This window comes from Lactuca sativa, chromosome 3 (genome assembly GCF_002870075.4).
Source record: "Lactuca sativa cultivar Salinas chromosome 3, Lsat_Salinas_v11, whole genome shotgun sequence".
NCBI classification, from domain to species: domain Eukaryota; kingdom Viridiplantae; phylum Streptophyta; class Magnoliopsida; order Asterales; family Asteraceae; genus Lactuca; species Lactuca sativa.
In genome coordinates this window covers 119945576-120017664 of record NC_056625.2, presented here as the reverse complement: position 1 = coordinate 120017664, position 72089 = coordinate 119945576, and the positions used below count along the sequence as shown (strand labels likewise).

General features: G+C 34.2%; 6 protein-coding genes and 1 long non-coding RNA gene across 7 annotated transcripts; 2 read left to right on the top strand and 5 right to left on the bottom strand.

The window, feature by feature from the left end:
• Positions 1–37698: 37698 nt before the first annotated feature.
• Positions 37699–38782, bottom strand: LOC122197149 (uncharacterized). The gene is made up of 3 exons (XM_052769806.1): positions 38659–38782; positions 38109–38341; positions 37699–37992 (listed from the first exon to the last, which is right to left on the bottom strand). The coding sequence occupies exons 1-3, from the start codon at positions 38780–38782 to the stop codon at positions 37699–37701; spliced, it is 651 nt and encodes a 216-aa protein (XP_052625766.1).
• Positions 38783–43924: 5142 nt separating this feature from the next.
• Positions 43925–44437, top strand: LOC111909834 (uncharacterized). Its single transcript, XM_023905602.1, has 2 exons — positions 43925–44327; positions 44382–44437. The coding sequence occupies exons 1-2, from the start codon at positions 43925–43927 to the stop codon at positions 44435–44437; spliced, it is 459 nt and encodes a 152-aa protein (XP_023761370.1).
• Positions 44438–45043: 606 nt separating this feature from the next.
• Positions 45044–47997, bottom strand: LOC111909835 (uncharacterized). Its single transcript, XM_052769804.1, has 2 exons — positions 46842–47997; positions 45044–46712 (listed from the first exon to the last, which is right to left on the bottom strand). Exons 1-2 carry the CDS (start codon positions 47995–47997, stop codon positions 45049–45051), a joined length of 2820 nt encoding a protein of 939 aa, XP_052625764.1. The 3' UTR covers positions 45044–45048.
• A 129-nt stretch (positions 47998–48126) lies between these two features.
• Positions 48127–51226, bottom strand: LOC122197150 (uncharacterized). Its single transcript, XM_052770059.1, has 7 exons — positions 51030–51226; positions 50877–50939; positions 50562–50687; positions 50105–50471; positions 49759–50016; positions 49222–49657; positions 48127–49126 (listed from the first exon to the last, which is right to left on the bottom strand). The coding sequence occupies exons 4-7, from the start codon at positions 50163–50165 to the stop codon at positions 48160–48162; spliced, it is 1722 nt and encodes a 573-aa protein (XP_052626019.1). The 5' UTR covers positions 50166–50471; positions 50562–50687; positions 50877–50939; positions 51030–51226; the 3' UTR covers positions 48127–48159.
• Positions 51227–51604: 378 nt separating this feature from the next.
• Positions 51605–54261, bottom strand: LOC128133046 (uncharacterized). The gene is made up of 3 exons (XR_008231238.1): positions 54132–54261; positions 52726–52766; positions 51605–51749 (listed from the first exon to the last, which is right to left on the bottom strand). It is a non-coding gene; the product is annotated as an uncharacterized LOC128133046 (long non-coding RNA).
• A 2146-nt stretch (positions 54262–56407) lies between these two features.
• On the bottom strand, positions 56408–63125 carry LOC111909831 (uncharacterized). The gene is made up of 9 exons (XM_052769390.1): positions 59820–63125; positions 58353–58480; positions 58188–58272; positions 57964–58099; positions 57669–57865; positions 57451–57571; positions 57162–57341; positions 56940–57014; positions 56408–56835 (listed from the first exon to the last, which is right to left on the bottom strand). Exons 1-9 carry the CDS (start codon positions 59942–59944, stop codon positions 56689–56691), a joined length of 1194 nt encoding a protein of 397 aa, XP_052625350.1. The 5' UTR covers positions 59945–63125; the 3' UTR covers positions 56408–56688.
• A 1290-nt stretch (positions 63126–64415) lies between these two features.
• On the top strand, positions 64416–64745 carry LOC111909836 (protein TRIGALACTOSYLDIACYLGLYCEROL 5, chloroplastic). The gene has a single exon (XM_023905604.1). It carries the CDS (start codon positions 64416–64418, stop codon positions 64743–64745), a length of 330 nt encoding a protein of 109 aa, XP_023761372.1.
• Positions 64746–72089: the final 7344 nt, after the last annotated feature.

The window sequence follows — 72089 nt, the reverse complement described above, 5'->3', positions numbered from 1 at the left end:
ATGTTGACCTAACACACCGTGTTGACTTAGAAAATACCGTGTTCCACCTGCACCCAAACAGTCGGGAAAATCCCGACCAACACACTGTGTAGACTTAGAAACACGCCGTGTTTGCTGAAGATCCAACAACTTAATGTGTTAGGTCATTTTCCTTGATTCCAAGAGCTCCAAAGCTCATATCTAGTCTGAAATATGATCCATAATGATAAAGTTTCCAACGTTATCCATTAGGACTTACCCAAAAAGGTCTAACACCCAATCCATAAAGCTTAAAAATGCAAAGGCTTAACCAATAAGCACTTAATCCTTAAATTCTGAAATCTATTCATTCTAGAAGTGATTCTAACACCAAAACCATCCCAAAGGTTGATGCTTTTTACACATACACCTTTAATGCATGTCTTCAACCTATATTAGGTCAAAATGAGGATTTATGACCAAATCTCTATACATGGCATCAAAACTTGATTAAAGACCAGATCCAAGACACTACTAGGTCACCTTGACTTGGAGATTCACAAAGTTGCAAACTTTATGAGATCTAACCATTCCAACATTCATGAATAAGAAGCGAAAGGGAAAAAATCCAAAATCTAACAATTTTGAAAGATAAAAATCGAGCCTTGGACACTTACAAAGGTCCAAAAGAGTGTTAAACTGAAGAATGGGGGCTTGCTTGTTGGATTTTTGCTTCCTTCTTCCACCTTCTTCCTTCTTTAACTTCAAAAACACCACACCAAATCAAAAATGGGAGGGCAGATGATTAGGGTTTGTTTCAGGTCTTAAGGGGTTGATGGGGTTTGAGGATGAACAAACCCTAGCCATCTCATTCCTTTAAAAAGGAAACAAAACATGGAAGATTAGTGTTTCATTCCAGCCTTCAACACATCGTGTTCTAAGAGGAAACATGTCATGTTGCCGAGAATGAAACAAGCATCTTTTCTTATCTAGACACGCCGTATTGGTGCCTCCAACACGTTGTGTCCAATCATCAAAAGGTGACTTAAACCCAAAGTTGCTCCTCAAACTTTTAGGTGCTACAATTTATGATAAAGAATCTTAACTAAAGTCATATTATATGTCACAAGGATTTCGTACATATAAAGAACGCTGAAATCAGACTTATAACAAAGAAGATATGACCTGTTGAAGTTTATCGATTAAACCGGCACAACTCCGCATATCGTAAAAAGTAAACTTTTTGACAAAATACTTTTTAGCCTTATCAATCTAAATGAAAATCATAGTAGACGTTAAACCGAGAGCATGTATATAGAAAACGTCCAAATTTGACTTCATAAGAGGGCATTTGTAACATCCTGATTCCCAAGTATGAGAATTTTCATTAAAAAGGCAAGTTTCCATTGGAACTCGTCGAGTTTATGGCCTCAACTTGACGTATTGAAAGGCTTTGGGTCGCAGATCTTTTTGGACCAACTCGACGAGTTGGAGGCTATTTAAGAATCCCTATTGTTAGGGTGTTGCACCCTATTTAAAGGCCTTAAGTCCTATTATTGGCCTCCCTAATCACCTCCTCTCTCCAAAAAAACCCTAGTTCGTGCATCCTCTCCCATATTTGTGTGTTTATGAGTTTGAAGAGTTATTTATCGGTGTTCTTTTGAAGAAGCTTGAAGTTTGAAGTGGCTTGATTGAAAAGAAAGCTATGGATCCTGAACCTACTCCTTAATTGCAGTCATTTTGAGGTATAAAGTCGACACCTTGCTTATCAATTGCTTAGATCTCTTTTATGGAAGTTTATTGTCATATTTGGCTTATTTTTGGGATTCTTCATGGGTTGGGTCTTTCATGAAGTTATCACTTCAAATCTGGACATTTTATGGACTCATTGGCCTCATTCATGATTTATGCAAGCTTTATCAATTTATAGGCCTCATTCATGATTTAGGTCCCTTATTAAGCCTTCTTTGAGTTTAGAGCTTCATTTAGCCCTAGCCCGGCGGAGCATTTACGTTTGTCATCACTAAATCATCGAGGGACCCAAAGATATCACTTTTATCCTACTTTGGATAAAAGGAACGGATAAAATTTGATACAATGCTTGCTTGCACTCACTCACCAAATTACACACAACAATATGTTTTATGAAACCAAGTTACTGGTGCGTTTACATATTATCAATATGCAACCGACTCGCAAGATACGACTCACACATCTCGGTTTCAAGAATATAAGATGTTATCGTCTCACCAATCACTCGTGATACAATTCATGGAGTGATCCAAGTAAGCGTGGGTCTAACCCAATGCTCAAATCATATTCATAAGCACTCATGAACGTTGCAGCAAACATTTGCTTATGTCTAATGCTCTTTAGACAATCCACACACCAATTCACGACAGTCTTCATTCATACCTACTTCCAACATATGAACGACCGTGGCCCGTTCGAATAATTTGACTGTTCTTAACCAATTAAATTATTCAGGAAGTCAAAACATGCAAAGTGAAACACAAGAATAATACTAATCCCATATGGCCTCAAACCCTTGAGCATAAATAAAACACCTTTTATTTATCACCATATCGATTACTCATTATTTGTCGTTTCGGTTAATCAACTTCTTACTTGAATTACAACACTTGTCCCATGCTCCTAGCATGCACACAATGTTTATCTATGGTTCTTACTTTGTGAAATAGATCAAATTGAACACATTTCCAATCATTCTCATTTCACAACTCCAAATCCTTTTCATAAGTGTAAGAATATCAAATTCTTGCCACTTATAGAATATGCTAGATTCTAACATTTTATGCAATGATCCATTTGTAATATCACTGCACCAAAGTCACAAAGACTATTGCCAATGAGATTACAAAGTCCTCTATCGGAGATTGTTACAAGACAATTCCTTAGATATGATGTCTCTCAAAGTACATTCCTTTGAACATCCTTTTGCATAAAAGTTTCTAATCTAGACATATATTTTCAATATTCAATTCCCAATATGGACACGTTTCCATATTTTCCATATGACAACTTATTCTTGATAGAATCTTTTCTATTCACAATAATGTCGACATGGTCCATCCAATATCATACTTCCAACTACTCACAAGCGACCAATCCTAGGCGAACTTTGGATTGTCCTTAGATAGTTGTTTAATTATCTTAGTCAAAACCGATTCTTATCCTTTTCTCTCTAAATGCGCTAGACATTTGGAAAATTTTAGAATGGTCAAATATTATAGCATTTGCAATCGATCCTATACCCGAAGCGTATGGGACACAATGCATAATGTCTTACATAAAGATTTGATACTTTATCAATCTTCCGCCATAATATTTCATTTGCTATGTTCTCAAAATTCGAATTGTGAAGAGGAATGTCGTAATCATAATCGAAATTTTAAGAATACACTATATACCTTTGACTAAATTTATTAACATTCCACAACCTAAGCCTTTAGATTTGAAATGAAGCATAATATTCTCTCCCTTAATTATAGCAAAACAACTATTCCATCCTTACAACTTTGCAAAGAATGACTCTTGTTTTCTATAATTAATATTGCCAACTTGCAATACTTTCCTTAATAATCATACAATCATAACATTTATGCTCCCACTATCATGATGATTATTATAAACATAACACTTATGCTCCTACTAGCTTTGACATGTATTCAGAAACAACTTAACTTTTAGAAAAACAATGCTTATTGAATTTCTTAAGTTCATGTTTCTAATACTTAGTGCTTTGATAATCTTTTATCAAGGCTTCTTAAACTGATACACCTTTGCCTTAGATATATAGTTCATATGTGTGTCTAAACAATTGCCAAACCTCACAATTCAAATTATGGAAAGGGATACCTTAACCATAATCGAATTCGAGAATGCAATTTTACAATCACTATCCTCTTAAAATCTTTCTTAGTGATAGTATTTCATCACAATCATTTTCATGAAGGAGGAAATCTTATGACACTTAGATTTAAACGGTGTATTTTTTCCTATCCATGTGAATTTGTTAAAACCAAAGTTTATGACAAATTCAAACTCATATGGATCGAACTTTCTTAATCTCGATTTCTTGCCTTATGATAGCACAGCTGCCCACCATGTCTTCCAAGTAGTTAAGCAACTCACTTTTTCCTATCAATGTACTTTTCATTGATCAAGGTCTTTTCCTTTTATGCATTCAAATGAGAACTCATAGAACTCACATGCATAATTAACTCTATTGGAACGGCACAGAAACAAAATAATGTCAACACGATAGGTTGTAAACCTCAACTTGTGTGCTAGTGATGATCAATAAGGTCTATTTTGATTTGTTCTTGAAACCTTTCAAGACCATTAAGACTCCCACTGACTCCTTGACATATAAGATTCTCTTGTCAATAAACATTTCTTGACAAACAAATATTCAAGAGTTAGTGTAGTTTTTATCAAAACACTTCATAAATTGGTCCTAGTTGGTCTTTGTCTTATCCAAGACATCACAACTTTCCACATTTGATGAATGTTATAAACCTTCTTAATACTTCTCACTCAATTTCACAATCTTAACTCTAAGACTTGTTTTGGAACGAAGTATGATTGACTTCTTGATTTAACCATTTCCTCAATTCTTGATTCCTCTTCTTAGACATATAATTGTACTAAGACTCACTTAGAGGATTAATTGAGATATGGTTCTTAATCATTAAGACCTATCATAAAACATAAAAGATACTCTTCGATCTTCTTAGAATGGAGAAACTTTTATCTTTCTGCCTACTTGATTCTTCTTATTCGTTCTGCTATTGATTTAAACTTTTTCAATCAATTCAGAATTACACTTAATCTTATAAGTATAATCATATTTACTAAACCTTTAGTAAATCATGACGAATGTCTTTATTACTCTTACGGTGGACTTGATCAACACACAACTTTGTGTACTCGATCTCTTAGTCCTTCACTTGACACTTTGTCAATGAATTAGTCTAATTTCCAAATGTGAAATTTCTCATTCATCGTGCAACCAAGTTGCACGATTCCAAGTTTCTGTCCAATTGAAACTTGGGCGATGAGAAACTTTCCCTATTTGGTAAATTTTCGACATTTCCACAAATAACATAATAAGAACCAAATCCATTATTGTTAATAATAGAAACATTTTAACATCAATTTTTCATACACGCCATTGTAAGGATAATATAAATAATATAAAAATCAAAATTTATTTTATAGCGGAAAAATTTGTCCTTACAATGCAACTCATTGAAAAACTTATGCTAATACATCTTTCATAGAAATCTAATTCTAACTCTAAGTAGTAGCTCAAGAATCTAATCTTCAAGTAATGCGATCGAAATCCATTTCTTCACGGTTAGATTCTGCTCGCTTCTTCCCTTAAGCTTCCTTTCTTTTCTTCGATCCTACAAAACATCAATTGTAATCTTATCACATTATGTATTAAGAATCTAGAATAGGAGCTTAAAAGAGTTAGTCAATGGATTTTACCTAAAGCAGAGCCATACTTTTTGACTCTCCCATCTCTTAGATCTCTTAGTTAAATAGGGCAACTTCATCTCTAATGCCCCTTCTCTTGGCAATAAAAGCTAATTGACTCTATTGGAACAAGACATGGAACTACTTCAGACATTGCCTTTCTCTTATGATCAAAATTTTCGATCATAGCATGTCTTTCGTTGCCACTGTCTATATCCATAGAGGTCTTGAAGGCAGATTCACCAATCAACTTTGCTTTTCTATTGCGCCAAACCATTGTTGATTCAGCAGCAATAAGCATATAGGTGAGATCTATAAGGGTCACGTCGCGGTTCATCATATAGTACTCTCTTACGAACTCACTATATGAGTTAGGAAGTGACTGAAGAACCCAATCAACAGCCATTTCCTCACAGACAACAGATCCCAACATTCTTAACCTATCAATGTGTGACTTCATCCCTAGGACGTGTGCACACACTGGCTTTCCTTCTTTATGTTTACTTGCCAAAAGGGCTTGAGTCATCTTGAACTTTTCAAGCCTTTGAACTTGTGGGTTAGGGAGAATAATTGGAGGAGGTGGAAGAAGTGAAGCATGATTTCTTGTTCCTCGATCGAATCGTGGAATATCATCTTCATGTGGAAAGCTTGTTCCACGGGATTTGGGAAGACCATAGTTGTCGAACTTTGACATCTACAAAACGGGAGAAAACGAATTCAAGTTAGTTGATTGATTGAGTCCTTAGTAAATCACCCAAATGAGATACTAAGGCTAGGACCCAACACAATATTCTACAACTCGGGAGAGGGATGTCGTAACCCAAATCGCAGAACATTTGAAGGTAAGTGAATGACGATTCACTAATTTCCACCATGAAAAAACGAAAAAGAAATTTATGTTTTAAATCTATGAAAACTACTAGATCGTATGAGATTCATTGAACATTTCAATGGCATGTTTAAATCTCGATATGCCCCTCTTGTTTGTGACTGGGATGCTGAGGACCACAAAGCGGGTGTGAATAACCATGCAAACTACATGGTGCCCCCACATGTTTCAGTCACCTATTCGATGTGGCGGTAAACCACACACGCTCCACCGAACTATGACAAACATTGAGTCACCCTTTGCTACCTTCACTTAGAACCATTTAGTGTGCCGGTAAACCACACACGCTCCACTAACGTCTTCGCAAGGGCACAAAGTGTAATTTCATGGAATTGCATCAATTCACTTTTGCCTAAGTAACTAAGATTGGGAATTTGTAAAACATTTAGTTACTTTTGTATATCATTATACGTATAATGGAAGGTTTTGTCCTATCCTACCCATTCGGCTAACGACCCTCCACTAGTCAAGAGTGCGGTGGGCAAGAGTGGATACCCATTCAATCGCCATTTTATAGGCAATTTCCTTAAACACCCCTTATAGACTAGCTTCGTGAATGAGGCCTACTAACGGTAATACTGACTTTTAGTCATAGATATATATATATATATATATATATATATATATATATATATATATATATATATATATATATATATATATATATATATATATATAATGTTAGACTTTTATGGTTATATATAGTATAGAGTGTATTTTACACTTTTAAAATATTAGGTGGTCTAATTTAACAATTATACTTTTAATTCAATTAAATTGTAAACCTAAACTTTTATGGATTTATTAAACCTCTTTTAATTATACACCTTAATTAATTAATAAAACCATAAGGGTGTGATTTGAACTTTTCAAAACAATACTAGGGTTTTAGAATTTAACATTCCTAATTAAACTTTTAATCAACTTTTAAATTCCAAAACTTGAGGGCAAGTTTTGAAACATTTCAAAACATTGGGTTCAAATTTAAACTATAAAACCTAAAGGGGAAAATATGAAACTTTTCATAACACAAGGATCAAATAACAAATAATCTAAATTAACAAGTAATCACATAATTATCCATATTTGATTTATTTAATGATTTCTTGCAAAACAATTTATCAATTTAATCAAAATAATTAATCAAATATCACATAAGGAAACAAATATTTTATTAATTAATAAATATCTTCAATTAGATCAAGAATATAGTCAAATATATCATAAAATCGGATTTATATTGATCTAATATGATAAGGCAACTATCCTTAAGCAAAAACAACAAGAAATCCCGGTTTTCCCTCCTCCTGACGAGCCGACTCGCCGAGTCAAGCATGGACTCGACGAGTTCATCTATGGACTCGGTGAGTCCAGCCTCCAGAACCACAAAAATCGAATTTTTCAATCATACAATGCATCAATACAATAGAAACTAGTCTAGGCTCTGATACCACTAATGTGTTTTGGTCCTAAGAACATCCTATGTTCTCATACAAACCCTAATGCTTGGATCTAGGTTTCTCTATTGTACATGCAAGTTATCCAAGACTATAAACCCTAATTCTAGCATACAAGTAATCATATTAACATAAGAATAGGTTTAAGATGTTACCTTGATTGTTATGTAGTAATAACAATCCTAAATCTCCTTGTATTGACTTTAGAAAGCTTAGAGTCACAAATGTCACTCCTCTAATGGTTCACAAACACCATAAGCAAGAGGATGAAGAGGAGAGAGGATGGAGGCTGCCCAAAAACGTGTGAAACCCTAGAAAAAAGCTTAGCCACGTTTTTGATCCTTAAGGGGTCTATATATAGTGAGGCTATTAGGGTTATCTAACAAGGAAACCCTAATTTGGATGCTTAAGCCCTAAGCAACCCATGGACTCCTTTAATTAAGTCCTTGGACGATTTCCCCATGGGTTTCCCATAGAATTCGTCCACTCCTTAATTTAAGACAATCCATAGCCCATATTGCAATTATCTTATAATTACAATTCCAGTCCCTTAAGTTTAATTAATCTCTTTTAGTCACAAAACTAATTACCAATTAATTCTTGACTAATATTAATTAAACAATATGATTTCTCCTTTAATATATTATTCTCATAATATATTAATAAATCATATTTAATCCTTTCTCTCCATAATTCATCCTATCAAGTTGCTTTGGTGAAGGCAACCCAAAAGGACCATGCACCATCGGGTCAAGTACATACCAAAATAGTTATGGACTTAGACACTAATCCAACATTATGCGAACAAGACTAGCAGATATAATACTTCATAACAACCATAAGATAACAAGATATCAAGAAGGAAACATACTCGCAGCTGAATCCGGCTCTGCTCTGACCTCCTCTGCTATAAGCTGAAAAGCACGTCCCTGAGCCCTCAGGGGCTCTGCTCCACCCTGACCTCCACCCGTAATCCTTAAAGTGGTCAGTGCTGGAGCCTGCAGCAAGCTGCGGACAGTTGGCCCTCATGTGACCAACCTGATGACACTGATAACAAATCCTCATATCCTGAATCGGGGCTGACTGACAACAACCCCTCGCATAATGCCCCTCTCTCCCGTACTTGCGGCACGCACCACCGGACCTACAAACTCCGGTGTGACCCTTCTCGCACTTCCCACAAGTGCGGCTTCCCTGATCTCCCAACCTAGAATCAACGGTCTTGGACCGTTTCGGCGCTGGCAGCGACTGCACCGGGGCCTGTCTCTGCTCTCTCAACTGCAACTCAATCTCCAACTCACGCCGCCTGGCGGCCTCCTGCAACTCCAACAAGGTCTCGCACCTCTGCATAGACACAAACTGCTTGATATCCCTCTTGAGCATACTCAGATATCGGGACATCTGAGCCTGCTCCGAAGAAAACTCCAGGCAAAACATCGCCCTCTCAGTGAACACCCCGGTGATCTCCTTCACCGACTCCGAATCCTGCTTCAGTTCCAAGAACTCCTGAGCCAACCTCTCCCTCTTAACCCGTGGAACATAACGAGTACTGAACATCTCCCGGAACTGATCCCATGAAACCGCAGCCCTCTGCGCATCCGAATATGACCTCGTAGTCAACCTCCACCAATCCTTCGCCCCGAGCCTCAACAGGTTCAGAGCACATCTCACCCGCTGATCAGCAGGGCATGAACATGTGAAGAAACATCCCTCCACATCTGACAACCATCGCATAGCAACAATTGGATCCTGAACCCCATCGAAGGTAGGAGGCTTCGTATTATCGAAGTCTCGATACTGAAAACCTCTACTGGCTCCTCCCCCTACCGCTGCTACAGCCGCTGTAGCCGCCGTGGTAGCCGTCTCTATAAGAGCTGCATAGCGCTCATCAAAATACTCAACCATGGCGGTCTTGATTGACCCAAACAGTTCCGGCAACTCGGCCCGGAACATAGCAGCAACCTCATTATGCAGGATCTCACGAATCCTAGCATCCAACTCATCTGTGGTTTTGACCCACCCTGACCGCCTCCTCCTGCTCCCGATTCTGAATCGGATCCGCTCCCAGCATGCCTCGTAACCACCATACTGAAATTACCGCAAAACATCAAACGCTTCTCATAACCTGAGAACTGACTCTCAACCCAACCCTAGGGATTGTGACTTACTTGATATGTGTATGGGTCCTGTGCTTTCAGTAGTACGGGCCCATACTACCTTCCACACATACCCATATGTATATCACGTATCACTACAACACCCTAGTGAAGAACAGGCATAACAAGCACTCAACCCTCACTCCTAGAGGAACACTAGGAATCTCACACAGAAAGAAACCCTAGGCTAGCAGGCATCATAAATCAGGCAACCCTATCATGTAATTCCTGAAGATCCCTAGTCTAGTACTAGCATGTTGTTCTATCATATCTCATAAACAAATAACTTGTATGGTATTTTGGGGTTACTTACTGGCTCCGGCTAATCGTACCTCTGCGTCCTCCTTTACTCATTTTTTAAAACAATTTTAAAATCTCTTTTGAAAACTCTCCTTGGTTTGAGACTGGATTCACACGAATGTTCCTCCAATTCACTCAAACCAGGGCTCTGATACCAACTTGTAACGCTCTATAAATTCCAACCAATTTAAACTTTTCAAAAACAACCCAATTTCATAAAGTTATTACAAAAAGGTTTTCAGTACATTTATTATCAGAGTATTCCCCAGAATCACATCATAAACACATAAAGCACGAGGAGCGGTACGATCATGCCTTTGCCTTGCCATGGTCTCCTGAAGTACTTGAAACATTTATACCATAACTGTCTTCCCGGAAGCTTAGTGAGATACCCCCAAAATACCAACCACAATACCATACACAATTCATAACACAGAACAGAACAGCTGTGCACTTTCGGTCTACTGTGTGACTGGTCCGCCGCACCGGCCTACAGTCCACCTGGTCCACCCTCTGAGTCTAACCATATACATCGAGTCTACAGTGTGATTGGTCCGCCCGCACCGGGCCTTCAATCCACCTGGTCCACTCTTTGAGTCTACAGTATGACTGGTCCGCCCGCACCGGGCCTTCAGTCGACCTGGTCAACTCTCCGATCCTCGGCATGTCTGGTCCGCCCTCTCGGGTCCTTCAACCTATCCTGACCGCTCGCTGGGCCTTCGGGACAACCGGTCCACCCTGGGTATGTTGGCCTACAGCACAAAGCAGGACCCGCCTCAACCCAACCCCAGTCCAACAACCATGTGCACATAAACATACAGTCATATATCGAATCACAACTAAACAAACCGATCTTAGCAGACCACATACAAAGCACCTCTCTACCAGGATTCCAACCTAACCGGTCACTAGCATAGCATCATCCTGTAAACCAGGATACCGACCCTAACCAGGTCTCTAACATATACCATCCTAACTACCAGGATGCAAACATAACAAAGCAATAACATAACAACAACTACCCGGATTTCCATCCGATAAAGGGCCGACGTTGGTGCCTTAGACCCTGTTGATATAGTGAGGATAACTCACCTCTCAACTGCCAAAACTCTGAACTGAAGAAGCAGATTCCCGAATCACCGCCTCACCGAAAATCCCGAACTATCTGAAGCAGCAACACAATCATTAGTCCAAGCACAATATCCTTCCAAGGGTAAATTGACCAATTTACCCTTAACTTAATCTGGTCCACGACTAAGGCCCATAATCAAAATATGAAAGGCTCAACACTAGGTAAGCTCTCAAGCCCACTAGTGGCCCAAAGACCAAAAGTCTGAAGCAAAACCCAATATTGGCCCAATTTACTAAATTGGGCCCACCTCACCAAATGCGCCTAGATCCAAAGTCCATAATAATTAGAGAGTCAAAAATATCAGCCCAAGCTCTAATAGCCCAATCTCTTAAGGCCCAAAATGAAAACCCAACAGAGGGAGTACGCTGGGCGTACCCTCCTTGGTACGATGGGCGTACAACGATGCTCGCGGATTGGAATCGGGACACAGACCCACTACGTTGGGCATACTCCCATTTACGCGAGGCGTAACTTCGTTGAACTACAACTTCTCATAAGATCTTAATGGCTTAAGCTCTTAAGCCCAAACTTCAGATCCATAGACCAAATATGCCTAGGATTCATAAAGTCTCAAACTTTATTACTTGGGACGTCCATAAAGGTCTTAATCCATTAAGACCTATCTATATCACATATGAGACAACCAAAGCCCTTAGGACCTCATTTTTCTTGCTTAAGACCTCTCCTAAGGTCTAAAAGGACAACTAATCTCAACCAACTTGAATCATGCATCAAGATGAGGTTTTTGGGACAAGAATGATGTCAAAACTTCACAACACATAGATCTACACAGTATGATTGTCAAGTCAGAGACTTTTTACCTCAAAAGGGCCTCAGAAGATGATGTCTTTCTAGATCTACAAGCTCCAGCCACTCAACTCCTTCTTTGACAACTTCCTCTTTCTTCTTCTAGACACTCCTTTGCCAAAACAAGCTTTCCAAGGTCAAACACACCCAACAATGGAGGTGGGACGGCTATCTAGGGTTTCTAAGGATAAGAGAGTGTTTATGGAGGCTAGGGTGAGAACCAATATGTTCCTTATATAGTGGATGGCCCTAAATTTAGGGTTTCTAGATGATAGACGTATGTTGGGCGTACATCTAGTACACTGGGCGTACGTCGAGAGACCTCCGCGTTCCTTTCCTTCATTACGCTGGGCTTACCCAGCCAAACACGTGCATGCATGCTTTCCATGCATGGGACCCCTTTGCTAAACTTCCCCCTTAGGGACCATTGTTGCCAATATCTTTAATTTACAACATCTCCTCCATCATAAGTCCATTCCCGTCAAACTCTATATCCACATTAAGGACCGAAACGCACTTACTCTTGATCTCGGGAACCTATAAATAGATATTTCAAAAATGGGGCGTTACAAGTTTCATTAAAACTTCAAGCTAAACTTTTAGATTGAAATGAAGTATAAGTATCCTCTCCCTTAAATCTTTCTATAGCGAAATAATTTCCAAATTCTGCAACTTTGGAAATTTAGAACTTTATTTCCTATAAATAGCATTGCTAACTTGCAACACCTTACATAATAATCATGCCCCAACTAGCATAATAATTATGTTCTTACCAGCATAACAATTATGCTCCCACTAGCTTTAACATGTACTCAGAAATCAGCTGGACTTCTAGAAATCAATACCTTTTGACCTGACCATCTTACCGAAGTTCAAATTTATGAAACGTGGTGCTTCAATAAGTCTTTATCTTGACTTCTCAAGTTCATACACCTTTCATTAGACAGCTTATGTGTGTGTATAAACCCTTTCAGAACTTATGGCAATAAGTCCTGAATGTTCAAACTATTTTCCATTTCACACAATTCGAACTATGAAAAGGGATGTTGTAATCATACTCGAATTTGAGAATGCAATTACCACAACTGCTTACTCTAATCCTTTAAAATATACTCGTGAAAGCATTTCCTCACAATCATTTTCATGAAGTAGCGAGAAACCTTTTACTACTTAGATTTTATGGTGTATGTGTTCCTATCCGTGTTAACTTTGTCATTTCCAACCACTATCATAAGACAATATTTATGACATCAAACTCATATGGACTGAACTTGCTTAGTCTTAATGTCTTTCCATCCAGTAGCACAAGGGCCTTGCAACGCTTCCAAGTTATTGAGCAGCTCACCCATACAGATCAATGTACTTTCACTAATCAAGGTGCTTTGCCTTATGCGATCAAATGAGAACTCATAGAACTCACATGCAAAATCAACTTAACTGGAATGGGCACAGAAACAAGAATGTGTCAACACGATAGGATATCAACCTTAGGTCATGTGCTAGTGATAACTAAAAGGTTTATTCTTGATTAGTTCCTAAAACTATTAAATACCATTAAGACTCCCACTGACCTCTCGACATATAAGATTCTCTGTAAAGGAGCATTCCTTCGACAAACAAATATTCAAGAGTTAGTGTGAGTTCTAATCAAGAAACACTTCATCTAATTGGTCTAAGTTGGTCTTTTTTTAACCAAAACATCACAACTACCAATTTCAAATGTTCAAGAGTAAGAAAATATTTCCACTCCACATTTCATGAGGTGTTATAAACCTACTTAGAACATGTTACTCATGGTACAACTATGAGTAACTAGAGTATGACTCTAAGACTTGATTTTGGAACGAAGTATGACTGATCTTCTTGATTTAACCATTTCAATAATACCTGATTCCTCTTCTCAGTCATATAAAAAGCATTAAGGTGTTCTTAGAGGATGAATTGAGATGTGGTTCTATAATCATTAGGATGATCATAAAACATGATACTAAAGTACTCTTTTCCCTACAGATTGGAGAAAATTTTATCTTTCTGCCTAATGGATTCTTCTTCTTTGCTCTGCTATACTTTGAAACTTTTCAAGGTATCAGAGCTACACTTAATCTTGTAAGCATAACCATATTTACCGAATCAACAGTAAATCATGAAGAATATACTTTATCTTCCTTTGTAGTGGATCTGACCAGTTCACATCAATGTGTACTAGATCGTTTAATCCTTCACCCAACTTATATATACACGTGAACAAGGAATTTAGTCTTAATTTTCCAAAGATCAAGATTCTCATACATCACACAATCCAAATCACATGACTCCAAGTTTCTGTCCAATTGAAACTTGGGTGATGAGAATCCTTCCTCACTTGGTAAATCACGACATTTCCACACGCGATAAGAATCAAATCCATTTTCAACATTGATATCAATAGAAATATAAACACCAATTTTCATAAATGCCATTGCAAGTAATCCTAAAACAAATAAAACCGAAATTTACTTTATTGATAAAATGTGGAAAAATTGTCCTTACAGTGCAAATACACAAGAAAACTAATGTTTCTAAATATTCTTATCAGTCTATCATAACTCCTAAGCAACAGCTCAAAATTCTTATCATCGAACCATGCGACCGAAATCCATTTCTTCAGATCAGAATCAGCCTTTACTTCCTTTTAAGCTTCCTTAATTTTCTACGATCCTACAAAACATCAAAATGTGATTACCACATAATGTAATAAGAATCTATAAATAGGAACTTAACAGATTTAGATAGTGGATGTACCTAAAGTAGAGTAATACAATTTGAGTTTACCATCTCTAAGATCACTCAGGTAGTCTGGGCAACTTCACTTCCAATTCCCTTTCAATTGGCAGTAGAAGCAGATGGATTCTTTAGCATCGGCACATGGAACTATCTCAGAACTGGCCTTTCTCATATGGTCAAACTTTTTGACCTTGGCCGATTTCTCTCCCTTAGGAGGAGAAACCATTTCTGGACTATCACCGTTGCCATCATCCATGGAACTTTGGGAAACTAATCCTCCAAACAAATTTGCTTGACCAGTGTGCCCAAGCATTTCTGCTTCAGCAGCAATTAGCAAATTTGTCATATCAACTAGGGCCGTGTCGTTTTCAGTTATATAGTAGTCCTTAACAAACTGACTATACGACTTAGGAAGCGAGTGAAGAACCAAGTCAACAGCTAGCTCCTTTGGGAAAACGACACCCAACATTCCCAATCTTTCAATGTGCGACTTCATCTTGAGGATGTGTGCACACACAAAATTTCCTTCTTGGTGTTTACTTGCTAATAGGGCTTGAGTAACCTTAAACTTTTCAAGTTGACGAAAACGTGGGTCAGGGAGAATCATTGGATGAGGTGGAGGAAGAGAAGTATGATTTCAAGTTCCACCAATGTACGGGGAAGGGAACGATTTTTCACCTTGATCGACACGTGGAAGATCATATTCAAACGGAAGGCCTTTTCCAAAAGGATAAGGAAGACCATAGTTGTCTAAACTAGACATCTACGAAAGGGAGAAAATTCAAGTAAGTTGATTTAGATCCTTAATATAACACCTAAATGAAATATTAAGGCTAGGACCCAACACAATAATTCATAACTTGGAAGAGGGATGTCATAATCCAATTTTAAATAATTTGAAGGTAGGTATATGACGATTTACCAATTCCACCATAAAAACAAAATTTTAAACGGGTTAGGTTTTAAATGAAATTCCTAGATCTTTTGAGTTTCATTTAACTTTTCAATGGCATGTTTAATCTTGATTATTCCCTTCAAATTTGTGATTGGGATACCGATGATCACAAATAATGTGTGAATTACCATGCAAATAAGCTTGGTACTCTCGATGTCATTTATCGTCTAATCAATGTGTCGGTTAACCACACACGCTCCATTGGTCAACGATAATTTACGAGCTACCCATTGTCATCCTTCATTAGTCTCATATTAGTGTGCTGGTTAACCACACATGCTCCACTAACGACCAATAAGGTGCGATGTGCAATTTCATGGGTTAGCATCAAGTTCACATTTTTTTCTAAAGTAACTAAGATTGGGAATTTATAAAAGCATTTAATTACTTTATAATTCGTTATACTTTTAATGAGGATTCAGAGTCCTATCATACCCATTTGGCTAAAGACCTTCCACTAGTCAAGAGTGCGGTGGGTAAAAGTGGATACTCAATGACGGTCATTTTACTGGCCACTTCCTTAAACACCCCTTATAGACAAGCTTCGTGAATGATGCCTACTAATGATAAGACTGACTTTTCTTATACATATATAATATATTATACTTTTAATTTTATATAGTATAAGGGTGTATTTTAACTTTTTAAAATACTAAGTGGTTTAATCCTTTCATAAATTAATCTTTTAATTTAGTTAAATTTAAATCATATAATGGATTTATCAATTCTATTTTAACTAATATTTTAATTAAATTATTAAAATCCATGAGGGAGTATTTTTTTTTTAAACTATTCAAAAATACCAAGGTTTTAATATTTAAGATTTCAAAATTAAAACCTTTTAATCAAATTTTAAACTATAAAACCAAAGGGTGTATTTTAAAACTTTTCAAAATACTAGGTTAAATTTAAAAACAAAATAATCTTATTATTATCCAAATTTAACCAAATCTCTTAATCTTGATAGGGATATCATGTTATCTTTCAAAAAATTCGATTTTAGGCTCTAAAAATGAATTACGGCAATTATCCAAATCAAAATCTGATCTGAAAATCGAAAAAATGAGAAACCGACAAGTCGAGTTGGGCATAGAACTCGTCGAGTACCTACTTGAATTAGTCGATTTAATGCTTTAGATAGCAAAAATTGATTTTCTTGTTCTTTGGACAGTTCATTATTATATCAATTCAATTGAAAAAATCCTAGGCTCTAATACCATTGTTGGGTTATGAGCATATCTACATTCCTATGTCATCATGCAAGCCTTATTGCTTTGGATCTAAGTTTTTCACTAATTGAACATGCAAATAGAACACCAAATCAATAACCCTAGATCTAGCATACAATTTCAGATTTCATATATAAAATAGGGTTAGAAGATTACCTCACTTGTTATGTAGCAATAACAAGAACACCTTTGATGATCCTTGACTCTTGAAAGCTTAGTGCCCCAAGTGTTGAACCTCTAATGGAGTCACAAACACCCAATGCAAGAGGATGAGTTGGAGAGACAAGGAAATCGGCTACACTAGAGTTTCATAAGCATGGGACCGAAAATCCAAGGTGGTGGGGTTCTTTATATAGTTGTGGGATGCTAGGGTTTCTGGAGGAAACCCTAATTCCTGGTTAAGGCTTAAGCATCCCATGGACTCCTCCTCATGAGGCCTTGCACGAAATCTATAGGGCCTCCCTATATGATTTTTTCCCTCCTAAAGGACTTCAGTAGATCAGTTTCATAACTATCAATGATTTGCAGAAGCGCCCATCTATTATTAATCAGTTCCTTTAATCCCAAAATTAATACCAAATTAATTTCTTATTAAATACCAATAAATAATATGATTTCCAAATAATATATTAATCTTATAATATATTAATAAAATCATTTTGAGTGCCAAATTATTATTTCAAATAATAAATCCTACTCTCTCTCCCCCACTCATCTTGTCAAGTTGCATGAGTGAAGGCAACCCAAAAGGACCATGCTACTACCAAATCAAGTAAATACCAATTATAGTTATGGGCTTAGACACCAAATCCAACATTCTAGACATCAAGCCCAATAACTCCAAAATGGACCTGATAAAGCCCAATAACTCCTCAAAGGTCCATAAGGCCCAACAACTCAGCAACAAGATGATCCACGACCACAACGAGGTTCCAAATACCTGTAAAATACCTCATGAAAAAGGAAAAGTACTCGGTACGATCCAAAATATAGAAAGGATAAGTTATACAATGCAAAAATAACATAAAGATTAAAAATGCTAGAATGAACTTAATAAAAGAAGTAAATAATACAAACTATCATTTCTATAAACGACAACCCACCCTTTAAGCTTCCATTCTATGACATCAATATTGAGTCCACTAATCAAATAATATTGTGAACCCATCTCAAGCACTACAATAGTTCCAATTGTTATACCTATAACAACAATTATATCTACAATTGATACATCACATGCCTCATTTATAGAGACAACGAATAGCAACAAACACGCTTAATTAATAAGCATGGAAATGAACATACCAAATGATTACAACGCAGTATGAAGGCACAATAAATTGGATGACATGTGAACAAGCAAAAACAGCCACCAGAAGATGACAACATGCCTTTAAACTGCCAAAATAAAACTCATCATCGCAGCCCCATGAAGAGTCTCTCTCAATCGAATGAAACGTCGAGAAACAGAGTATAAGAGTTGGAATAAAAATCACACACATATCTGATATGCTTTGAATATATTTATATAAAAAGCAATATTACAACCAGAGACAAAGGAACTAATAATTTACAATATACACCACACACTATTATATTTGTTTATTACTAATATCCTCCCTCAAGCAAAACTTTGGCAGACCTAAGAGTACAATGCACGAAAATAGTTGAACTGAGTACGTGGTAGACTTATGGCGAAGATATCAGCTACCTGAAACAATCTGGGCACAAATTTAGTGTATATTTTCATAAAAGAAACAAGTTCATGAATAAAATGATAATCAATATCAATATGCTTTGAACGCTTGTGAGCTACTGGATTCTAAGTCATAAACAAAGCAATTTGATTATGACACAAAAATTTCGGATGATCGGGTGGAAAAGCATGGAGCTCACATAATAAATGAGTTATTCAGACAATTTCAGCAGCAATGTTGGCCATGGCTCGATATTCAAATTCACATCTAGAATGAGAGACATTCGGTTGTTTCTTAGCACTCCAAGATACTAAATTACCACCCAAAAAATTGAATAGCCATAAATGGATAGACTGGCCACAATACAATCGGCTCAATTAGCATCAAAATAGCCAAGATTGTGTCTAACGAAGTATGGTCAAAGTGAGACCAAAGTTAAGTGTGCCTTTGACATAACAAAGGATACGTTTGACACACTGATAAAGACTGACAGTAGGAGCCTGCAGAAATTGACTAACCTGATTGACTGCATAAGAGAGATCATGCCTGGTGATGGTTAAATACTAAAAAGTCACAACTAAAGACTAACATAAAGTCAGATCAAAAAACAGGTCACCAGTGGATGTGAATGATTCATGAGGAGCCAAAGGAGTATGAACCAGATTGGATTCAAGTAAACCAGCACAATCAATAATATATTTTGCATACTTTGAATGACAAAGTAATAAACCATCTGCGGTATAAGAAACCTCAAGACCAAGAAATTAATGTAAATCACCAAGGTGATACATAAAGCAAGTATCATGTTTAAAGATAAATAATGATGTGCCTGCTCGACTGCAAGTAAACCTATTTACAAGGAGAAACATATTGAGACATTGAAAACAAGCACGAGATGCTTGTTTTAGACCATAGAGTGCCTTCTTGAAACGAAAAACATGTTGAGGAAACTGAAAATCAATAAAGCCATGTGGTTGCTCCATATAAACTATCTCGGTCAGATGTCCATGCAAGAATACATTTTTAACAACTAACTCATGTAGACCCTACTGGTTAATGACAACTAAGGATAAGACAACTCGACCATGGAGGCCTTGACAACCGAACTAAGTGTGTGAGAATAATCAAGACCTGATATTTTTGTGAAACATTGGGGGACAAGACGAGCTTTATAACGATCTATGGTGCCATTAGAATTGTATTTAGTATGGAAAACCCATTTGGAACCCACAACATTCGTACTTTGTGGTCACGACCAAACTCCATGTGTCATTTTGATGCAAGGTGGTCAATTCTTCGTGCATAACTTAAAGCCATTTGAGGTTCTTGGAAGCAGACATGAACCCTTTTGGGTCATTTTCAAAAAAAAAGAGTTATGTGTAATTGAGTAAACTCAAGACTTGCCAAATCATCCCTATGTTTTGGCGGGAATATGAGAATTAAAAAAGCATAGATAACCCAGTTTCAACAATGTGAGAGCGGTTCCTTTCAGCTCATCAGTTTTGTTGAGGTGTGTGAGGACATGAAAGTCTATCAAATGTACCATTATCCTCCAACAAGGAGCAAACATTTTGATTAAAGAATTATGTGTCACTGTTACTCTGAAAGATTTCAATTTTTCGATTGAACTGTGTTTGCACAAACTTCATGAACACAATAAAAAAAAAAAAAGAAAAGAATGCGGAGTTAGTCTTTAGCAAGTAAAACCAACTAAAACAAGAATGATCATCAATAAAGACCACATAATAATAATAGCCGTCAACGGATATAACATGTGCAGGTTCCCACAAATCACAATGAATTAAATCCATCTGATGCAAAGATCTTTTATTATTAATGTCAAATAATAATCGATGTCCTTTTGAAAGTTGACAAGAAGAACAGACAGTTAGTGTCGGTAAAACTAAACTAACTGACAAGCATCCGGATTTATTCAAAAGAGAAATAACGTCATAAGCAACATTCCCTAGTATATTATGTCAGAGCTCAAAGGAAGCTCTCGAACTTGAACTTGAAACAACATACAAAGCTTTGTATCCATCGTCAAGAACATATAAGCCATTCTCACATTTTCCTTGCTAGAACCTATTTCGTTAGTCTGATCTAATTATGAAAAAAAAAAAAAGGTTGAGAGAACACTAGTACAAAACTTATTTTTTAGTGCGATGAGTTTTTATTTTTGGTGCGGTCATAGCCTAAAACCGCACCATTAAAACACTTTCGCATTAATAAATCAAGGAACCGCACTAACAAATGCATTTTTTGATGCTATTTTCTTTAAACGCACTAATAAATGCATTTTTTGATGCTGTTTTTCAAAATCACACTAATAAATGTATTTTTTTATGCGGTTTTCTAAAACCGCACTAATAATAATTGTATTTTTTGATGTTGGTTTCTTAAAAAGCACTAATAAATGCATTTTTTGATGCTTCTTTTAAAAATCGCATTAATAAATGTATTTTTTGATGCTGTTTTCCAAAACAACGGTAATAGCAAATGCATTTTTTGATGCGGTTTTGGATTGAGTTCCCTCCTCATTTTTGTTCCCGGGCTGACGCTCATTCCAAAATTTCATTCCCCGCGTGATGCCTTTCTCTTCCCCTTTATATATCCTTAATCTAATTTCATTTGGCCACACAAACCTTAATATCATCGACTATTTCCGCACTCACCAACATCCTTGAGTCTTCTCACCCGTGTCTGCATCATCGTCGATTCGAGCTGCCACAACCTCCATCATCTTTGATTTCGTTCGACCCCACTCCTATCGTTGCTGATTCATGACTTCAGGTCAGCAACGTGATGGATCTGAATAATCTTTGAGGAGTCGACCTCCACTATAATCATCTTTGTCCATCGCGATCAACCCATCGTCAAGACTTTCAGGTATGTTTCTGATATTCTGATTTATAATTTTGATTCATAAAATTACTTAATCTATATGTTTGATACTCTAATTTCTTAAGTTAGGTTGTGGAAGAAGTAAGGATTGGGCAAAGAAGCTTGTGACGTTCAAACGAGAGCACATATCTATGCAGGGGAAGATATAAAGGTAGAAAAAACCTAACAAAAAGTAACAATCTCATGTCTTTTATCTACAAAAATTGAATCAAGGCAAGTTTTTCCTTTGTATTGATAATATTTCTAACCTGTGTAATTTACCTTTTGATTAAATGGATTGTATGCCTTTTGATAAAATTACTTTGTAATTTAGCTTCTGAATTCCTACCGAAGCGAGGTAACAGAGTCAAAGGTGGGCATCATCTCTAAAAGTCTGCAAGATACCGAAGAGGGGCCATATGAAGATGGTGATAACGAAACTGAACACGTCTATATCTAAAAAACTTGAATATGCTTATGTAGTTACCTTCCTAAACAACTACATACCAGAAGTTATTATATCAAATTGTAAATAGATACAAGGATGAAAATGTTAGAAAAGAATGTGATTTTTTATTAATTTGAATCACTTGTATGGTTTGTGCCTTTACATCTATTATGATTTTTTGTTTTGTTTTTGTGTTGTAAATCAAGCCGTTTATCTTTGTAATGGTGGTGCTCTTGAGTGTTTAATTTAATTTAATTTTATTTTATTTTATTTTATTTAATGGAGCGGTTCTAGCTTTTAATAGTGCGGTTGTACTCCCTTTTTAATGGAAAAAGCATTTGTTTTTTGGTGCGGTTGTTCTATCTTTTGAGGCGGTTTTATAACCGCATCAATAAATAAGACTATTTTTTAAGGCGATATTTTTTGAGGCGGTTCAATAACCTCATTTTAACCGCATCAAAAAAAATCTTTTTGTACTAATGGAATAAGGCATCCACTTGGTGCTCAATTTTCTTACAGACAGAAGGTTCTTTGTAAGATTTGGATAACCAATACATCACATAATCGTATGTTATTAGACACCGTATAATAACCAGTATAAGAAATAGGAAGAGAAATATTGTTTCCAAAGGTAACCTTGGAATTCCCAAAGTAAGGTGAAGCATTGGGAACAATGTCATGCGATGGTGTCATATAAGAAGTGACACCCGAATCACATGCCAATCAGGAGCAGAAGACGTGACATGACATTGTGCCTGAAAAGCATGTGCAAAGTTGGCATCGAGAGATGGTACCTTTATAGCATAAGCATATAAGGTAGGACAAGAATTAGCATATAATGACCATTTTTCCTACAAAGTTGGCAATGTAGAGGACGAGGGTTACCACATCCTCATCCACCTAAGCCACCACCATGATCGGAGTTGTTCGAACGATCACAACCCTTAGAATTGGTGTTAGAGCGGTACTCTTGAATAGTAAATGTAGCGGGAGGTGTGACAAAACCATGAAGAAACTTTAAAAAAAAAGTTCATGACTCTCACCTTGGGCTAAAAGATCACGAAAACTAAGTGTAGGTTTTGATGCCCATATAGCAATGGAAAAAGTCTCAAAAGAGGGGCCCAAGCCACAAAGAAACTCATGTCAACAGTATCAATAGGATAACTGGATAACTTGAGTGTGAGAATGTGAAGAACCGTAGCCATGGGAAGAGTGTTATCAGTGGTTGAAGAAGAAGAAGTAGCAATGGGAGAGAATTAAACAAACCTGAGAAAATCACCAATTGAAATTGAAGACGGAGGTAGGGAGATACGATCGGAAGAGAGGGAGGGGAAGAAGAATATGGAGATTGAAACCTAACCAGGATTAGGCATGATACCCTATAAGGGTTGGAATAAATATCACACACATATTTGATATGCTTGGCATATATTTATATAAAAAGTAATAACAAAACAAGATACAAAGGAATTAATAATTTACAATATACACAACAAACTATTATTTTTGTTTATTCCCAATACAAGGTAAGTCTACTTAAGTTATATATATATATATATATATATATATATATATATATATATATATATATATATATATATATATATATATATATATATATATATATAATCCTTAACTGTCCAGATGTTGAGAAAAATATTTGACCTATTGGTATCAAGTGTTTTAAAAGGTGTAATTCTCTTAATGGATAGATGAGTAGTTTAGGCGTAGGATTTAGAGGTTATGTATTATAAAATAAAAAAATAAAAAAAAAATAAAAAAAAATAAAAAAAAAAATTAAAAATTAAAAATTTTATTAAAAAAAAAAAGAAAAACTTGTGTTAGCAGTTTAAAGCAAGTGATGTTGAGCCCGCCTAGTGAAGTCTAAATTTTAAATATTACACAACAAGAAATCGGACCATTAGTGACGACAAGAGGCATTTGGGACGAAAACAGATAAACACCGTATCGACGTCGCTATTAGGCCGGTGTCGGTGTCGTCGCTAATGATAGGAATCGGCGATCCAACGAACGTATGCTACACTCAACCGTGGCCATACAATTACCACAAGATCCAATGGTCAAGATTTCTTCTCACCCAGGTAATAGCGATGACACCTTTTGCTGCGACAGTGTTACCGCTATTGATATAGATCTGTGTGACACTCTTCAGAAGCAATCTTGGCCCTATGTTGTCGAGTAGATCCGACGGCCAAAAATCACTAGCAAATGGTGCCATCGTGTCCCTCCAATTTGTCACCGCAAAAGGGTCTGGAGTCGTCGCAAAAAGGGCACCTTTGTTCCCCTTCGTCCCGGATCAGATACTCGACAAACCTCTTTTCACCTTCGAACTCTCCGGCGTATTTCGACGATTTTCTAAAGAATCCAGCGTTTTTTCATTTGGGAACTTCTCTGACTTGCCTCCACCGCAACTCGTTGGACTAGGCCATCCATTTCTGTTCATATGGCTTCGAATTCCGACCAATCCGGCATCAATTTCAAGCCAATATCTTCGAGTTCGGACAATTCTGACAACAGTATGGCCTCCTTTCTCTTTCTCTCCCTACTCTGACCTCGATTCCTTTACTGATTTCTTGATTCTTGCCTGTTTAAACACCAAAACAGCCACCACCGCCACATCATAGCTGTTTTTTTGACGACCACCACCAACACAGACCCACCACCACCTCTAATTTGTTCTCCGACCACATGTGCACTTTTTTGGCGACCATTTAATTTTAAATATGTAGTGTAAATGCATGTGTTTGTATTTGGTATTGAATTGATATCTAAATGTGTATTGAAAATAATTAGTTTGTATATATATGCATATGTTGAAAATCTTTGAATGCATAAATGTGTATAAGTTGTAAATCTATGAATCTGTAAATCTGTGAATGTATTCCTGATTAGTTTAAAGATGGATAAAAGCCTAGTTTCTTAATAGGGGAAACAAATAAAGGAGGTGTTTTAGTTTATATATATATATATATATAATATGTTTTTTGTTTTTTGAATACACATACATATAATTTCAAATTTCATGCATACAAATATACATATACACATATATATACACATATATTTTTAGGATCTCAATTTTTGGGTTGCATTGATCCATTTCATGGCTGTTGTGATGGGTCATGAAGGTGATGGTGGTGACGAGCCACCACATCCATTCGGTGGAGGTTTTGGTGTTCACCAAATCGATGATAATTAAGATTTATTCTACTTTATTGTATTTCATATTGTATGTATATAAAAAAAAACCTGTTATGACTAAAGTTTTTTATGCAGTTGTACCTCTCAGACGAAGAGGCATGGCAGTAAACAAGAAAATGTATCGACTATACAAAGCAAACGGCAAGCAACCTCTAAAAATAGTATTTGATAGAAATATTTTTGTGCCGATTGGGATGTTTACGAATGCTTCATTCGGGAGGTTGGAAGTTATATCTAGCGTGACATAGCTTTGGATAAGAACACCTGGAAAAAAGTTCCTGAAGCCTAAAGGAATGGAATGTTCACGTATCTTTCGGTGATTTTTTTTATAAAGTTAGATTTAACATGTTTAATTTTGATTTATTTTTAACTTCTGTATTTTTTATAGACATATTTTGATTTTCAAGTCATTTCAAATGATCCCAGTCCAATGCTAGAATTATATGGGCGTTATTGAACACTCGGGATAAGTCAACGGTATAGAGGCCGCAAAAATAGGACAAAAGATGATTTTATAGATATGCTAAAGGGTGCGGAGGCTGCAAGGGCTCGAACACCCCCCCCCCCCCTCCGGGTATGGATTCAGCACGTTGGAGTGGTACTATTAACCACTTCTTAATAGATACACATTGTAAACAATCTAGTGTAAACAAAGAATGTCGAAGAGGCAAGTAGTTAAGAATCATGGAGGGATGTGTAGCTACGGTAGTGCTTCTTTCAAGAATGTAAGTTACGTTAATGTTTTTTTATTTATAACATATTTTATAATGTTTATTCAAGTATAACATATTTTTTTAATGTTAAAAATAATTTGAATAAACTTGAAGTATTTAACCATGCGTATGTCAATACATAAGGGGAATTCGTTGACCCGTTGGTTGTAGAACAATATTTAAGTTATTATTACTTAAAAATGAAGTAGAATATTGGTTTTTTATGTTTGTTTTGAAGTATACTGATAATCTTCGTGAAATACATAATGTTTTAGTTGTTGATGTTGCTTTACAAACTCAGCACATAGCTGACTCCGATGGTGATCCGAAATTCATTAATTAGATAGACTTATTTGTGAAGGTGTTAGGTGTTCGAAGGGGACATGTGAGAGCGGGTCTAATCTTCCGTTGTGGGTACAAGTGCTCCCTCCAAGTGATAGTCATAGTCACAAACACCGCAACCAACACAGGTACGTATTAATTTGTTATGAATTTGATAGTTTGGTAGTTTGGTAGCTTGTTAATTTGTTAAATTGTTATGAATTTTGTAGTTTGTTAAATTGTTAACGACTTAATGTGTTTGTGACTTAATTGTTAAATAATAATAATTTGTTTTTATATTTTAACTTATATTCTTACTTTGTAGAATATGGATGTTAATGCTTTTATTCAAAACACCGCGTTTGTGACGGCAATTGGAGATATTATCCGCTCATTTAGCAAGCAAGTTGACAATGCGAGCAACAACGACCAGAAAAATGACGATGAGGAAGACGATTAATATTTTTTGTTTTATGTTATGGGTGATGTTATTATTGATGTATTAGACTATGGACTACATCCACTACTATTTCATGTTTATTAGATTGTTTATGTAAGGTTTGCACATTTTGCATTTTTATACATTATGCATTTTTATAATATAAACTAATACAATATATAAATTTTATTAAAAGAGAAAGCGGCATTAGTGACAACATTATAGGGACAACACCTTTTGCGACAACAGGTACTTCTGGGTAACTTGGATGGAATAACACCCGCCGGTTGCCGGAATATTTTTTAGTGTCGACGGCTATTAGGGATGACACTAGTAGGGACGCTTTTTGTTGAGTATTACGACGCTTTTTGTCGTCCCAAACGGTGACTTTTCTTGTTGTGTTAACACATCTAAAATTTTGCTGATATTTCATAATTGTCCTTCCATTTAGAACCGGGGATGGATTAACGTGAACCACTTAGAACGGTTTAACTTTTTTTTTTGAAGCAAGTGATATTAAAGGTAAGACTTCTTTTTCCATTTAGTGTGGCGGTGGTCATGGCTTCTAGATGATGCACACAAAGTCTTCTTGTTTAGTTTTTCTTGTTAACATAATATTTATTTACGGCTATAGAGTTGATTGTCAAACACATTTAATTAACTGCAAATAATAATAATAATAATAATAATAATAATAATAATAAATTACGGCGTGATTCATCGAAGGAGGAATTCAAACTAAAAGGTCAAACGTATGGTTTCTATCGAAAATTATTATGTCACTCTTAAAACTCTTTCACGAAAAGAATACTAACACAAAGTTCCCACAAAAAAAATGATGTATTGAAGTTGAAGTTTTTTAAATAAACAAATTATCCTTGATAATGATATGATGTATTGTACAAAATAGACTAGCATACTTTAGGAACACAACTACACATATAAGCATATATGTTTGATATGTAAGTAACATAGATACTAGAAACAAATATTGATAAATCCTCTTTATTCGTTTTATTACTTAGTTCTTTAATAATAAGTTCATTGCGTTTAATTAAATCTAAGCATTTTTTCTTATTTATTTTTTATAAGATTTTGTCATATGTATCGTAAATAATCAAAATAGTTTTAAAGTTTTTTGATGTAAAATTCAAAGTCAGAAATTAAATTGTATTGTAAATAAACAAAAAGAGGTTGTCCAGAAAAAATTAGAATTATTGTTCAGATATTAAAATTCATAACTATAGTATTTATTTTATCAGGCTATCATGTATATCTTGGCCACCACCGCATCAACCAAATTATTTCTACTTTTCAATTTTTAATAAACTTTATATTAATTGAAAATACAGATATAATAATTATGAAAAGAAAAGTTACATTAATTTAAACAAGTTCCGTTGCTGGTTGGGGGCTTCCTCCTTCCGTGTGATGAGGTGGTCTCCGCCTAGGGCGGCGCCGACGACCACTGTCACAGACGGTCGGTCCATGGCGGGTAAATGGCAGATGATGAGAAGTAGAATAGGTGGAGGAAATCATCGGTGACAGTTTTGCAGTAAGAGTAGTAGAAAGTTGGAAGCGGGCGAAGAGTTTTCAACAGACTCAGTGGAGGTGGGTGGGAAAAATCAAAATCGCGTCTATATAAAACACGTCTGATGGTTGTTTGTCGGGTTCTTCTATAGTGGCGGACATCGACATCGAAGAGGAGATATCGACGAAGTTTGGGGAAGAGAAGCGGTAGCAGACGAATAGGAAGATGGGAGACAGAGAATAAGTCGGTGAAAAGGTAAGATGAAGCGGTGAATGGGGACGTGGCAGAAAACAGTGAAAGGGATTCGATGACGATGCGAATAAGGATGTAGAGTAGGACAGCAAGGCACTAACTTGATCATGTGTACGCCTGGTGTATACATTGACCCAACGACTCAGTTCCATCCATAATCAGAGGACCAAAACTACAATCTCATCCATAATCAGAGGACTAAAACTGTCAAATCCTTAGCAGTGTACTGTAGCTAAGGACTGATAATTTTAATATATATATATATATATATATATATATATATATATATATATATATATATATATATATATATATATATATATATAATAATGAAATTTTACGTAGTTGACCAAATAAAAGTAAACAAACAACCGAACATATTCGGTTTATATTTGCGTCGGATGGTCCATGTCATGTCGTTTAAGGTAATCTGTGTATTTGGTCCTAACAATTTTTTTTAACTTGGACCGTCTCTATTTTATATTTTTGTTGTATGTTTGGTTCCTATCTGTTCTAATAAAACTAATTTACCCTCGTCTATTTCTTTTTTTAATTAAATTTTTATTTATTGATTGATTTATTATTTATTTAAATATTATTTATAATTTAATAAAAAATAATGTTCCCACACCTATAAAAAACATCCGTCGAACTCTTTGTCTCCTTCACTCCCTCTCCTTCGACCTTCATGTCTGGCTTTCACAACTCAATCATGTCCGACGACCACCGCAACTTCACGTCGACGACCACCACTACTTCATGTACGACGTCCAGTAGCCATGAAAACCATCGATTTTAAAAACCCAAACCCCCACCCTCACCCTCAGAATCATCCCCTTTTTGAAACCATCACCAATAATATCAAACTTGAATTCGTAGGCATCTCATCCTAGTGTAGTTTCCCATAAGTTTCCGATGATTGTGGATTGTAAGGAGGCGGGGCATTGATCAGAGGTATGTTTGCAGGTAATAACTCGGGTGTTTTAACGTTATTGAAACAAGATTTCTAGGTTTGTTTTATTGAAACAAGATTTGTAGGTGTTTTAAGATTTGATGAATTTTTAGATTTATAATCTCATTCTACACCAGAGATCGATTCACCCTCCAATTTGTAGTTATTTCTTCTTTGCATCTGAGTTGATTTTCATTTTTTAACCTGGGATTGATTTACATTATGTATTATGTAGGTTTGATTTTGTTTGTTTGTTTTTTTGCATCTGGGTTTCAGAATGTCGATAAAACTAGTGGGTATTAGAGGAAACATTGGTGGGAGGAATTGTGGCGTCAGAATTTGCAGGTGGGTACGAAGAAAGGATGGTAAAGGAGAAAGGGAAGGAATTTATGGGTTTTGTCTGCTTTCTAATTCTAACATCACTTTTGCTTACCTGGGCACCAATGTTATATATTTCTTTTGGAACTTTGGTTTTGTTCTTATTGTAGCTGATGGAGGTGACCGGAGGTTAGTCGCAGTGGTGGCCGGAGGTTATTTTCGGATGGCTGGACATAAGGAGGGGTGGGTGGGGGTAAGGGGACCAAGCATGCAACAAAAATATAAAATAGGGACGATCCGATTTAAAAAAAAGTTGTTATGGACCAAGTACGCAAATTATCCTAAACCACAAGGACCATCTGTGTTATTTACCCTTTATATTTATTGCAAGATTTGTTTTTTTTTACCATTAAAAGTATATGGCTCCTCGTCCTCGACACTGTCAGGCATCATTTTCAAACTTTGCATGTCGTTTAGAGCATCCACAATGCATAGTTTAATGGGACAATTGAATGAGGTGGCATACCTAATTTGCATTCAATGGATTAAACTCTACCATTGTGTGATGCCATGTTGGCATTCAATGGATATGGAGTTCAATGGCCATTAAACTCTTCAATGGGAAAAGGAAACCTTTTAACTATTAAATATATATTCCATTAAACTCTATTGAGTTCAATGCATCGTAGGAAAAGTAATATAGAGTTGTATAGTAAGTAAAATGATGATGTATCAATCCATGAAACTCTAATAAGTTTAATGCATTGTGGATGCCCTTATGATTTGTTGTTAGTTTGGCTTCCTGCTGTATCTTCAAATTTCGCTCTTGAACTTGAAAAAAAAAGGTCAAACTTGTCTTCAAAAATTTGTATTTTGTTTGGGTCTAGAAGTTTTTTTGACCAACTACCGATCCAAAGTCATGCTTCCTTTTATCTCTCCTAATTGGTCATCAAGTTTCTTCCATTTTAACCTTGTTTATATCATCGTTGAGATCGAATGTGTTACCCACACGTCCAAGTTACATTTAGAAAATTTTGAGCCTTTGTTCGGTCTGGTAGATTGTGAAAACATGTACGGATGAAGTGTCCAATTCATAGCATTTGTAACATCTCATTTTTCAAGTAGCTTCAAATTCATCTCTCGGATTTGAATTATGTCACTTTTGGCCCTTGGGTTTGGAAGGAAGTGGAAAGAAAGGACCATGCATTGTAAAGGTGGCAGCTAGGTGAGTACGCCCAGTGTAAGCTGGGGTACGCCCGGCGTAGAAGGTTAAATGGCCGCGGGTGTTGGAGGCGTACGCCCAGCGTACGAGATGTATGCCTAGTGTACGCTCAGTGACACTAAACCTAATTTTAGGGTCAAGCACTATATAAAGAACATGAGGAATTGAACCCTAGCCCCTTATCAGCCTCCCTAACCTCAAAAAAACCCTAGAACGTCTCATCCCTTCATTTTTGTGTGATCTTGATCTTGGGAGGCCATCTTGGTGACTTTTAAGCTTGGAAGAGGAAAGAAGAAGTTGGCAAGGAAGGACTTGGGAAGTTTGAGCTTATAGATCTGGAATATTATCATCATTTGAGACTCTTTGTAGGTATAGAGTTCATAACTTTTCTCAAGAATGCTTAGATCTAGTGTAGTTTGATTTTGAAGTCATTTTGGCCCCAAGTATATGGACTTAGAGTTGCCACTCTCAGATCAAAATGAGTCCCTAAGGTAGAAAGTTGTCATCTTGAATGTCTTATTGGATTCATGCATGAGTTAAGATCATTTCTATGAGAATGGAATGCTATTTTGGAGTTTGGGCTTTTTAGGGTCATGCAAAGTCACCAAGTCAGTGACTTTATGGATTAAGACGTTGAAAAGGACTTGGATCAGTTATATGTAGCTTCTGGATTGGAGTATTAAGCACTTAATGGGAAAGTGACTTAATAGGGGAGTACGTTGAGCGTATATGCAGGTACGCCCAGCGTACTCACCATTTAGTGAGTACGCCCCGCGTATGCCCTCTGTTGGGCCTTTGGCAAATGGGATTCGGGTTTTGGGTTGTTTATGGACTAGTTGGATTTGGGCCTTTGCTGGACTTTATGAATATTATATTTTGGGCCAAGTTTTGATAATGGATCTTGGAATTAGGCCCAATTAGGGAGTTGGGCCCAATTTGGTAAATTGGGCCAATAATGGGCTTTGCATAAGGACTTTCAAGGTTATGGAATTGGCGTTGGGCCTTGGCCCAATGAAGAGAATGGACGTGATGGATTGTGTGGAACCTTAGTTAAGATTGTTATGTTGTGTAATGACTTGGTATTTATTATGTGATAATTCGGGATTCCGATGTGACAGCGATCAGAGGTTTTCAGTACTTCGGCACTGCTTGTGAGGTGAGTTATCCTCACTATATCAACAGGGTATAAGGCACCAAGGCCGGTCCTTTATCGGATTTGTATCCAGTTATTTACTTGATATGTTTATTGATCTGATAGATCTACATCCTGGTAATTAGGATGGTATTACACTATTATGTTAGTGACCTAGTTTAGGTCAGTATCCAGGTATATAGGATGATGTTATGTTAGTGACCTAGTTTAGGTCGGTATCCTGTTATATAGGATGATGTTATGTTAGTGACAGGTTAGGTCGGTATCCTGGTTATAGGATGGTTGTTGTGTTAGTGATCTGTTAGATCGGTATGACTATCTGTTACATGCATGTTAGCGTATGATATATATGTGCACATGATTGTTTTATTGGTATGGGGTTGGGTTGAGATGGTTCCTGCTTCGTGCTGCAGGCCAACATACCCAAGGCGGACCGGATAGACTACAGGCCCAGGAGGGCACATAGTCAGGCCGAAGGCCCGGCGAGCGGTCTGGATAGGCTGAAGGCCCTGAGAGAGCAGTCCACATGTGTCGAGGCTCGGAGAGTGGGCCAGATAGGCTGAAGGCCCAGTGTGGGCGATCCAGTCATACTGTAGACTCAGAGAGTGGACCATGTAGACTGAAGGCTCGGTGCGGGCGACCAGTCACACTGTAGACTCGAGATGCATGGTTGTTCTGTTTGTTTATATGATATGATTATGATTGTATGGCGTTGGTATTTTGAGGGGACTCACTAAGCTTCAGGCTTACAGTTGTTGATTTTGTTTCAGGTATTTCTGATGATCGCGGGAAGGCGAAGGCGTGACCGTACACTTCCTCATATTTTGATTTGGATTTCTGGGATACTCTGATATGAAATTATTTTGAAAACAAATTTGTAATAACTCTTGGCATTTGAAATGTTTTTAAAAGTTTAAATTTGGCATGAATTTTAAAGGTGTTACAGCATTTCTCTTAACTTACCAAGCATTTATATAAGTAGACAATTTTGTTTGTATGCCGCATTGCTCGGTATGGTTGGAGATTCGCGTTTAAGACGTCAAACTGTCAAAGTCATTATCCCACTTTTAAGTTGGGTTGTGATATTGTTGAAGGAACCATTAAATTCGATAGTGTGAGCTCTCATGTTTGGTTTGAATTCTCCACTTGTCTAGAACCTGTTCCCTAAATTTGTGTCGGCTTTGGTTGTTTGCTTTGATGTTATCTTTGTAGATTACTCAAGCATGTGATAAAACCATATCCCCATATTCTTACTATGCCTTTCGTCATGTTTGTGACGTCTTCGTTTTTTGTTTCTTTTTTTTTTTGAAGCTTGTGGTTGTTTGTTAAATTTTGTTTCGGGTATCGAAACTGGAGCAGAATCTACACTTTGAGTTTGAGAAGGTTGTTGGGTTAGGAAGGTTGATTGAAACTTGAAAGGTTTTTTGGAAGAAACTTTCGGTTTGAAAAGGTTTTGTTGTGGAATTGGTGAACTTCGGAGCAGGGTCATAAACCCACAGGTCAGAGAATCGAAACTTGAATATTGGCATGGTGTTGTGTCTAGTAAAACTGCATTGCTGGTGGTGTGTTTTGATTTTGATCCATTTTGTGAGAATAACAAATACGGTGTCTTGGCAAGATCAATGGATTGAAGACGACACTTTGATGAGACAATTTTCAAGATTTTATGTCTTGGAAAAAAAAAGATTGTACTATAATCGAGAGATGGATCGGAGTCCAGTGGGAGTGGGATCGTTCTAGGCCAATTCTTGAAGGAAATCTCGTAAATCATGTTCAACAGTTGCAAGATTTACTTAATGGTTGTCATCTTTCAAATTCTAACGACGGGTGGGTTTGTGTGACAACCCGATATTTCGAGACAATATGATGGATCACAAGTCAAATTTAGGTCAAATTTTAACTTTCCTAAAATCTTATTTGGGTTAAATAAAGTAGTAGGAATCGTATCAAGGTTTTCGTACATACAAAGAACCCTAAAATCCGAGTTATAACGAAGAAGTTATGACCAACCGAAGATTCTCGGCAAAACCGGCAACACCGATTAAACGAAAAACGCGAAGTTTCAATACAATAATTTTTAGCTTTAGGTATCTAAATGAAAGTTTTAGATATCATTAAACCGTAAACGTACATGAAAAGAATGCCCAAATCTGACCTCATATGAGGAAGTTATGATTTTTCGAAGTTTCAGACATAGCAGTAGACAGCTAAAAACTCGAAATCCAGATCGAATGGCTTTTTACCAACATGACCTAAACGAGAATCGAAGATCTCATCAATGGTATTACAACGGTAAAAAGTCCGGCGAAAACAAACATCGGATGAAGGAGTTATGGAATTTTAGCGGACTTTTCCTGTCCCGACCTATTAAAATATAATATTAAAAATAAATTCAAGATTTGCCGACGGAGTCTAAACGAAAGTTGTAGATCGTAGTCTCACCTTCGCGTGGATATAAAGAACGTCGAAAACAGAGTTTGTATGAGAAAGATATGAATTTTTGAAGTTTACTAAATAATTAAAATATAAATTAAATTCAAAATCCTAAACCCGGCTGTTAGCAACAGAGGTAAATGGACATCTACGGATGTCTACGGTTGATACCATTACAGGTATACTTACGGGACTAACCATTCCGGAACCCACCTGTTAACAACAGAGGTAAATGGACATCTACGGATGTCTACAGATAATACTTATACTAGGGAGACCTTTACGGGACTAACCATTCCTTCAACCTGCTGTTAGCTACAGAGGAAAATGAACATCTACGGATATTCAAGGTGAATATGTTTCAGCAGTTGCGATGTCGTGTTTATCCTAATACAAAAGGATAATACTTATATGGCTATATTTTCCCTATTACTTTTATTTTGTGATACATTCACGTAAACGATGAGGTAGACTATATATTGTTAATAGGAGTCATAAAGGGGAAAACCATCTTTGTTACTTTCAAAACAGTCAGGTCTTGGTTAAAGACTACTTTCAAAACATTCAGGTCTTGGTAGAAGACTACTTTTTATACTAGTAGAAAATATGAGATTTTCTAGGAGTTTTCAAAACATATACAAACAATTACATTGAACGATTTCAAATGCTATCATCAAACTTATACGAACAATGACATAAATACTTATGAACTCACCAGCTTAAATGCTGACCTACACTTTCAAAATAACTTGTATTCTCAGGTCACCAGTAGACAGGTACGATGACCAGGTTTTGCGAAGATGGAGCAGTCAAGACTCATCTTTTATTTTGATTTCTTGTTGTAATGTCTTATTACTATGAAAGAACACACGTGTATTAAACTATTACTATCAATGCAATGGACGATGTTGTTGCTTGTTTACTACTTCACATTGTTGTGATACATACATGACGTCCTCCGCCCCAGAACGTTTCCGCCGTTCTCGGTTTTGGGGTGTGACAGTTTGGAATTTGGGTGTTAGTGATGAGTTTAGTGACGGAAGTTAGAAGGTGTGTAAATGAATTTATCCTCACATATGGTGCGATTCCTACATGGTGGAATAAGTTCATTTCAAGTAAAGTGAACATTTTTAATTGGTGCTTTCGTAAAAAAGACTTCCTTCTACGTTAAACTTTGAGTTGAAAGGTATGGGTATTTCGAGTATCATTCGTGGCATTTGTAATTCAAATGAAGATAATATGCATGTCTTTCTCTCGTGCCAAGTGGCTTCAAACCTTTAGAGGTTCATTGGCAAGTTGTGCGACATCAACATCTTGACCTTTATGGATCTCAACAATGTTTTTGTTTGGCTTGACTCGATACATCTTTCAAACATGGAAAGACAGGGTTTGGATTCTATAATTATGATTATGTGGTGGCTTCTATGGAACTTTCAAAATATTGTTCTTTTTAGTCAAGAGACTATTACAAAAAATTCGTTGGTTCATAGATTGATCGATTATTTCTATAGTTGGTTTGTTAATTGGAATAGAAGGGTTAGTATTAATCATGTTGCGTGGATGTTAAATCCAATTTTGTCCATTCCTATGCAATTATTTGTTAGCTATTTGCTAATTTTTTTCTAATAAAATCACTAAGCCATTCAAAAAAAATGTATTATAATGTATGGAATAGAGATAGAAAAGAATAAAAAGGTGTATAAAAATTTCAAAACTTTTTTTTAAATTCTACCTTTAAAAACAGTATCATCTCTCTCACTCGTATTGCTTCCACTCAGGGGCGGACGCAGGAATTAGTAGTAGGGGTTGCACAAATTTTTTTTCCAGTCAAACATAATATAAAACATTAAAAAAAATCCGGTCAAACATAATATAAACCATCTAATACAATTTTTTCTGGTTAAACATAATACAACAACAATCTATTAGAATTTAAATTTGTCCTCTTCGTGCAGACATCTTTTGAAACTGCTCCATTACTTTTTCATTCTCAACTTTCGCTAGTGCTTCGGTCTTGACATTACAAAGCAATGCATCGTTCAAAAATTCATCACCAATTTTGTTACGCAAGTCGGTCTTCAAGAGCTTCATCTTTGAAAAACATCTTTCTACACTTACGGTCGCTACGGGTAATATCAAAGCCAACTTTAAAAGCTTATAGACCAAAGGATAAGACCGATGCTTCCCCGTACTAACCATCAAACGAGAAAGGTCGAAAATTCTAGCTTTTCAAACTAGTGAAGCGCTCATCTTTGATGCAAGAGTGATAAAATATCTCAAGTTGTCCTTCAAGGTCTATCATATCTAAATCATCAAAGTCATACTTGTATAACATACCCAACTTCAATAACTTTGATTTGTCAAATTGTGCAAATGAATCACAAGGGCTCAAAGCACCCCATGTATTCTAGTAATTGGGTGCTTGTTTCACTAAATCGATCCCAATATTTTGTTAGTTGCATATCTACCACAATGTTGAAGATTTCAACCTCAAAATGAAACCTATTAGTCTTTGTAGTCATACGGTTTCTCGCATCAATATACAACTCTTCCATACCTAAAGTATCAATTTCGTGTGTTTGACAAAAAGAGGATACTTTTGAAAAAAATCTAGCAAACCCTATGTTTCTAAAATATTGCAATGCCTCCATTGTCCCTCTAACCATCGAAGCCGCTTCTAAAATGTCTAGATCTTTTCTTTGAAGTTGTTTTGACAATGTACCCGTGAGGTGTAAAATGTCATACATCATATGTAAGTAAAACACGAACTCATATGATTTAAAATATGCTAAGATTCCAGATGCTTGTTGACGGTTTGCCATTGACCCTCCCTCCTCTTTCACAAAATCTAAAACTACAAGGACATCCGCAAACAACTTCATCAAACTTGTGAGTGTGTTGAAATGTGAACCCCATCTTGTTTCTCCCGCTCGAACAAGTGTATTCTCTTGATTTAACCCTCTTCAAGTTTCAATTTCACCACTACACAAGCCTTTTTGCACCCTTTCTCTTGCTTGCTCTCGTAGTAAGTCTTTTCTTTTACACGAGGCACAAACAACATTAACCACCAACGAAATTTGCACAAAAAAGTCACTAACACCATCATGCTTCTTTGCTACAGCCACAACTACTAATTGAAGTTGATGTGCAAAGTAATGTACATAAAAAGTCGTGTCATTCTCTTGTAATATCAAAGCTTTCAAACCATTGAATTCCCCTCGCATATTGCTAGCACCATCGTAACCTTGTCCTCTTATCTTTTAAAATTTAAAACAATTAATATATATATATATATATATATATATATATATATATATATATATATATATATATATATTAAATTGAAATAACAAAAAAGTAAAGAATAAATTACCTGCCTAAAACTCAACTTATTACTTGTAAGTACTTCATTTATGGCATTTTTGAGTGTCAAAGAGGATGTATCATTCATGTGCACTAGTCCTTTGAATCTTTCTTTCACAAAGCCAATACTATCGACATAACGCAAAACAATATCCATTTGTTCCTTTTTTGAAACATCACTAGATTCATCAACTAGTAAAGCAAAAACATCTTGACCAATCTCTTCACAAATACTCAAAAGTACTTCTTGTGCAAAACATTACACAAGTTCTTTTTTAATTTTAGGGGAAATTAGTTGATTGTTTTTAGGAACATTTTCTAAAGTATTGTTGAAAATATCTTCACTAGTCTCTTAAATGGTTGTTAACACTTCAATGTAAAGCCCTCTATTTTCCGAGTTAACCGAATCGTCATGACCACGAAACGGTAAACCGGTTTCAATAAAAGTCTAACAACAATAATAAAAACACGTAATCGAGCTTTATATTTATGGTTCTCTGCTTCGGTTTGCCTCCTCAAGACTACATTAATAGCTTGTTTTTCCCTCATTAAAAACTCACACTTTTCTCTTGCTTTGTTGTGAAAACTATCAACACCACCCACATGAGTCCGAAATGCATCTTTTTTATTCCAAGTATCAAAACCTTGGGAAACAAATGCATCTCTCTCTCCTTTTTGTCCCATGAGGTCCCCACACACATAACAATATAAACAATATGCACTATTCTGTTTCACACTATATTCCAACCAATCAAATTCATCAAACCATGAAGGAATAAATCTTTTAAATCTATCACCTATTTTTTTTAGGAAACTTATGTGCCCTTACTTGACACGGTCCTTGAAGCAAATATGCTCTTCTTACATCATCTCTTACAATTTATTTGTAACTTGTAACCAATGGCCTATCTGTCGGGTCCTTTGGAAGATCTTTCAAGTCAACATTATCATTAAGTTGGTTAGAGCATGGTGTTTGTGGAGTTGCATTAGAAACCGAAGGGATTGATTGATTGGTGATTGGTGTTTGTGGAGTAGCATTAGGATTAGAAACGGAAGGGATCGATTGATTGGTGATTGGTATTTGGGAACATTCTTCACCACTTTCATTAGGATTAGGTCTTTGTCTTTTGGTTAAAAAAAAACCACTTAGTTTAACCTATAAAAACATAACAATTACACCTAATCAAACAATGACTTCAATAAAACAAGTAGCTTTCACCTAATCAAACAGTAAAGTCAATAAAAACATAACAATTACACCTAATCAAACAATGACTTCAATAAAACAAGTTGCTTTCACCTAATCAAACAATAAATTCAATAAAACATATCAATTTCACCTAATCAAACAATCAGTTCAAAAAAAAACATAGCAATATAACCTAAGCAAACAATATAACTTCAATAAAACAAATCAATTTCACCCGAGTCAATCAATAACTTCAAAAAAAACATATCAATTTCAAATATCTAAATGAATTAGTAGTAAAACTTACTTGTTTCATTGTAGTGTAGGGCTTTGAACTTTGAAGTGGATTTTGTTAACCAAAACAGTAGAAATTGAAAGAAGACAGAAGTTGATCGATGCTTGCTTCAAGAGAATGAGAGATTGACTGATTGAGGATTGTTGAAATCAATCAAGGATTGTGATCGATCCAACAATGAAATCGATCAAGGATGAAGGATTGTGAAGTCACGAGTCCGACAGTAGCCAAGGCCTAACGGTCGAGTAGTCGATCTGTCGATGCCTCGATGGATTAAGTGTAATCGTGTCTTTTTTCCTTTACCGATAATACACAATTACACACTCAATTAATTAGGATTGAGCTATCTTTTTACAAGCAATTAGTCCTATTTCTAATTTATCCAATTAAGTTTTATTTTGGGCTTTAGGCAATTAGACTGTTAGATAATAATTGATTAAAACATTAGGGTTGATATTATTTTTTTCGTTTGGTAATTCCTGATAGAGTGACTATTTTTTTTTATGTAGTTGCACAAAAAAAATTTAGTAGTTTCATGATTTTTTTTACGTAGTGACAAAATAGGTAAAAATTTAAAAAAAAAAAAAAACAAATTTTTTTCTACTATGTGCGCGGAAGCTAGGTGTTGTCGGTGTCACACCGGGCACCTAGTAAGGACCGCCCCTGCTTCCACTATGACATCGAGTTGTTATGCACGACGTGGAGACATTGTCACATAAGTACCACGTCAGCTGTGTGCAGTTGCATATGGCTTAACTTTTTTTGGTGTCCAATTTTTTTATTATATATTTATTTAAAAATATTTATGTATTTATTTAAAAATAAAAAACTTATAATAACGATAAGAGCTTTTTTTTCTAACTTGTCATGTATATTTGAGGATATTTTAATCTTCAAGACCACTCCCAGTTGCAATTTAGAGTTTTTTGTATATATAATTCATTTTTTTCATTTTTTTTTTACTAGCCAAAATGTATGTAATGCTCGCAAAATCGTAAAATTGGGTGTATTCACTACCATGGGTCGAAAATTCTCAATCTTTACTTTTGTAATAAAATGATTTTTTGTCAAAAATAGCAGTGTCGCAAAATCGTAAAAGTTGGTTAATGTTTTATGCTCTATGTATATGCTTGATGGTTTGAGTTTGAATTTTTTTCCTAAACATTTTCTTATGTTTTTTTAGTTGTCTAATAACAAAAACAGGGTTTAGCAGGATTTGAACACACGCACTCTAATATAAGCTCTGTATATGATATTTTAATTTATGTTTATTATAATATTAGCATATACCCATTAACTAAACAGAATGTGATATTTCATGTACTTTTGTTTGGAGCACATGTGGTGTTTAAATATTTGAAGAAAAAAGGTAGAACAAACTAGTAATAAACTAATAATAGGTTCAAATTATAGTGACTGGATTTTTTTAGAAGGAATAATGCATTATAGTTTTAGGTTAAGATACATAACTGTACATTATCCTAAATAAACGATAAGTAAATAAATATTTTACTAATATTAAAATGTAAACATGGTACGACATAAACAAACAAAACGAATATTTTATCAAAGAAAAATAAAAACAAACGCAAAATGCCAAAGATTAGTTTTTAATTCATTTAATGCAACAATTTTAAACAAAACGTTAATACCATGACACCTTTCTTAATCACTTTGGTAGCCGTGATCTATTTATTTACCTAAATTAAAATTGTACTGCTAAATTCTTAAAAAAAACTAATTTGTACACGACAGTTTTTATTATTAATATATAACAATAATATGTTGTTTATACATTTTAGATAACCCACTTAAAACAAAAATTGTTATATATTGATAAAAAAAAAGAAAAAAATGTATACAAATCACTTCTCATTTCTAATCATTGGTCTCTTTATTTTCAAAAATAATTATACAAAACATCACTTTAATAAGTTCATAAAATTAAACAAGTTACTGTATGCTCAGTTAACACCTAACTAGACGACCCTGAAGATCATTTATAATCTAATTGCACTAGCTAATATATCTTAGGACCAAAATCCCTTACTTGAGGCCCCATTAAAACCTGATTATACCATCAGTTATATAATTATAACATAACTAGGTGAATCTCCGCGCGTTGCGTGATAATAGAATTATATAGTTAAAATAATAAATTTTACCAAATTATTATTAAATATTTCTACTTTGAAACAAAACGTTAGTAGTAAAGCAAACATATAGTTAACATATTAGTTTTATTATTATAGTTTAATTTTTAAGTCATTGTGATATATAAAATTATTTGATAATTTTATAAACCGTTTAAAATTGTGTAAATTATATATCAAATGAATGATAATATAACGGGTAACAAAACGTATGAACAAAAATATGAACTGCAACTTTTAGTAACATAAAAATAGAAAAACATCTATTATAACATTTATATTAAAAAAAATATATATACAACGAATAATAAAAAATATGAAAAATAAACATTATAACTTTTAATAACATAAAAACACTAAAACATCTATTATAACATTTATATTAACTCTTCATATTTAATTCACAAATCTCTTCAAATACATTAATGTTTTTAATGAGCAAAACTTTACAACCTTATAAATAAAGGAAAATAAAAAGTTATTAGTGATTACTAATTAATAATCATAAGTTAAAAACTCTTGAGTTGTAACTAATAAATATATATAAATTAGAAAACTCTTGAGTTGTAGTGTGAGTTTCAAATGAATGCGGTACTTGGAAATTTATATTTATTATTATTATTATTATTATTATTATTATTATTATTATTATTATTATATTCTTCTAAATAATTGGTTTTGATGCATCATTTTAATCCCTTCAATTATTAAACATAAAGATATTTAATTATAAATTTACAACATACATAGGTACATATACATGTTAAACAAATCACATATAATATATATATATATATATATATATATATATATATATATATATATATTCGTAAATGTCATATGTAATTCTTGTCGTAGTAATATGGATAAATTAGTTTCATATGAAGAACATATAATGATAAGTTAACATAATTACATATCAAATGTTCAAAATTATGTCATCTTTTAAATATTGTCTTTTAAATATGTTGTGTAGGATAACCCAACAAAAAAATAATATAAAATAAACATAATCAAAATAGAAAAACTACAATCAAATAAATAAGAGCATTGGGTGGTTGAATATATAAATAAAGATGTTACAGAAACATACATTTAAATCAAAATAAAAAACTAACATTCATCAACTTTGCTCAAACAAAAAAACTTATATCTATTTTATGAATCTTCTTTCTTCATTTAACATCATTCAACCATAGATACTTAATGACAATTCTTCACTAACCTGTAATCAAAATATTTTTCTTGAAAAAGAAGAAGCAAAAAGATATTCCAAGCAAAACATTGATGTTTGGAGAGTCACATTCAAGATTAAGTAATACACACAAATCACATATAAATATTAAATAAGAAACTGAATATAAAGAAAGAATAGAAAGCTTGATTTGTTTTGGTTGAAAGAAAAAAATCATATTACAATTACCATCGATGCGACATAACTCATTTCTTCAAATCATCATATTTGGATCGTGAATGCTTCAACTATATGAAAACTTTTGAATCACAATATCTTCAAATCTTTCTTACATGTAAGATTTTTGTATTAACACAAAAGACACAAAAGATTGGCCTTTTATAGTAAACTTTTCACTAAATGCTAATTAAACATAATATAAGTTATAAAACTTTTGAGTGTTAAATCATAATTAAGAAAACTTTTGAGTTGCATTAGTTAAAAAAGAGGGTTTCAAATGAATGTGGTTTGAGAAAGTTAAAAAAGAGGATTTCAAATGCATAAGATTCAAGAAATAATGCTAGCTTTATAAGTATATATGATATGATGAAATATAAATATGGCTCATTAAAACCTAATTATATCCTCAATTATATAATTATAACATCAGGAAATGTACATATGGCTCGACCTTAAGATTACAAGACCATTTACCCAAGGGCCATTTAACGTCCGATTACACTGGTTACATTATGACCTTTTATTACACCATTATATATTATTAGGCCCAATACATATTACCTCTAAATAAGATTAAAATCCAAATTAAACCATTTTGGCCCATATGGAAAAAAATATAAAATCCCATGTATCCAAATTAACTTGGTTAAAGTCCATGGGCCATTGTTGCCCCACATTTTAATTATCTTATTCATCCTCTTTTTCTTATGGCAAAATAGCAAATTGGCAATAACAAGTCAAACACAGACATTATCCACCAACCTTCCTCTACCCAATGAAGCACTCGAATCCAAATTCAAACTCCTCTTACATCAATGGCGTACACATCAAGAACAAGAAGAAACAGGATCCACCGCTGTGGAAATGGAAAGGTCTAAAGCTAACCACCGATTCAGAGAAGGCATACTCCATCTCCGATTACCTCCATGAATACGCCCCTAAAGTAGAAGACTCCGTTTTGGGTCCGGGCGCCGGTGCCGGGGTCGGATGCGGCGCCGGAGTGGGGGTAGGATTGGTCGGCGGCATGGGATTAGGGAGTTCGGCGTGGAATCATGTAAGGATTGCGTTTGGATTTGGGATTGGGTGTGGTGTTGGAGCAGGGTTTGGATTCGGGCAGGGATTCGGGTTCGGGTCTAGTTGGGAAACCCTGAAATCTCGGGTTGTGAAACCGAATCCGGGTTCGAAGAAGAGACTTGTGATTCAGATCTGATTGTTATTTGTTATTGTTGCAGGTGTTTTCGTTTTTGTATTTGATGATGATGATGATGATGATGATGCAATTTTGTGATGTCGTTTTGCAAGCTTTGAGCTTAAATAGTCTATGTGAATTTTAGAAACAAAATACTTGTAATTATTATTAGATAATATAATATATCTAATAATTATCAATGCTTAAATTGTCGTCCCAAACTGACAAATGTAAAATCTAAAAGATGTTGATATATTTATTGTTTCTACTAGGTTACAACCCGTGGAAACCACGGGTTAAAAATTGAAAAACAAATTTATATTATTAATAAGAATTAAGTTTGTTTAGCAATATTTGTAATGATTATTTAAAATTAAAATTAATATAATTTTGTAAAAAAGTATATAAATTTGAATATATGTTAAATAGAAACACAATCAATCCATCGAAAGTTAAATACGAAGATAACTAAAATACATGTTTGAATATGTGAATGATTTATGAAGTGTGAGGCCAAATCAATATTTTTTGTAATGAGGGAGGAATCAAGAAACACCATGTGGCGTCTATTAAAGTCTGAAAATGAAATATCAAAACAAACTGAATATAATGGATTACAATGCTCTATAAAGAATAAATTATTTAAAAAAAAATGTTACAAAAAAACAGAAAAAAAACATAATTGTTAGAATTTAATGGGTAAGAAGCAGTTATAAATTCCTAAAAACTTCCTTATACACAACATTCGAAGTTTTGTTTGTAAGTCTACCATCCTTATCTAAAATTAACAATTTCAGTCCTTCTCTACTTTGAACTCTAGATAAGGCAACATACAGTTGTCCATGTGAAAAAACAGGATCCTTGAGATACAGACCAACCTTTGATAACGACTGCCCCTGACTTTTATTAATTGTCATTGCAAAACATACAGCCAATGGAAATTGTCTTCTTTGAAATTTGAAAGGAATTTTTTTTTGAGATGGACTTAAAGACATTCTTGGAATAAATGTTTGTTTTCCGATATTAGTTCCAGATATTATAATTGCCTCAATAACACGTTTGCCAAGAGATTTCACTTGTAGTCTAGTGCCGTTACATAATCCATTTTTTTGATCAATGTTTCTTAGTAACATAACTGGAACACCGACTTTTAGAATTAACTTGTGATTTGGCAAACCTGATACCTTAAGACCATTTAAAATATCAGGGGAGTATAAATTGGGATCAAACTGATCATGAACAAACTCGGATTGGCAAAGAGTATCTGAACTTAAATATTCTACTTCTTCTCCGGGAAACAATGCTAACAAACGATCATTGATTTGTTGGACAACTTCATTTTTTGGAGCTAGTATAGCTCTTTCTTGAAAATAACTCGTACCGTTGAAGTTTTCCAAGATTGAAGGATATACAAACTCAATTAATGAACCTATAGGATCATGTGGATCACTAATGAGAATATCATCCGGAACATCAATAATCGTTTCACCATCGTTCAAACCACCAACTTTTCCTTCTCCTATGTCCAAAAGCCAGTTTGCAAAATTTTGTATTTTTCGAATATCAGATGGATCCTTTCCAACGGTTAGTCTCATGTTTTTTGTTAATCTATGGACTTTGCATTGTTGCCATATATATGAAGAGCTTAAAGAAGCATTAACGATATTTTGTCTGCTACCTCCTTGAACAACAGGTAGAATTTGCCTGAAGTCTCCTCCAAAAACAATCGCTTTCCCTCCAAATGGAATATCTGAGTTGGTAGACTTATCAAACTTACATACATCTCTCAAAGCTCGATCTAAAGCTTCAAATGCATGTTTGTGGACCATAGGTGCTTCATCCCAAATAATCAATGAGCTTTTTCTTACTAATCTGCCGAGTTCACTATCAGGCGGTATCTTACAAACAGAATACTCGGTAAGATTCAATGGAATTATAAACCGAGAGTGTGCTGTCCTACCTCCAGGCAATAATAAAGATGCAATACCACTTGAAGCAACATTTAAAACTATATCACCATTACATCTAATTGCTGCAGATAACGTCTTCCAAAGAAAGGTTTTGCCTGTTCCACCATATCCATAAACAAAAAACACACCTCCTTTATTATCATTGACTGTAGTCATGATATCAAGAAAAATATTGCGTTGCTCGTTTGTTAATGCATGAAACATACTATCAAACTCTTTCTTTAAAAGCGTTATGTCATACTCCAGCTCCTCCATGATAAGTCGATTTGTTGAAGAAGAAACTGTGTCGGAATCAGGGTAAGGCATTTGTTTATAATGTTTAAGACTCGTGTTGTTACGAAGTAAAATCTGTTCAATCTCGAACAAAGTCAGGTTTTTGAGTTGATCCTCATTGAGTGATAAACCTGTAAAAAATGAACAATATGTCAAAAAAAATATAATATTAACCAATGTAATGGTAAAAAAAATTATACCGTGCATATTTAAAATATATATAATCCGTTTTTACATATAATGATACGAAATTATAATACCTGGAGACTTTAATCTACGCTGTTGGTTGTAAAGAATACCATCTGACAAATGTTTCCATGTATTTTCCCAAACAAACTCTGGTCTACCCAAACTATTAGACATTAACATCGTAGCAAATAAGAAACGAAGATAAAAACCAGTTCCTGAATGACTTGCTTCCTTAATTGCATCAACGTATTCTTTGTCATCATCTAAGAGGCCCAAAGCATAGCATGCATCTCGAAAAGTAGGAAATTCTTCACCGTTTACCGTGCGAATTTCTTCAAATGATTTTGGACCTTTCACTTTATTTAAAAGAATCCGTAAGAAGTAGACTTCGCCAAGTTTAGGTGAAACAGAGTGAATCCTTCCTATTGAACGTCCAATTTTCCTTGGCTTCCACAATTTATCATCAGGTTTCCAAACAAACTTTGTAGGAAATTCAACATATGTAAGTTTTCGTGCATCTTTATTAATTTTATTACATTCCATCCAAGATGTGAACATAGAAGCAGCAACTGAAGGTTGTTCAAGAACATCATCAATATCATCGTCTGCGGCATATATGACTTGTTGTTGATCAGGAAGATGAAAAGGTAGTCGCATCACAGAAGGATATCGGTAATGAACATCGTATTTAAATATTCGCCATGATGCTTCACATGCAGATATATATCTACAATCATAATAATCTTTTATTTCATCGACAACCTTTTCGTGATTAGAATCAACGTTGATGTCAACAGCAATTGTAGCTCTATCTGGACCTTTGTTTATATATTTAAACAGATACTTTATGGAAGATCCATGATTGCACCATTCAACATTAATGTGTGCTTGATATCTTTTCAACAGATATTTGTTATATGGAACAACATTTCTATTGTCTAACTTGACACCTGATTTTTCGACAAAATATCCATTGTTTCTTCTCATATATAAGGGATAACCGTTGACATCAACCGCAGAATGATCACAGAATTGCTTTGGAAATTTTTTCGAACATTGCTTGTCAACCATGCATGGACAATTCATATTTTCAGCTCCACAAGGACCATGTATCATGAATTCACTTACAAGTGAATACAATTCTGGATCTTCATTGATATTTGGAATCTCAGCAGAAATAATCGGATCAATATATTCAACAGTAGGCCGCTTGGAGTTAGCATGCATAAACAGACAAATATGACAATGTGGCAAACCTTTTTTTTGAAATTTAATTGTATAGACCACTGCAAATTAATTTTATAAATAAGATAATCTTTGTACTGGATGAAATATATTTGCAAATAACCAAAAATATTAACAAACTAAATAATCATTATAACAAAACTATTAGAAATAAATACAAGTTTTATTACCTCCTTGAACAATGCCGAAAATTTTATTTTCCCGTATGTCTTTAATCAAAGCATCGAGCTTTATTTTGAATAGCCTACATAAGATATCAGGTCTATCTTCTGGATTTAGTGAAGTGTTATGAAGAAACCTTTTAACTTCAGGCCATTTTGGATTACATGTAAAGGTTATGAAGAAATCAGGATATCCAAACCATTTACATAAGGACATGGCATCAAGGTAGTTTTGCATCATATAACGTGCACCACCAGTGAATGAAGAAGGTAAGATTACACGTTGTCCAATATTGGATATATCTTTATTCCCTAGGTTCTGTTGAGTACGTAACTTTTCATAAGACTCACATCTAAGAATTTGTTGTTTGCTCCTTATGAAATGTAATCTTTCACTTTCAATCATAGTATAAGCATCAACCAAAAACTGTTGGAACAACCTTTTTGAATTAAGAATTAGTGAAAAATATTGATCCCTGTCTTGTATTCTATAAGAAAAAAACTCTCTCATTGTACAGTTGGGCCTCTTACTGTTGCTTGTTGGTGTAATACCTCGATGTGGTATGTCAACCCTGTAACCATCATCACCATATGGAAACAATAGTGGATACTGAAGAGGAAGGTATGATGGATGTAATTCACTAATACGCCGTAGAGAACCTGATGACGTTTGAACAACAATATCTCTATTATCAATTGAATCACCAATATCTCCAACAATTAAAGCGGCAACCTCAGAAGCAGATGGTAGGTTGTATATCCTTCCATCTTGGTCCCTTCTTCCAATAAGTCTCAACTTGATATCAACATGAGGGTTTTGATGAAAACAATCCCTAACCATTCTATAAGACTGAACCAAAACATTATTTGAATCCAACATCAACTTCAAATCTTGTATAATATCATTATCAAGGACAGAAGAATTTGACGTAGATCGTTGATTATCTCCACTGCAAGTAACATGAACATATAAACATAAGATAAATAAATAATATAATGTTGATGAATAAGATATCTATTAATGTGATAATTGTGAAAAGTGTACCCAAAACATGTCCGTCTATTCGCGATCTCATTATCAGTATCGTATATGTACAACTGAGAGAATTTTGGTTTTAACCCATGTTCCGGTAAAAGGCTTCCGATACTATGATAATTTTGACCGCTAAGTCTAAAAATGTATGGAGCATTTCCTCTATTGATTGAGGAATCAATCTTTCCACCCATTGACGTAAAAGAAAACATAGAATTGTAAGAACGAATGTTCTTCATGAAGTGTTTGCTTTTAGAATCTCCCGATGTAAAAAGATGGGCATAACTTGAAGGTGCATTCTTTAAAGTTGGTAGTTCAACTTTGCCATAACCACAACATAAAGAATAATTTTGATTCTCATTTTTTTTACATTTGATAGATTCATCTTTCCATAATTTTGCAAAACATGTTTGGCATACAACAATCTGATCACCATGATCCAAATAATCTGTCAATTAAGGTTGACATAAAGATGTTAAATTTGTAAGTTTATATAAGTGAAAAATATTGAATGAACAAATATAAATATTATATTTGTATCAAAATTACCTTTTGATATACCGTTGTATATGTTTTGCTCATTTTGACCATCGATTTTGTCTTGATCGGATCTCAAACCAAATATTGGAATAGGAGTTAAATTTGTCCTTTTTTTCTTTGCTTTATTATTTGGATTAGATAACAGGACTGAAGACGATTTTGATGTTATTGTAGATGATTTGTTGGATGTGTCGCCATTTGAAAATACAGAGAATTGTCTAATATTTGTTAACGGCGATTGACAACTATTATTGGAAATATCCACGGCTGCAGAAAAAATTGAAAGTATACATTGTTAAATATGATACAATAATAATATATGTTACAAATTAAAATGGTAAAATAAATGAGTTACCGTTGGAAATGTTAGATAACGGAGTTCTAACATTTAAATGTGATGGAGGAGGTTGTAACATTGCTTGTTTTGATGTACTTGAACTTGTTTTTGATCGGTATGTGCTTTTATTTCGATGTACAACTCCTTTGGATTCATATAAAAAAAATGGTTATCAGAAATGTAAAATTGTTTAATAATTATTTTAATATTATATGAATATGAATATTGATAAAGAGATGATATAAAAAGACGATGATGTAATAAATTTTATTACATATATTTAAAAAAACTTAAAAAGTTTAAAAGCAATCAAGTACGTTACCGTTTGAATCCAATTTCATGTTTGGTAACGGTGTCTGAAAACTGTTATTGGGAATATCGATGACTGAGAAAAGAAGATTGAAATGTAGATTATCAAATATGATACAATAAGAACATATATTATAAAAAAAATATGGAAAAATAAATGAGTTACCGTTGAAAATGTTAGATAACGGACTGCTAACATTTAAATGTGAAGGAGGAGTACGTAACATTGTTTGTTTTGACCTATTTGCGCTTGATGTAGATGTGGATACACTTTTATTTCGATCGACAACTCCTTTTAATTTGATTGGAAATAATATCTTATTAGAAATGGTTAAATATTAAATAATGTTGTAAGTTTTTAAATAGTATATGAATACTAATAATGATAAATAGATAATATAAAAAACTATGGATGACAGAATTTTTATTTTACAGATTTAAAAGAGAGAAAAAAAAGTGTATAAGCAATCAAGTATGTTACCGTTTGAATTCAATCTGATGTTTGGTAACCGTGATTGAAAACTGTTATCGGAAATATCCATGACTGGTAAAAGAAGATTGAAGGTATACATTATTAAATGTGATACAATAAAAATATATATTATAAAATAAAATGGTAGTATCAATGAGTTACCATTTGAAATGTTAGATAACGGAGTTCTAACATTTAGACTTGAAGGAGAAGTTTGGAAATATGATTTTTTTGAAACATTGACACTTGATGTAGATGCGGATAGGTTTTTATTTGGATGCACAACTCCTTTGAATTTGGCTGCAAAAAAAAAAATTGTGATAACAAATGGATAGATTTGAAATAATAATGTAACTCCCGAAAATATTCTATGAATATTAATATACAAAAAGACATAATACAAAAAATGAGCATGTGAGAAAATTGAATTTAGATATTTAAATTTAAATTTAAATACAGAATAAAGAAGAAAAGTGTATAACGAATTAAGTAAATTATCATTTTCATTTATTTTAAAAAGATGTGATGTTGATGAAGTTGTATGGATTCATTCGGTAAAACCTTTTTTTTTATTGTCCAAGTATAATTTTCTTATTCTTCTTTTCTCTGTAGCCTGAACATGATAGATATTCATATTTGAAGCTGCATAATCAAATATACACACATGAAATAGTTATAATTCAGATTAAAAACATTGATAAAGAAAGTTGTAAAATATATAATGAACGTACCGTTATCACCAGGGTTAGTAACATTTGTAGAAGTTGGAATTTGACTGACTGATGTAGTGTACGAATGCAATTGTTTTGTATTATCCAGATAGAAATTATTTAATTTTATCTTCTTATTAGTCTTGAAGGAGTCCATGTTAGTAGTTGCTATCTGAAATGGAACAAAATATATAACTTTATACAATAGTTATTATCATTTGTGAATAGGGCATTTGATTAGTGGGTTTAGATATGTAATTTTATTCATTTGTCCATTGTTTGAATTGCTAATTTTGTTATCTTGGATTTGGCAACAACATCATCAGTTTCGGAAAGACTGATATTTCATATCAATACAAAATGAAGCAAATGACCACAAAAGTCTATGTTATGCATGCCGATTAATAATTGACACTCACTTGAATACATCTAACGTTGTTACATTATATTAACTATAAATGGACGTTCCTTTTTAAGCTTATTTAATTTTTGTTCACAATAGAACTCTTGTAATGTTCGAATGCAAATACAAAATTAAAATATGAATTTGATTTTTTTTGGTTTGTGGTTATGCAATTATTTTTTTAGTAATTATTCACATCATTAATTTATTTAAACATATTTTATTATAACTTTTTGTTTTTGTATAAATAAAACTTATATATTATTAATTTAATAATTTTTTATAAATCTTTTACCCGTGGTTTCCACGGGTTGTAACCTAGTTTAAAAAAAAAAATGTTGTCGATTGAACTTACGTATGACATGAAATACTAAAGTACAATGGCTTTATATGTAATGTTTCCGAATTTTGTTGCAGATAACATTTTTTTTGTACTGTATTGTTGGATTACATTTTTCTTTCATTATGTTATTTTACTTTGTAACTATTGGAACTAATGTTTATTATGTTATAAAAAGATAAGCATTGTTGGAAAAGATACTATTAGGGAGGATGATTTTGATTAACACAGCAATCGAGAATCATGGTCGTACATTTACACAACAAGAACCAAAATTGATAATAAGAAACTTACAGAATTACTGTCGTTAATGTCCTTAATCTAGCATATAACGAAATTTGATTGAAGCATATGAAATTCAGAAAAAACAAAAAACCGAGAATTGGAAAAACATAAGAAACTTACAGAACGATTGAAGTAGCCGATTGAAGAATGATTCTTGATTGCTGGAACAATATGCAGTAAAGAATGATTGTTATTCATATGTTTCAATTATATATTGAACATAATAATGAAAATTGATCTTGATATTGATACCAAGGGTAAATACGGAATTTTACAAATGTAGAACAACAAATTGAGTATACAAACATAGCTAAAAAATGCAGAAAATCGAATTTCAATATAGAACAACAAAGATAAATTTGGCCTTTACGATTTAAAAGCCGTATAATATGATCAAATATAAATAAAGGGTAAAAAGGGTATTTTATCAATATAAAAGTAAGTATCAACAGCAGCAAAGGACATTGAGAAACAGGGCTTACATAAAATAAACATTAAATTAAAAAAATTGCAGGCCATGGTAGGGGTATATTAGTCCAATTTGCTCTTCTTCATAGTTAAAGAATGCAGAAAATCGAAATTGGAACTACACAGATAATAGCAATCCATTCAAATAGTACAATTAGACTGGTTTTGATTTTTTAATTGGTTTGATTGGTTTTGATATATTTGGTTCTTCTGAACAATTAGACTGGTTTTGATTTTTAAATTGGTGCTAGTGTTTCATTGTTCCTCATAATAGTTGGTTGCTAGAAGAGTTCATAATAACATTGGTTTTGAACATAAAATTATGATTGTTTTAATCCTTTCCAACATCAGAATTCACATAATAGATCTTTTTGAATTGTTTGATTGGTTATAAATATAAAAATCTCCTTAGATGTCAAAACTTATTACTGTATATATTTGTTTGGGTTTTATTTTTTTCTTGTCAGATCACTTTGTTTTAAAAATTCAAAACTTATCTGCTCTCATAATTTGCAACCTGAATTGAGAACTTATATCAGGTTGTATCTTTCTTAGCTCGAGTATTATTTTATTCAATATATTTTCTAAAATTATAGTATGTGTTTGACACACAGTATCATATATGGGCATTGTTATTCCTTTCGCTTATGGGCATAACAATTAAAAAAATTGCAGGCCGTGGTAGGGGTATATTAGTCCAATTTGCTCTTCTTCATAGTTAAAGAATGCAGAAAATCGAAATTGGAAGTACAAAGATAATAGCAATCCATTCAAACAGTACATGTGATCAATGTCTGTGATGATTAACACAGACATACGTAAGACAAGGTTATTTTTACACATACACATAGACATTGATGATCAATTTAGTGGATCGAATAAAGAATTTAAGATAGAAAATAATTAATAAACAACTTCTGAATCAAAGATAAATAGAAACTTTGAGTAACAAATTCAATGAGAAGCAAAATTGAAGTCGCAGAAGAAGAAAAGAATTTTCAATTATACGATTAACACAAACATTGAGAAGCAATGATACTTAATCATGAGAAACTCACCGAAGGATTGAAGTTGCTGATTCAAGATTCGAAATTAAGAAGCAGAATTGAGATGCAGAGACGGTCGTAGGGATTGAATTATGTAATTGAAGCGGAATATGATTGATATAGTATGTTATGCGCATAATAATTGATTGATATGCATACCATTTTTAGATGCTCTTAATCGGGCATGTGACAGAATTTATTTAATGTATACAGCAGTTATTCCATATTCAAATTTCAAATTACAAAATATGGATATTTCAATTATTAATTTCGATTATTAATCAAATGAAATCAAAGATTGTAATAGTACGTGAAACCAATCAGGGGTAAAAATGAGATTTAACATTGATAGGAACGTGAATTTTTGGTAGGACAGTAGTCAAAAATTCAAACAATCGTTTTATTTATTAATTTATTTATGCTTCCAAAGGACAACGTTAAGGCATAGGAAAAATTTTATAAAATTTGATCTGTATATGATTCCTTTGTTTGAAAGAAAACTTCAATTTAGTAATATACCAAATGTATCCTTATTAGAAAGAGGCCGTTAAGTTGGATTTGTAAAATTTAGTAAAAATAGGTAAAAATGTTAGGAAAATAAGTCAAAATTCTGAAATTGTTAATTGTATATTAAAAAAATATGGATGTAAAATTTTGCAATAGTAATGGATTTAAAGAATGATAAAACATAACCTAAACAGGAAAATCAGAAAAATAGGAACCAAGTAAGATGCTAAATTTGATAGAAAACAAAAGTTAAATGCTATAAACAGCCATAAAACAGAAAGTGCAAAGTGTGATTCAAAATTTATATAGCTATTTTATAGAAATTTGACAGAAAATGAAATGCTAACTGTTTTGTTATAATTACTTGTTTGAAAGAAGCATGTTATAAAAGGTAAATAACTGAAAACTAAAATTCTATATTACGGTAGACAAAGGGTATTAATGGAATTGTAAGTAAAGTTTACTGTCGTTAATGCTTGCTGCCATAACTACTTGTTTGACTTTCAAAAAAACAAAACCAGCTCTTCGTTCTTCAAAGGAATACACAATAACCTCTTCAGGAACAATCTCCTTTATCAAAACAGGGGCAGGTGTAACAGCTGTTTGCATCGCAATAGAACCCGTAGTATATGGGGTGGAGGGTAAAATCGGAATTAAATTTGTTTTTGGAGTTCTATTTGTATTTTCATCATGTAAACCAAATATTGTAGTTTTAATAGGGGTAGTAAATGGCGACATATTGTTATTGTTATTTTGAAATGTTTTTTGTAGGATGTCGTGTTTTTTCTCAGCTTCTGTTGTGACATTAGGGGTAGTTTTGGAAGAAATGGGAGAAAAAGGCTTGCGGAATCCATCGATTTTTTTGGTAGGACGGGAAGTAGTAGGGGTAGTTTTGGAATTGATATCCGGTTTAGGAGTTGCATGAGCTAATGATAATCTTCTGTTGGTTGTAGTCTTAATTTATGGAATTTAAATGATTGAAATTTTAGAGCTCATCAAAAGAATTGACAAAGGGCAAAATTGACATCTGATGCATTGTTTATTCTGTTGCGTGTTCAATATTATGAGAAATCTCATTTGACAGCTTGATTAGAATCTTTTTTAATACAATACCTCAAATAATATCAAAGCACATTCCCAAGAATGCATGCACCAATATACCATTTTATTGTGAAAATTATGAATATGTCCATGTTTAAAAAATGATCATTATTTTGAACAGGAATTTATTGAATGTATTCAAATTTGAGACATCTTTTTTATAAAGCAAATATACTGATATCTTATAACACGAAATTGAAAAGTAGAATGTTATTGAATGTAATTTTTTTTATTTTTATTGCAAATATATTGGTAAAAAAATCTGAATGTGATAGATGAACCTAGAAACAACACACGTTTTAGAGTTATGTTGGTTGTTACTGGTGGGCATTTAGTTGGTTGTGTATTTGATGGAAACCCCAAATGTTGCCCATAAATTATTCCAGAGGTATGTACTTTATTTATGTTATCACTTTAATTTCATCAGAAAAATTATTTATGAGGTTAAAATGAATACATCCTTGCCCAGAACCAAAAAATATGCCTTATTAGTATATATGATTGTAAATACATGTAATGTAATTTAGTTGTATGTAATATACTTATTTGTATATGCTTGAAACGAACTAATACTTATCAAGACCACCATCGTTAAATAATTAGTATATTTCTGATAAGACTCTTTAGAAACATATTTATTTGCTTATTTTACACATAAATTCACAAACATATATGCCACACATTTATTAAAAGAAGATTAGTCTAATTACAATGATAACCATAAAATGATAATCGTATTAAAATATAGAATACCAGCGAAAATAAAGCAAGAACTATCAATGTTTGAACAGTGGACACCACAAAGAGCAATACTGTGAAAGAGAATCCAAAAAAAAATCCAAATTCAAGAACATTGTTGATTAAAAAAGGACAATCTCAAATTACTTTTCAAGCTTTGGTATTAATAGACCTGTGTTGCCATCAACTTTAGAATTCAATCGAGGGACCTTGGTGGATGAATTCACATTATCATAATCATCAACATCAATGGTATCTCCAACATTTCGTTTTTTACTGTTGTTGGGGAATTATACTTGAACGGACTTGTAGCTTCAAATTTGTCGGGCAATGTTGGGGTCAAATTATCACCTGTTTGCGATATCGCATCCTTAAAACAAAATGTTGTAAATAGGTTTAGTAATAAAATATTAAGAAAAAGTAATCTTTTTAATAGATTATATAAAATTAAATAATGTAAATTTATAATATAACCTTTAAGGACTTTGTTTCTTGAGATACTTCATGAGATGCGATTTCTGTATCATCAGCATTTGCAGGACTACCTGCCTGAATCAGAAATTTAAATATTTATATAATTTGTGGGACATAGCTCTAAATCAATATAGATTTACAATTTATTAGTGAAGATCATTAAAAAAATATGCATCATAAAAAGTAATATTAAAAAAACAAATAAAAATAAAATATAAATACCTCGACAGCTAACTTTTTTTCCAAAGCATCGATAACGTTACTATCAACCGTATAGCCAAGTATCCCAAACCGATTGTAGTTATTGGATACATTAAAACTATTAACATCTATCTTAAAAGCCATCTTTTTATGCTCCAAACATTTGAGGTCATAAGGATATAATCTTGGATTATCCCCAGCCTGGAATAAATGTGTTATATAATATATTTATGTTTAAAAGCACATTAAACTAAAGAAAATACAACAAATAACAACAATTAAGAAAACAAAAATTAAAATTACGTTATACCTGTTTGATTTTATCTATAAGATCACGTGCGCGTTTTTTGACGATTCTATAAGCATCTCTATCGAAGAGAGTTAGAGTGATTGTTCCAGAATCATCTTGCACACGAATAGGTATTTTATACCTATAAAAAATTCCCAGATAAATAAACATTAAATATGTTTAATGGTTAATAATGTAGTTAAGTTGTTCTGTTGATATTTTCTTAAATGTAAAAAAACCTTGGAACAGAAGAGATCGTCTTATTTTTACAATTATCACCATTGCATTTTAAAACGACACTTGCATCACCACTATCTGCACCACTGAACAAATCTTCTGTTTGAACTTTCTTTCCACAGTTTGTACACGCATCATAATACCAATCAATATCTTGGCGAATACCATAAATGGTCCCGACAATGATATATTGGCCGACCTAAAATAAAATCAAAACGATCATAAAAAACATTATAATTTTATTATCTGTTAAATAGAAAACAATATGACATTAATACAGATAAAATATTCACATACCTCTTGTGGTTCTATCAAATCGACAACATTTTTAACTTTGTAGTTATTCAAAAAGTCATCAGATTCCGAATATGATTTAGAGCTTTCAACAGTCAAAGAAGCAGAAGGGTTTTGAAGTCCTCTTAATCCAACCAAGCTGTTTTTAATTTAGGAGTTTGAAAATAAAATTATAAAATTATTGAACAGAAACAACAAAACGATGAATTATTAAAATGTACAGTTACCTATCTGTGAATGTAACAATTTCGGGAAGATTAGCATTTATGAACATCCGTGTTTGTTCAAAATAACTGTTCACAGAAGGTGTTGCTGATGAAACAAAATAAAATAGTAAATAGAATGAGTAATATAAAAGACTAAAATAAGGTTGATTGGTATAAAAAATTTACCGTTATAGACATTAATTCTTGCAAATTGCAAAAGGACAATCACACGACCAACTTCTTTATGAGCTTCAAGATAAGAAATTAACTGGTATGCAATATCTCCAAACAACGTAACATTAACCTGTAAACCTCTGCAAAAATAATAATGGTTAAATGAATATATAATACTAAAATTCTACATGCAAGTTGTAAAGTAATGAATATAAGATATAAGATATAATATAAAAAAAGTTTTGGTTACTCTAAGTTTCTTATTTGTAAAGGCAGCCTATGTAGAGATTTGCTGACATCACAGGAATTTTACAAATGTATAACAACAAATTGAGTATACAAACATAGCCAAAAAATGCAATATAAAAGTAAGTATCAACAGCAGCAAAGGACATTGAGAAACAGGACTTACATAAAATAAAAATTAAATTAAAAAACTTACAGGCCGTGGTAGGGGTATATTAGTCCAATTTGCTCTTCTTCATAGTTAAAGAATGCAGAAAATTGAAATTGGAACTACAAAGATAATAGCAATCCATTCAAAGAGTACATGTCATCAATGTCTGTGATGATTAACACAGACATACGTAACAGAAGCTTATTTTTACACAAATAAGATGCTAAATTTGACAGAAAACAAACGTTAAATGCTATAAACAGCCATAAAACAGAAAGTGCAAAGTGTGATTCAAAATTTATATAGGTATTTTATAGAAATTTGACAGAAAAAGAAATGCTAACTGTTTTGTTATAATTACTTGTTTGAAAGAAGCATGTTATAACAGGTAAATAAGTGAAAACTAAAATAACGAAAATTGATCTTGATCTTGATACCAAGGGTAAATACGGAATTTTACAAATGTATAACAACAAATTGAGTATACAAACATAACCAAAAAATGCAGAAAATCGAAATTGAATACAGAACAACAAAGATAAATTTGGCCTTTACGATTAAAAAGCCGTATAATATGATCAAATATAAATAAAGGGTAAAAAGGGTATTTTAGCAATATAAAAGTAAGTATCAACAGCAGCAAAGGACATTGAGAAACAGGGCTTACATAAAATAAAAATTAAATTAAAAAAATTGCAGGCCGTGGTAGGGGTATATTAGTCCAATTTGCTCTTCTTCATAGTTAAAGAATGCAGAAAATCGAAATTGGAACTACAAAGAGAATAGCAATCCATTCAAACAGTACATGTGATCAATGTCTGTGATGATTAACACAGACATACGTAAGAGAAGCTTATTTTTACACATACACATACACATTGATGATCAATTGAGTGGATCGAATAAAGAATTTAAGATAGAAAATAATTAATAAACAACTTATGAATCAAAGATAAATAGAAACCTTGATTAACAAATTCAATGAGAAGCAAAATTGAAGTCGCAGAAGAGGAAGAAAAATTTCAATTATACGATTAACACAAACATTGAGAAGCAATCATATATAATCATGAGAAACTCACCGAAATATTGAAGTTGCTGATTGAATATTCGAAATTAAGAAGCAGAATCGAGATGCATAGACTGTCCTAAAGATTGAATTATGTAATTGAAGCGGAATATGATTGATATAGTATGTTATGCACATAATAATTGATTGATATGCATACCATTTTTAGATGCTCTTAATCGGGCATGTAACGGAATTGATTTAATGTATACAGCAGTTATTCCATATTCAAATTTCAAATTAGAAAATATCGATATTTCCAGATTCAATATTCCAAAGATTTCGATACAATATCATTATTTCCATCCATATTCAATTTGTAATGCTACGTGAAATTCCATATTCCATATATTCCATATATAATCTAATCTAATTCAATTCCATACATAATTACCTATTTTATCTATTACCTAATTACCTAATGATACGTGAAAGGATGCTGAAAGGGTAATAGAGTAATTTAACATAGGGCGAAAAATGGATGATTGTAATGACACGTGTCCAGTTGGTTTTGTTTATTAGATAGGGAGATAAGAAAACAAATGACACAATTATGAATTCCCGACCAATTTTATGTTTTTTTTTCTTTCAAATAGGAATTTAAATCATTTGGAATCTAAAAAAAATCACGTATGAAATTCATGATTCATTATCATCCAAAAAAAAAATAATGATTAATTTGCAATAAAACTATATGCATAGCGACCGGAAGAATTCAATTACCTACCAGAGATATATGGATAACTATAGAGTAAATTAGACGAATATTACTTATGGTTTGGGGGTAATTTGTATGTTTGTACATTAATTTATTTTTTTTAAATTAGAAAAGTTTTTTACAGTTTGTTTTTGTTGCGTACTTTGTCTCTGTCTTACCTAAAAACTAAAAAAACTATTTCGCCATTGGTTTTTTAATTTATTTAAATAAGGTAAGGTAAGATGAGGTGGAAGTGGAGTTGAGGGTGTTTATTTAAATAAATTAAAAAATCAATAACAAAATAGTTTTTTTAGTTAAAACAAAAACAAAACTCACTACAAAAACAAACAGTATGGAACTTCCAAGTTAAAAAATATAAGTTAGGAACCAAACATGTAAATTATCCCAAACCATATGGACAATTTATGTGATTTACTCATAACTATTCCATAAATTAATGTAACGATCATTAAAAAAAACATTTAGGACCCAAATGTTATTAATTTTCTCCTTGAGGATAAGGAATTAAGGATGCATAACAAATAAACCATTGACCAAAAGATATAGTTAACTATACTCAAGGGACCAATAATATAATTCACTCTATGTGTATTAAGCATAATAGCAACCCTCGATAATCATGTGAAAATAGTTAGAATTTTATAAAGCTACATACCTTACTAGCACAAATTCACAATAACCATTAAATTCAACTCTACAAAACGAATAAAATGGGTTCCTAGCTGAGTAGCTTCCGACTACGACTATCCATTTTGCAAAGATAGAAGAGAGAGCTTTTTTTTGGAGAATATTAAAATGTTTATCCTTTTCTTAGTATTCACGAATCATGATTGAAACCCTCAAAATTTAAACTTAAAAACCTTCTTAATAGAAACTAAACAAATTATATAAAAAAAACCTAATTAAAGTTTAAAATGATTACAAACTAATAAATGAAATATACGTATACTTTTGTCTACTGTCGTTTTGAAAATTTTTCAAGTCACCGCACCACCATTCAACAAGAATATCTAACCGGATTGTGAACGATTATCAATAACATTCTATTACATCCGCCACTACAAATAAGTACTATAATATTACTATTTTATAAATTCATAGCTTTAAAGAGTATAAGAGATTGAAATTAATTGTTATTTGGTTCCAACAAAACTTATAAATATATAACTACAAAGAACACTTTCCAAAATTAGTGCATTCCGCAAATAATTTGTGAAACAAAAATGCATAAAAAGTATAACTTGTGAATTTTGAAAAATATCGCAAACACGTAACGAACCTAACTAGTAACTACTTCCAGAAAGTACAAGAAGATACTTTTCAAAAAACACAAGATACGATCAAAGAAAAAACTTGTAACATTTAACAAGAAGAAATAGAAAAGTGTGTTTGGCCATCTATTATGTGGTGGAGGTTGTAAAGACTCTAACATCAATACCATAGGTTGGACATGTAATGTGTGTAATATAAATAAAATGGTATCCATTTTTATGAATATAATAAATATCACAGACAATACAGAGTCATTTCATTATATGGTCATTTTAATGAATAATTTTTTGTTTCAAAACAAATATTTTATATTAGCATGTATGAGGTGTGGTTTACCATTTTTATATAATAGTTATGTAATACAAAATCGTGTTAAAAAATGTAATTCACAATTACTTTTTTTTTTTTTTTGCTTTGGAGGGAAACTACATTTGAAGAATTGAAGATAACTAAACAATCTCTAAAGTTTCAATTAAAATACAAACGAAGGTAAAATCCCATTAATCAAAGCCCATGAGGAGCAATTACTAATCTAGCTTAATTGAGGAAGTAATTAACTATTTATAGTCAAAAATTAAGAATTATTCCAAAATAGCCCACGAAACCGTATGTAATTAGAGTGGACTATTGTTTCGTCATAAGTATAATTTTTTTTTTCATTTTGAACTTGTAAAACCATAGGTTTTTTGGAAACCTACGGTTTCCTCTCAAGAACCTACAGTTTTGTTAATTTTTTTTTCAAGTTATTTGAAAAAAAATCATGATATCATAAAATATATATGATGGCTTACGAGGTTATAACAAAATTTTAAAAAAACGAAAAAAATAAAATAAAACCGTAGGCCTCATACAAAACCTACGGTGTACAAGTCCATAGTGCACAATCTGTTCATTGTGCATTTGTACACCGTAGGTTTCGTATTAAACCTACGGTTTTAATATTTTTTTTTTTTTCGTTTTTTTTTAAGTTATCCCAATATACAAAAATTATTCCTAATAAAAAATACGGTAAAATTTTGATAAAAAATGAACGTACCTCGTTGTTCTTCGGGTGCTCCATTAGGAGAAAAAAGTAGATAAAACCAAGAAATAATAGTCAAAATAACTTAATCTAAAATATTACATATTATATATTATGGGCCAATGGGCTGCGAAATAATAGATGGGCCGGAAAACAGTAGTTCATTGCCACGAAAGAGCAGTTTTCTACTATACACCGTAGTCAGCTTGTGTTGATCGTAGTTAACCCTGGCCAATCTACTATTTCATGAGCTACTTTTGGCAAATGTTTTTTTTTATAGATAATTAGAGTTTTAGACTAGGTTAGAATTTCTCGATTCATTTAATATATATATATATATATATATATATATATATATATATATATATATATATATATATATATATATATATATATATATATATAGGGAAGGGTTATATGGAAAATGAAGGATTAGGGCAACACATGCTTGAACCAATGAAAACATGACAACACATCACTTTAGGGTAACTATATAAATAACTTCCACAATACATTACTTGTGAATAAAGAAATTGACACGTGTCGTTTGATTATTGGTTCCAGCATATGTTGCCCTAGTTATTTGTTTTTCATAGAACTCATTCCTATATATATATATATATATATATATATATATATATATATATATATATATATATATATATATGTTCAGGTTCATTTGAGACCATTCTAATTTTGTGAGACTGTGAGACCAAATCTAAAAATAATTTTAAAATGCAAAATAAATGGAAAAATCCAAAAATTCTTTTTTAAAATATTATTTTCGGAACTTGGATTAACTAAAAAAAATAAAAAATAAAATAAAAAAAACAAAAAAATAAAAAAAAATTCCGTTCTTTTTTTTTTTTAAACACGTGAAATATTCTAAATAGAATATTACACTGACATATTCTAAAAAATAATTTTAAAATGCAAAATAAATGGAAAAATCTAAAAATTCTTTTTTTAAATATTATTTTCGGAACTTGAATTAACTAAAAAAAAATAAAAAAAAATCCTTTTTTTTTTTGAAAAATACGTGAAGTATTCTAAATAGAATATTACACTGTACATATTCTAAAAATAATTTTAAAATGCAAAATAAATGGAAAAATCAAAAAATTCTTTTTTTAAATATTATTTTCGGAACTTGAATTAACTAAAAAATAAAAAAAAAATGCGTCTCACGGTCTCACAAAACTAGGCCGTATATATATATATATATATATATATATATATATATATATATATATATATATATATATATATATATATATATATATATATATATATATATATATATATATATATATATATATATATATATATATATATATATATCCAAGTATGAAGTATCCAACTATAACCAAAACCCATGGGTCGTCGACATCGAAACTCACATCTTTTTCGTCTTCTTTGGCTTATTGCAATTGCACTTTTGCTGTCTTACAGATCACGACCTTATCTAATATCAACTAACCCTCCTCCAATGATCCACCACCACATCAATTCCTCTTACAATAAAAAAAACAACAAGGCAATAGAATCCGAATCCGAATACAAATTCAAATTCCACTTACATCAATTGCATACGCACGATGGAAATCAACATTCAGAATCCACCATTGTGGAAATGGAAGGGATTAAAGCTCACCTCCAACTCATCCGCTGCTGATTTCATCGATGAAAACGTCCCTCGAAAGGAAGAATTCATCCTGGGTCCGGGAGCCGGAGCCGGGGTCGGATGCGGCGTTGGAGTGGGGCTAGGATTGGTCGCCGGCGCGGGATTTGGGGGTTCGACGTGGAATCAAGCAAGGATTACGTTTGGACTTGGGGTTGGATGTGGGGTTGGAGTAGGGTTTGGATTCGGACAAGGATTCGGGTTCGGATCTAGTTTTCAGACCCTGAAATCCCGGATAGTGAAATAGAACCCGGGTTTGAAGATTCGGATCTGATTGTTGCATTGCAGGTGTATGTTGGTATATGTGTATTTGTTTTTGTTTTTAATAATGCAATTTTGGGGTTTCATGAATCAAATAAAAGTTTGCCCCACGACCCACGTCCTTTGAATTATCGGAGCTCCATAATCCGTCTACTTTATCTAAGTTTTCAGAAAAAATGAAATGTACCCAATTTTTTTGTAAGTGAACACATATGTTTAGAAAAAGGAAACAACTGACATTTCGGATATGTTTAGATCTCTCATAAAAAGTAGTCTGACTCAAACAGAGGATCATAATGGAGATCTTTTGGGAAATGTTCTCTAAAGCTATATGGTGTCAAAGATTGCTTATCGGCGAGAAGCTGAGGTGGCACATTTACCGACAGTAAACACTGCGTCGGATCCCATTTTTCACCGTATCAATGGTAAAATTCCATCGGTGGTAAAAGTTTGAAATTTTTTAACGTTTGTGAACCGTTGGAAGAGTTGAATGTTGGCAAATGGTTTTTTTATTACAAATTTACCATTATATATACATATTTACCATTCATTTTAATTCACAATTACTTAAAATATCTACCAATAATTCCAACTAATCCAACCAAATCGCTTCAAACCACAATGCTTCCAATCCAGTTCCACTCTTTGGTTACGATCCAGCATCACCATCACCTTACTGGCCACAAATGGATCTATCAAATTTATCTCAAAACCAAACGTTTGTAGGTGGTGTTTCTAGCTATTATTCACAATGCCAAATATCACAACAATTCCAATTCAAATACCCACCACCCTGAACAACATGTCAAATCCAAACGCCACTCCAATTCCAATTTCAATCCCAACAGCCTTTCACACCCTCAATCGAAAATCTTTCCGATTCCGAACCCGAAGAATGTAACGTCTGTGTTTCTAGGCTTGCCATTAATGTTGATATAATAGTCTATATTAACCTTTGTAACCCGTTTTGATATAATAGAAGTGTATTATTTGAGTATTATGTGTTTTGTGCTTAACTGTGTGACTTAATTGAATTAAGAATAAAAATAAGCGTCAAAATGAAATGTTAGATAAGCTAGATATCTATGGATAATGTTGTAGTAGTTGAAATGAGGTTTCCGAATATATAAAGAATGTCGAAATCCGAGTTATAACGACGAAATTTAGATGTGTCGAAGTTTCGCAACAGAACCGGCACGACGCTGAATGACGTAAAAAGTGAATTTATGTTAGAGCGATATTGAGCCCTAGTGATCTAAACGAATGTTGTAGAGTTCGTTAAACCGAGAGCGTGCATAAAAAGAACGCCCAAATCTGACTTCGTATGAGGAAGTTATGATTTTTCTAAGTTTCGACTTAGCAGTATGCATCCCGAATACTCGATTTAAGACCAAGCGGTTTTTAGCCGAAACAATCTAAACAATAATCGAAGATCTCGTTAATTGTAGTGAAACGATGAAAAAATAGGCGAAAACGGACGTCGGATGAAGAAGTTATGATTTTATAACGGAGTTTTCCTGTCCCGGACTACTAAAAATAAATAATAAAAATAAAGTCAAATTTAGCCGATGGAGTCTAAAAGAAAGTTGTAGAGCGTAGTCTCACCTACGCGGGGATATAAAGAACATTGAAAACGGAGTTCGTATGAGGAAGATATGAATTTTTTAAGTTTATTTAATAGTTTCGGTATTTAAATTTAATTAAAAATATCATATATTATCTAAGGGGGGGAGTCAGCGGTCTTATCCCCATTACGCCTAGCGTAAATCTATTTACGCCCAGCGTAAATCGTGAATCCAGCCCCTATATAAAGGGTGCGAGGCTGCCGTATTTCTTTGCTCATTTCTTCCCTTTCTCTCACATTTTTGCATCGTTTTTCGTGCAAGAAATATCCCGAAGTCCCGGTATCATTCCCGAGCCCCGAAGCAAGTCCTGAAGCCCCGAATATCCCAAGAAGTGAGATTTTCGAGCCGGAGCTTTGCCCGCGAGAAGTCCGTTTTTTTGTGAAGATCTTCCAGATCTACCGAAGAATACTACTTCTACAAGTCGTAGTGCTGTCCGATCATCTTCTGATCAAGTGAGTGTGTAGTTACTTTCTTCTAACGCATAATTATGAAGTATTTTATATAAAATACGTGTTATGTGTATTTTTTGTTGTTATAAGTGTGAATGTATATTCACTTTCTTCTATCTCATAGATCTGATTTATTCTCTATGAAATACGTGTTATGTGTGTGTGCCTCATCTGTTATATGGAATATGTATTGATTGAACATGCTATATTGGTTTTAAACTATGTATAAAAATATATATTTTTATCTACTAATATGTTGGGTAGAACATGGGTAGATAGTTGGTGTGTAATAAACAGATGAGAGGCCTCGATGTTGTTGTTGTTGATCTAGTTATTCAGCGGAGTATGGATAACGACCACGGACTCTTTTTAGACAGTCCAGTGGAACGCTAGCAGGTTCATAACCTGTAGGTGTTGTGAACGATGTGTTCACCGGTGTACTCTATCCCCCTCATGGTTGCCTTTAGGATATCTATTGTTGAGGAAACCCCTTAGCAGTAATGTCCGTCCCGATGAAAATCCTAGATTAGGTCCCCTGAGATAGATGTTGTTTTAGGGACATAAAGTGAGGATAACGAGAATGGGTAATCGGGTTATTGTTGGTTGGTGAAATTAAATATAATTATTTATTGTGGGTTGAAAACCCTATATGCTCACCAGGCTCCCAAGCTTGACCCGCTTAGTTTATTCGTATTACAGGTAGTGACGCGAGGGTATAAGATGGATGAATCATCAAGTTGTTTTGTTTACAAGTTTGTATATGTATATATTTGTTGAATGACTTGTAATGTTATCGTTTATGCTTTATGATCTGTATCGAAACATGACATCCCGAGTTTTGATTATATAATGAAAATGCATCTCTTGATGAAATGCTTTGATAAATATTATTTTATCATATTTTTTTTGGGAACAAATTTTGCAACTCTTTTAAATCAAAATGATTTACTCTGAAATTATTTTAAAAAGCATAAATGGAATCGGTCTTTTCTGGCCGAGATTTTGGGGATGTTACAAAGAACAACTTCAAAAAACAAAAAAAAAAAGGGAAGGTCAATCCGAGAAGATGGAGTTAAAAAGAAGATACAGATTTAGCAAAGGCATGAGTCGACATATCCGAAAATAGCAACATGAGAAACAACCAATCTTGTGATCAATTTTGGTTACGTGTTACGGAGCGGTTTTGTTGGGTATAGGTCGAGATCCAGATTACCGGGCGCCCCGACCAATTTAACTCAAAAATGCATTTTGTAAACAAACTTTGTGACGTATTGGAACGGAATTTACACAAACTTTAAAAAGCAATGAGCTAGCGGAGAAAATGAGGTGTGTTTGTTAAAAAAAACGCACGTGATTCAAGATGACATGCTAAAGCCTTTAAGTTCATTCATGTGTGGGAAGTTGTCAGACAAAGTATTAGGTGGAAAGAACTTGCAACATATGAAGACATTGCTAATCCGCCAAAAAGAAGCAGAACATCTTCATATTCAAGCTCATAACAAATGTCATTGGATGGTCACATAGGCATTGATCTTAACGATGACAACGACGACTTTGAAAAAATACGCCCGCATCCTCGTCTCATGGGAAGGGACAAAGCAAAAGCTCAAGCAAAAGCAAAAGGAAAAGCAACATCTTCAAATTCGTTGGTTAAAACTGAGCCTTCAACAAGATCAGAGGAAATTATGATACAAATGACAAGGATTCTGGAGATAAAAAGAACGCTGAAATCCGACTTATAACGAATAAGTTATGACCTGTTGAAAAAATGAGTTTGCGATAACATACCTTTTAGCCTTAGAAATCTAAACAAAAGTCATAATATACGTTAAAATGAGAGTGTGTGTAACACTGAAAATTTTAAAATTTATTTTTCACAATTTATAAAAACATTTCTCTCTTAATTTCAATAAACATCAAATTTCAAATTCCAATATGTATCATACAAATCCCAAGATCACATAATTATATCAAATTCCTCTACGTGTATACAGATCAAGTCGGCGCCTTCCCACGGTCATCGCTAGTACCTGAAACAACAACACTAACACTGTAAGCACGAAGCTTAGTGAGTTCCCCAAAATACCACTCATAAACACATAATAGCCACTCGAGGCTATAACTCTATGGGTCCGTGCACCCAAACTCTGTGAACCCTCAGGTTCTGGCTCTAGGAACCTTCCGGTTCCAACTCTATAAGCATGCACAACATAAATCACATAGACATCATGCAGTACAACACATAGCATACACATAACATACACATACTCTATCACATGACTCTGGTTACCTACTCAAGGTAAAGTATAGTGAGAAGACTCACCTCGCGTGTCTCAGTATCTCACGATCCCTGGAAATCCCTCGTACTCGATCCTCCGAGCTCTAATCCTCCTATAACATCACAAGACTCTAATTAACACTTTTATCTCTAAGGTTGACTATCCTTAAGAAGTCAACACAGGTCAACGGTCAACGGTCAACTTTGACCGGACTCGGCGAGTGCCCGCGGCAACTCGGCGAGTCTAGACGTTCTCACCAACTCTCTAGGATTCCCTTTCTACACGTCGAGTACTCCCCCTGACTCGACGAGTTCCACTTGGAAGAATCGTGGGACCACTCCGACTCAACTCGCCGAGTCTCAAGAACGACTCGGCGAGTCCCAGCTCGACTCAGACCACATGACAATCCTCTCTAACTCGCCCTGACTCACTGGGTCAACTCCTGACTCGTCTGGACCACTCTCTGGCCGGTCCAAGGCAATCTTCAAGCTACTCGCCGAGTCCGCTCATCGGACTCGGCGAGTCCATTCCATGCAATCACTCAAACTTGCTTCTGAGGTCAGATCTACTCCAACAATTCATAGATCTGGCCCTCCTAGACTGATTCATCACGTAAAGTCCTAGCCTTGATGCATTAACAACCTCTATATGACTAATTATGAAGAATCTTCAACAAATCTCACTACACAAGGTCATGACCTCCATTGCTCTCTATAAAGCTTGAAGAATGAGACTCTCTGGACCTCTATGGATCCAGATCCGAAGTCTCATCACTAGCATGGGACTATTTGGTCATCAAATCAACTCAACAAGGCCACAAGAAACCCTAAAATCGGTTATACTTCACAAAACAGGAGATGAGTCGAAATTATACCTTTAGATTGAAGGGTCAAGCTTCCGATCCACCAAATAGCAGTCCCCTCTGCCTCCTCTTGGCTAGAGCCTCCTTCTTCTTTGCTAAACAACACACAAATGTCAAGAAATGCCTCCTTTCACTCTCAAATCGCTAAAGCACTTTTAGGGTTTCTCTCTATGGACTGATGGATGCAAGTGACGGCCATAAAGCCATTTAAATAGGTCCCAAACCCGAGAAATTAGGGTTTCATTAAACAGCGTGGACTCGCCGAGTCCATATCCTGGACTCGCCGAGTCCGAACGAATCCCGCGTCCAGAATCGCGACCCTACTCGGCGAGTCTGAGCTCCAACTCGCCGAGTCCCTTCTCAAAACTCAAAATATTAAAACAATAAAATACATGGAGATCCGGGCTGTTACAATTCTCCCCCACTAGGATTAGACTTCGCCCTCGAAGTCTCGCTCTAAAATAGCTCCGGATGCTGAGCCCGCATCTCACGCTCCGGCTCCCAGGTCATCTCTGATCCCTTCCTGTGTTGCCACTGAACCAACACCAAAGGTACCTCCTTGTTCCTCAGAACCTTGATCCTCCGATCTCTGATGGCTACTGGTCTCTCGGCGTAATTCAGGCTCGCATCTACCTGAATATCCTCTAATGGAACTACTGCCGACTCATCGGCAATACATTTCCTCAATTGCGACACATGAAAAGTATCGTGGATTTGCCCCAACTCTGCTGGCAACTCCAAACGATAGGCTACCCGACCTACCCTCGCAATCACACGAAATGGCCCGATATACCGGGGCCCCAACTTGCCCCTCTTCCTGAATCGAATCACTCCTTTCCAAGGAGAGACCTTCAGGAGAACGAAGTCGCCGACCTGAAACTCAAGCTCGGACCGGCGTCTGTCTGCATAACTCTTCTGTCGACTCTGGGCGGTCAACAACCTCTGTCTGACCTGCTGAATCTGCTCTGTCGTCTGAAGCACGATCTCGGTACTGCCCATCACTCTCTGTCCGACCTCTCCCCAGCAAATGGGGGTCCGACACCTCCTACCATACAACAGCTCAAGGGTGGCATACCAATGCTCGAATGATGGCTGTTGTTGTAGGAAAACTCTGCCAAGGGTAGATACGCATCCCAGCTACCCCCAAAATCCAACACACATGCTCGAAGCATGTCCTCAAGCGTCTGAATCGTCCGCTCACTCTGACCGTCTGTCTGGGGATGATATGCGGTACTAAAATGCAATCTAGTACCCAACTCCTCATGAAATTTCTTCCAGAATCTGGAAGTAAAGCGCACATCACGGTCTGAAACAATCGAGATCGGCACCCCATGCCGAGATACCACTTCTCTCACATATAACTCTGCCAACTTCTCTGCTGAAGAACTCTCACTGATGGCAAGGAAGTGAGCGCTCTTCGTCAACCTATCCACAATCACCCAAATTGCATCAACTCCCCTAGCAGTTCTCGGCAATTTGGTGATGAAATCCATAGTGATCTGTTCCCATTTCCATTCGGGAACCTCCAATGGCTGCAACTTGCCATGCGGTCTCTGGTGCTCGGCCTTAACCCTACGGCAGGTCAAGCACCTCTCAACGAACCACGCGACGTCCCTCTTCATACAAGGCCACCAATACTCTCTCCTCAAATCCAAATACATCTTCGTAGCCCCCGGATGGATCGAAAATTTCGACCGATGAGCCTCCTCCATCAAGGAAGTGCGCGTACCACCCACGAACGGTACCCAAATCCGACCCTGAAAAGTCATAAGCCCTCGCCCATCCGTAACGAATTCTGAAACCAAACCAACGACCCGTTCCCTCTTCTGCATCTCCGGCTGCACAGCCTCGGCCTGTGCCCCACGAATGGCATCCAATACCGGAGCTATCATGGTCAATCTCAAACATACATCTCGCAATGGGGTGCTCTCCGCCCTGCGGCTCAACGCATCGGCCACCACGTTGGCCTTGCCCGGGTGGTACAGGATCTCACAATCATAATCCTTGACCACATCTAACCACCTCCTCTGACGCATGTTTAGATTGGGCTGATCCATCAAGTACTTCAGGCTCTTATGGTCCGTGTATATCGTACATCGAACTCCATATAAGTAG

Bases quoted from the DNA above. Each gene is read 5' to 3' on its own strand.
- LOC122197149 (XM_052769806.1), bottom strand. From the start codon at position 38,782: ATGGGACAAAAAGGAGAGAGAGATGCATTTGTTTCCCAAGGTTTTGAT. The intron at 38,342-38,658 runs GTGAGTTTTTAA...TTGCACAAGAAG, and splicing joins CAACAAAGCAAGAGAAAAGT to TACTTTTGAGTATTTGTGAA. The intron at 37,993-38,108 runs GTAATTTATTCT...AAATTTTAAAAG, and splicing joins ATAAGTTGAGTTTTAGGCAG to ATAAGAGGACAAGGTTACGA.
- LOC122197150 (XM_052770059.1), bottom strand. From the start codon at position 50,165: ATGTTACAACCTCCTCCATCACATTTAAATGTTAGAACTCCGTTATCT. The intron at 50,017-50,104 runs GTAACTCATTTA...TTTTTTCTGCAG, and splicing joins GTTATCTAACATTTCCAACG to CCGTGGATATTTCCAATAAT. The intron at 49,127-49,221 runs GTACACTTTTCA...TGTTACTTGCAG, and splicing joins AATAGACGGACATGTTTTGG to TGGAGATAATCAACGATCTA.
- LOC111909836 (XM_023905604.1), top strand. From the start codon at position 64,416: ATGGAAATCAACATTCAGAATCCACCATTGTGGAAATGGAAGGGATTA.
- LOC111909835 (XM_052769804.1), bottom strand. From the start codon at position 47,997: ATGCATGCTAACTCCAAGCGGCCTACTGTTGAATATATTGATCCGATT. The intron at 46,713-46,841 runs GTATTATAATTT...CATTTTTTACAG, and splicing joins GCGTAGATTAAAGTCTCCAG to GTTTATCACTCAATGAGGAT.
- LOC111909834 (XM_023905602.1), top strand. From the start codon at position 43,925: ATGAAGCACTCGAATCCAAATTCAAACTCCTCTTACATCAATGGCGTA. The intron at 44,328-44,381 runs GTTCGAAGAAGA...TTATTGTTGCAG, and splicing joins GGTTGTGAAACCGAATCCGG to GTGTTTTCGTTTTTGTATTT.
- LOC111909831 (XM_052769390.1), bottom strand. From the start codon at position 59,944: ATGTGCATAACATACTATATCAATCATATTCCGCTTCAATTACATAAT. The intron at 57,572-57,668 runs GTTTTTTTACAT...AATTTTTTATAG, and splicing joins ACGATCTCTTCTGTTCCAAG to GTATAAAATACCTATTCGTG. The intron at 57,342-57,450 runs GTATAACGTAAT...CATTTATTCCAG, and splicing joins TTATAGATAAAATCAAACAG to GCTGGGGATAATCCAAGATT.